Source organism: Chlamydotis macqueenii, chromosome 4 (genome assembly GCF_036417535.1).
Source record: "Chlamydotis macqueenii isolate bChlMac1 chromosome 4, bChlMac1.mat, whole genome shotgun sequence".
NCBI classification, from domain to species: Eukaryota; Metazoa; Chordata; class Aves; order Otidiformes; family Otididae; genus Chlamydotis; species Chlamydotis macqueenii.
In genome coordinates, this window is record NC_141559.1 from 25,364,377 (window position 1) to 25,436,465 (window position 72,089).

The window sequence follows — 72,089 nt, forward strand, 5'->3', positions numbered from 1 at the left end:
GAATTTGAACTGATTCCCCAAAGACTTACTCAGCTGGGGCTGGGAAATATTTTCCCCAGTAAATCCTAAATTTCTCATTAAACAGGCAGTGTTGAAGGTGTTTTGGGAACAGTTCAATCCCTAAAATGGCTAGAGATCTTCTCTGGACAATTTGGCACTTTATTTAAACAGATACGAAATCATATCCCTTATCTCTCCCCCAAAATATTACCCAGTAGGCAAAAAGCTTATTGAGCTTTACAGTGCATCTGTTAGGTAGGGATTCATATTTTGGTGTGTATCTTCTGGTACAGTGGTGTGATCCAAACAATTGTAAGTAAAACTGTCCTTTAGATACTTTTGCCATGCCTACAGATACCCTACTATTCAAAACACTAAATCCGGAGATGTTTAAAAATCAAAATATTTCTGAGACTGTCTTTAAAAAATTTAAACTAAGTATCAGTCAGAATGAAGATGTGCCCTATAATTAGTAAAAAATAACTAGATTCACTGTGCCGTGTAATAATTTTACTGAACAAACAGCTCTCAAGATGTACTTTCCATAATTTTTATATACAAAAACCAGAAGAATAAAGCTTTAAGTAATGGTTTTACAGAATAAGTTGCAATTAGTCATGGCATAGTATGTTCCCAGATATTCAACATCAAGATCACAAGTCAGAAGCATCTATCATGGGGCATTTACAATTGTAACATGCCCTTCTCAACTTCGCAACTACAAATGATTTTTAAGATGCCCCGCTCCTCCGCAGCACTTAGCTTTCACCCAGTGTGAATTAATCTACAAACAAGTACTGAAATCCTAGAGGTCTGATTTAGGGACAACATTCAGCATCACCTCAGACATTTATTACATGATAAATTAATTTACTAAATGGAAAGTTTCTCTTAAGTAATCTTTGGGTAACTTAAACACATTTAGTTAAGGACAACACACAAATTTAATGTATAAGGAGTCTTCTCCAAACAATGAGTGTGTGCTAACATGCAGAATAACACCACTTGCAGAATTTAATTAGTGCAGCTTTTAAAGCATTTGCAAACCATAACTAGTAGTTTTTTCTTGACTATTTGATTCAGGGGCTATGGCGGTTAAAATGTAACGTTAGCTTTTTCAATGCTACTTTAAAATAAAATGTAATCATACTAATAATAATTTACTTTTTTGTACTTAGCTATTTCATTGTAGTCACATTTAGTTAAAGCAAACAAATGAAAGAAGTTCAGAATAGTAAGTATGAGTGACTGTGCTTTATGAATTATTTCTCATGTGCCTCTGAAAAAACCAAACCAAACCAAAACCATCCCAACTTAACAACCGAATTTAAAAATCTGGGATAAATCTATCAAAAAGCCCAAACTATTGAGTTACCAAAACCTTAGCAAGAATAAGGCTTCAGAAAGATGCAATAGTGTGATTACATTTTGAATGTTGACATTTTAAAGCCTTTACTTCCATTGATATGAAGTAATTAATTTTTACACCCCTCTCTTTTTTTTTTTCCCCACAGCAGAAATCAAATCAAGTGTGCATGAGTGATTACCCATGCTTACTCTAAATGGCAGACAACACAAGTTACAGAAACCTGGACCAACACCACAGTAGTTTACAAAACATAAACAGGGTTAACAGATATGCCTTCTTTGTGACAATACATAAGAAGGGTTTTAGGAACTTAATATCAATAGCTCATTCCAGACTATGCAGTGTTTTCTCCTCCCTTCCCGAGGTCTGTGAAATAAAAGTGGTAAACATGTTCTCTTCAATATTCAGTTCAGTAAGAGTTTAGTTGCAAACAGACTACACTTGCATAAATATAAAAACACATGATAAAGCAAAATATTTTTAATTAGTAAGCCAATCATAAATAAATTCACCTAAAAGTAACAGAAGAAGCAGTTGTGTTCTTTCTACATGGATGCTTTTTTTAGCATGTTTTAATAGTCAACTTCATTGTCTAGCCTGGGACAAAACAATTCATCATTGAGCACTCAAACAATTCTGCACACTGAGCTAAGTCTTTTTTTTTTTTAGTTACATTTTTTACATTTTCTTTACAAATGTAATACTTATGTACATTATATATCTCATTTCTACAGTTGATGTATTTTACTGAAACTCTACAACTTTCACAGGGAATTTGCTGAAGTCTTTAGTAAATATGAATCATTCCTTTTAAAAAGAAATTCATATAAACAACCAACATACAGCACTGCCCTTGACATCTCTGTTAAGAATTTGGATCTGGAAGGGCTACTATAATAAATGTAAGAAAGAAGGCTTTACCTAATTGTACATTTTGTTAAGAAATATCATCCCACATAGCTACATAAATCCACCAGCTTGCAATAAACAGAGCACCATACCGCTGCACAACTGGAAACATGTATAAACCAATTTTTTTACTAGTGAAACAGCTTCATCACTCTTAGCACTTTTAAACTGAAGTAAATCTGCAAAATTATTTTGGAAATGTATACTACTTTAGTTGTAAAGCTTCCAAAACAGTGCTGGTCACTGTATATTGTGAAGAACAAGCATCCACTTCTGTAACTTTGCATATGCTTCTCTCAGCCCACGCTTCTACCTGAAGTCAGGATTTCTCTTCTGTTTATTTCTTGTTCACTTACAAATCTGCTGTTGAATATTAAGTAAGAATTCATAATATGAGAAAGCTGCTTCTGTCCGATCCTCAATTAAATGCTGAAAAAAATCTGTTTTGGCAGGGTTCTCATCTCTGAAAGAAGAGAGGAAGGCATTTTAGTTCAAACAGCAAGCAAAAAATCCACAGTAAATTCAAGTAGAGGCATAACTTCTAATGAATCCTAGATTCAGTCCAAAGATACTGCAAATAATTCAAAGTTTAGGAAAAAAACCCTGAAGTTTGTAATACACTATCAAAAAACAGCATCATTTTAAGAATTATAAAATAGTAGAAGAGTGGGTGAAACAGCATTTAAAATATTTTGCAGGAACACAAAAAAGGAAACATAAAAAGGATTTTGTTTTAGAAGTTAACAAATAAGCTGGTGGCAATGAATTCTGAAAAGGTTAAATTAAATCCTGATAAAGATTGAAAAACTGGAAAATTTACATCTCTGGTTACGTGTAATGTCGATCCTCTTGCCAGTTTTTTTTTTTTTCATTCGGACAGAGAATAGAGAAGGTAAACATGTCAAAGATCTAGTATCCAAAATTATTGCCCCAATAAAAATTTGCTGGGACACAGCAAATATTTGCTGAGGCACAGTCCTCTGTACTGGTATAGCACAGCCTGCAGTACAGCTCTGCTATTTACTGTGGTCTCTAAGCACTAACTGCAATTCAAGCAGCAGCCACAACACTAATCGGTGAAGAGATTCAGTCCTGTGTTTCAACACTATTTATCTGAGTAAGAAAGTCATCATACTCTCTAAAAGGTGATCTCTCATCAGGCTCAGTAAATGAAGTACTCCAGAGAAGACAAAAGTAAACTCAAGCATAAACATTTCATAGAATTTAAACTTCTTTAAGCAGGTCACAGCTAGAAAAGGCTTCAGAGCTTGCCTCACATGTCATAAATCAACTGCTGTCCTATGCAGCTCAGTAACAAATATATACAATTACTAAAGCATGTACAGATTATTAACCTTACTTGATTTTTTTTATGTATGCATTGAAGTTATAAAAGCTATACCAGAAATTAACCAGGTTAACTCCAGTGATCATAAGGATATCCACTACTTTAGTATATTCTTAACAATACAAAAATAGGCAACTAATTCCTACCAAGAAAACTATCAGTAACTGAATTTGCACTAGATTCAAAGATGACCTCTGTTGCTAAGGGGTAACAGCACTGTATCTCTCAACTGTTATTTAATTTCTCTTGGGCCAGATATTCCCACTTTTCATCCTTGTCAATCAGGAATTGTAAATACAAGTTGCCAGTATTTACAGAATTACTCAGTATCTAACAGAAATACTTACTTTATTACTTGAAGAACTGGACTTAAAGGTCTACTGTCTCTAAGCCAAGATATAAAAGATCGTGTCCTTTCTGAAGAAAGTGCATCTACCTCAGGAAGCTGTGTCTGGTTGAAGGCAATTGAAAGAAGTCATAATCTTTTATTATCAAAATTATTTTAAAAAAATAGATCCTGATAGTTGTAACATGACCCAAGGCACAATTTATATAAAGAAATTACCAACCACAGATTACATATATATGCTTAATTCTTCAGTTTAAAGTACAAAAATTCAGTAAAATCTGTTCTGTAGGAAGCAGTACATCTTTAACTTAAACTGTCCTTCAAGTGCAAAAGATTTTAGAAAGCAAGCCGATTTTAGAAGTCATCTTTGCAAAATGCTGCTTTCGTAGTTTTCTTGCGTTTATCTTCCCCTGTCTATCAAGTTCCTACACAGTGCATTTTGCATCACTGAAAAGATGAACAAAAAAATGAAGTGAAATTTGAATTGTAAACAAATTTCAGCGCAAAGATTATACTGGATGTGTTGGGTTTTGGTAGCGGGCTACAGAGGTGGCTTCTGTGAGAAGCTGCTAGAAGTTTTCCCTAAACCCTGCGGAGCTGGTGCCAGCTGGCTCCAGGGCAGCAGACCCACCCATCAGCAACAGTGGTATTGCCTCTGGGATAGCATAGTTAAGAAGGTGAAAACAAAGCAGCAGCGCAGGGAGGGAGAGGAGGGCGGCAGGAGGCTTGCCTCTGGCCTCCTGCTGGGCAGCTGTCTGCATTGGGGCTGGCCCAGCACAGCGGTGGGAAGAAAGTAGTGAGAATATGTGAAAGGAACCACTCTGCAGATACCAAGGTCAGTGAAGAAGGAGGAGTAAAGTTGCTCTAAGTGCAGAGATTCCCCTGCAGCCCGTGGTGCAGCCCATGGTGAGGCAGGCTGTCCCCCTGCAGCCCATGGAGGACCCTATGCCAGACAAGGCAAATGCCTGAAAGAGGCAGGACCTGTGGCCCTGTGGAAAGAGAAGCCCACGCTGGAGCAGGTTTGCTGGCAGGACTTGTAACCCCAAGCGGGACCCATGCTGGAGCAGTTTGTGAAGAACTGCAGCCCATGGAAAGGACTCACGCTGGAGAAGTTCAGGGAGGACTGTCTCTGGTGGGAGGGGCCCCACACTGGAGCAGGGGAAGAGTGTGAGGAGTTCTCCCCTCAAGGATGAAGGAGCAGCAGAAAGCATGAGATGGACGGACCGCAACCCCCATTCCCTGTCCCTCTGCACCACTGGGGGAGGAGGCAGAGAAATTGGGAGTGAGGTTAAGCTTGGGAAGAAGGAAGGGGTGGGGGGAAGGGGTTCTTAAGATTTGGTTTTGTTTCTCATTACCCTACTCTGGTTTGACTGTTAATAAATTAAGTTAATGTTCCCCAAGTTGAGCCTGTTGTCCCCATGATGTTAACTGCTGAATGATCTCTCTATCCTTATCTTGACCCACAAACTAATACTTACCACCAGCTGATCAGGGGAGACAGTTTTAAATTGCTAATACAAGCAAAATGCATAACTCTGAACAAGCAGTCCAATTTTATACTAGTCTTAAAGCTGACCACTCAACCTGTTCTTATAATCACCACTTGTCACTTACTTTTCCCCTTCACACTATGCAAGCTTTATAAGCAGGAAATATGTTCCTATGTGTTTCTACAATGACATTTTTGTACCATTCAATTTTGAACTTTTCTAGAGTATCTTAAAAGGGTCCATCCTTACCAGCCACTTGTTGATATTTTAGAATCACTACCCACAGAAGAGGGGTCTTTTCTTTAATTGCTGCTCTGTTTCACACACAAGACTATAGATACAGTTTTATGTTATAAAAACCCCTCCACCAAAACACATATCCAAGGGTCTTTAATGTTCTAATAGCTAAAGGCATTTCTTTTTAACACTGACTCAAGGCTTGGAAGTTGAGCAAAACTTAACTCTTACCCGTTACTTACAGGCCTATCACCTCATACCATAGACTTGGTATCCTACACCAGGTTCAGAGAACACAAGGCTTCTGAAACCCATTATATCAATAAAGTAACTCTAATCTTAATAATTCACATGTCTGAATAGATAAGACTTGTATTCATTCTATGAACTTTCATCCTATTCTTGTGAGCCCACATGTATTTCCATGAAAATAATAGAAGTGGTAAAGTCATAGAAGTAAGTTTTGGCATTCATAGAATGCAAAAATTTACATGTTGACATTCTTTCCTTGAAAGCATTTGACAACTTCTATCTGACTCCTGTGAAGATGGCAAGAGGTTAGAAGGTACCCAATAAAAACCCTTAATCCATAGTTACATAATTAAAAATTGAAAATGCAGAAAAAATAGATTAAATATAGATTCCAAATGTAAGCATTATACAGCACAGCTTATTAGAACACCTACCATTTTCTGTGGTACTGATGCATAGTTTGGGTATCCAAGGACATCTTTTATGAAGTTGTTATCACAGTTTTTTCCAATCCAAATGTAAAAAATCTGTAAGATGTCAGAATCCATTTTAGTAAAAGCCTTGCATACATTTTAGAGAAAGAGACAAGTGGTGATGTAATTAGAATAATATCAGAATAACACCTTTCAGACAAATGAATCACTTGAGAGCTCCAGTTGCATTTCATATATACATCTCTATATTCATTATTTGTACATTTACTTATTAATACGTTGGTAACATTTGGAATAAAATCATTAACTGTAAAAAAAACATAGTTACAATGCAAATACTAGAAGAACAAAGATGCAGGACATATCTATACTGCACTAACTTCCCATGTTACCTCCTAAAATGAAAGCTGTAAAATTTTATGAAGTCACACCACTGTGTCAGTTACTGCACACTGACTTCCCAATCTAAACAAGTCATGGTAAAATATCAGTTATCAAAACACATTATAGTAATTATTTCAGACATCTTGAGACAGAAGCTAGTCTGACATTTACACTCAGCCCCTGAACTCCTACAAGGCTTAAAGCACTTTCTAGACTGCCACTACAGTAGCATGTTTTTCAACATTATCCGAGTAGCATAATGCTTTATCCGATGAGGTGCGTTCTAGTGTAATTTCTACGAATACCTTAAACTGTATCTACAGATTTTGTTCACTCCCCACAATTGCCTCACTCTTGCAACTCTTACATCACAAGCCACAAATCATAAAACCATTTATATTTCTGCATAACGGAGAGGGTTCCTGCATCAATGAGAAGTGTTTTGTTAGAGACGCTTCAGTACATACAATTTAATAATCATTAAGAGAAATTTTGGAAAACCGAAATTCATTATTTCTAGAAAAAAAAACCAACTTGATCTGAACTCTTTGTATTCTGATCAGCCAGGCATGAAAAATATTAACCTCTGAAGCATTAATTTGCAACTTTGAATATAGTCCTCTGATCAAAACATGAAAGTCTTTCACTGAAACAGATTACTGTCAGGTTACCTGGAATGCTGATTCACTGCACTGTTACTGCTGAGAGTTGACAGCTGTAAATAATTCACTATGCCTTGCTTTTTTTTTTTTTTAAATGAAAAAAAAAAGGATATGTGAAACTGGTAACTTACTGAACCACAATCCATGAGAAAAGCTCCTTCTCTTGTCAGCTTCTCTGCAGACAACTTCTGAAGAGGCGGCTGAGGAACAACTCTGTCATTCACGTGTATTGTACTCTGTAACAAAACCCAATACTTAATTACACTAGAATATAAACAAAATAAATTACACTAGAATATAAACAAAATAAAAACAAATTTTTTTATCTTAACCAGGTACAATACAACAGGAAAGCACACTATTAATCTCTAGTAAAATTTTGAGGATTCTCACGTAACAAAATGCCATGTTAAGCCTAAAACGATTATATACATTAAACAATTCTAGAATATTACTTAACCTAAAGGATACTTTATTACCTAAAAAAAAGAACAATGCAAGTTCATTTAAGTTGTGTATGTAACATTTCTTATGCCATAGATGCCAAACTTTCAAAAGAATTCTAGTGTTTACAATTAAATTTTCTACAAATAACCTCCATAGATTTTTTTCATAGCATTCAACTTCACTAGAAACGTTGCAAGAGCAGAAAAACATCAAATTTTACTCCCTGTAAGGGTTCATTATTTTACTGCAATCAAGTAACAGGAAGTTCCTTGATTTAACATCCTGCCTGAAGTGATACATGGGTTTGTCCACAGAGCACTGTGACTGATCTGATTAAACAATCTGGTTGTTAAAAAATAACCCCCTTTCCTCCCCAGCAATAGAACCCCCTTTCCTCCCCAGCAATAGAACCCCCTTTCCTCCCCAGCAATAGAACCAAACAAAACCAATAAACCCCAACTTGCCAGTATTTTCAGATTAAAGTTGCCTCCCTCTCCAAAACAAAAATAGGCTGAATATACATGAAAAATCTGTGAGGCATACTGCAAATAATGTAAGGGAAAAGTAGTCTAGAGTCTAAGCACATCTCCACATGATAAAAGATTATTTTTTTTTTTTTAAATCACTATTTTAAAAAATCTGTATTATAAAACAATATATTAGAAGCTTTTTTTTTTTTTTCAGATTTATACACAATTAAAATAAAGCTACTGAATTCCACTTGAGAAAACTCCAGGTTTTACTCAATGATCTCAAGAATCAAGTGTTAAGGGAAAAGAAAGTCAACAAAACCAAACATTTTTTTAAAAATTCTGTAATACACATAACAGAATTTTCCAAAGAAACAAGAAATTTAAGAACAGCCTCTGTCACAAATACTTTAAACTGAAGTAGTACTAAATAGCAGATTAGCACTCAGTTATACTATTTAAAATGTGGTTTCTCAACTAATTTCAGTAGGTCAAATAAGCCCTATCTTCTATATTATTCTACTAGAAATAACGATCTGAGACCCTTTCCTATTAAAACTGGATCTCTCAAAGACACTGCTGGTTCATTACAGCACTCACACACTGCATACAGTGTTTCAGCACAACTTCCACAAAAAACTTAACAAGCTTAGTTGAAGAAGTTGGCTTCTCAAACACTGGGGTGGAGGGGAGGGGAAAAGTATAAAAAGACTAACTATCAATTCCACTGAAGAACACTGAGTTTACATTTGCATATGTGAGTCTACAAAATACCTTAAAAGAAACTTAGAGACTATAAATACCTCAAAGGTTGTGCTGAACAATACCAGCTGCCAAGAAACTACTCAAGTTACCACACAATATTGTATGACACTCCTACATATACTTTTCCAAAGCTAGTGACTAACAAGCTCATGAAAACTTACTTAAAAAACCAACTTATTTCTGCAATTACAATTAACTTTGACCTTAAATAAAATCCCATCTTACTTCTTACTAGTAAAAAATGCATCGACTTCCTAGGCTACCTCTGTAAAAGGCAAACTAATAAAACCTAGTTTCAACATACATGAAGTACTTCCTCATTCTGATCAGGACCATGTAGAAGTACAATTCTGTTTCATCTACATCAGTCTGAGAAACCACTGGAAGTTTGTTACTGCAGGCAACTTTATCTGGTTTCAGTATACAAAACCTAGAATCCTCCACCAAGTCTACCTCATCCATTTCCCCCTAGACAGTTCTAAAACACAAAACCACACTGGAGATGTTTCCAATGCATATAATCTTCTCTGCTTTCCTTGCATAACAGAAAAACATGGAATTATTGTGCTTACTGAAACAAGGTGAAGTAAAACCACAGTTCTGCTCATAACACACTACTGTACTTGCAACTCAAAACCTGAGAATAAATGTTTTTCTTTTTTTTTTTATAACTTATTGAAAATGCTCAGTTTAGATTACAATAACAACTTTAATTATCACAGCACATCAAGTTTAACAGACAATTAAAACTAGAGACTGTTATAAAACAAGCTTCATACATCACCTCATCAATCAACTTGTCTATTCTGTACAAGTTGGGATGTATCATTTTCATCAAATGAACAAGAGGCTGGCTCTTCATCTGGCACATTGCATATACACGATCATCCAGGCGTGTACTTGTGCCTGTTCTAAATGCTTTCTGTAAGAGAACAGTGTTGCTGCTCAAACAAATCTTGTATTTTATGTGACATTTAAACAAAATATTTCAGATTTTTTTCAAAGTGTCAAGCGAAGATGAAAAAGCTTTTGTAAAGAAATGTATCTTACTAAGACACACCAGAATCTTAATCAAATACAACTTGAATACAATACCTTTTAAAATGTAATCCACTCTCCCTCCTTATTGATGAAAGAGGATAAAAAAAAATTCCCCCTACTTTGTGTAAGATTTGTATGACTGAGCTACTGTTTCTTCTTATTATTCTTGACAAATAGTACTGGCCTGTGAAACTCACCAATGCAAGATATTACAGGCAGATATGAATCGAACAGAGTTCAAAAAAGATACTTCTGTGGATAAGATTAACTCTGATTTTATATCAGACAGACTTAAATGTTAAGGACAAGCTTTGAAAGGGAAATATACTTTCATGTTTTATAGCAGAAACTAGGCTCTCATAGGATATAATTTATTTAGTAACTCTCTTTCCTACTGGATTTTTTAGACGTCCTTTAGAAGCAACCAGTAAATGATCTCCATTAGAAGCAACACCATGGAGTAAGCACCATATTCTGATTCAGTGAAGAATATTCCTATAATCAAAGTTCATATTCACTTCTGCAACAAAGCTAAGTACATCAGTAGTCTTCTTGACTGCCACAAGCATTTTGGTTTTAGTTTCTCTATGTGCCAGGCTTTTTATTATTGTTAACAAAGATAATAAACCCCTCCCCCCAAACAACTTGATTTTCTCAGTCATTCTTACTTCTGTCTTCTACACAGCTCCTCTTGATAATAAATGGTCTTTTTTCCCCCCCCACGTTAACTGTATTACTTTTGCAAGTACCGAAGAAGTCCTAATCAGTATCTTAAAAACTGATGTAATCACTAAGCCAAAGAAAATAAGTTATTATGATAAAATTTCTTACCAAACTTATATAAAGGTGTATTCACGATAAGAAAACAAAGAACTGTCAGACAAGAAAATCTTTAAGCTGTGAGACTTAATGTCCAGTAGTTCTCTTTTTATTTCTTAAGTATGATGGTTGGTAATATATAGATATTAAAAAAAAAAACAAAACAAAACACTATAACTACTCCTATGTGAACTTTAAATGATACCACTTTAGTTTCTGGAAGAGATTTCATTGTATCTCCATGGAAACTCATTTTCCTACTCATTTCTGTTGTACTTTAAAGTACAAAGTATATGCATTGAAAAATATTTGACTTGTTTTTTCTTCATAAAATAAAATTGAAGAAGTACTAATAAGCGGCTTCCAACAATCTTTATGGGCAACACCAATTAACTGCCAAAATCCAAGAAATGATCATTGTTATAATACATATTTTTTTATTTTCATTGTAAAACAAAAAAAGACAAAAATGTAAGAAATTCAAAATCAAGTAAAGAATAAACTGTTCAGGCACCAATCATTTAAAATAAGCTAACATAGTCATCTTTTTGGTGAAAAGCCTGTAAGTATAAAGAGGATAACCCAATTTTCATAATTTTATAAAAGTGCAGACATTGCCTGACCTGGAGTGGAAGAATTCCTTAAATGAAACAATTAATTAAATATAAAACATTAATCCACTAGATTATACATACCTGTTTGAGAAGAGCCAAAATATACAGTGGAAATAGCTTCAGAGAATTTGGTGCTATCAGCATGGACTGCTGCAGATTTGAGGCAGTTGACATGTATGCTGCCAAGGAGTCTACCACAGCATTAACTAAGGCATCTCTTGCATCAGAAAGACTAGATGAAACTGCGCGATCCACAGCTGTTGGGTTAGAAGGATACAAGAAGTTTCTAGAGTAGGTCACATTCATTCCCTTGAATTTTGAAAATATTAGTTGTGCTTTTGAGTGATATTTCAAGATTTAAAAAAACCCCCACGACAGTGGTCCTAACTTTTTAAAGAGTAAATAAGACGATTGCCCATACAGAAACTCACTTTCATCATGCCTGAAAAATACAGTGTAGCTGACCTCTGCTCTGTACTTCCTACTCTTGGAGAATTAAAAAAAAATTGTTTCAAGCTGTGGTATACACTTGAGACTAAATATAAATCTTGTTTTAAACCTTATACAAATAACTTAGCTATTGATTAAATTCTCTGCTGTGCTACTTCCAAGATAATATTTGCAGCAATTATTCTTCCCCCCCCCAAGAAATGTCTTCCATTATTTCAGTGGTATAATTATGATTAGTGTAAATGAAGCTTAATCTTTCTCTGCTGAGAAAGGGCTGCAAATCCTTTGGTTGGAGGAAGCCACCTGCTGGACTGAATGTTTATTTAAGAGCAGATACAGAAGTACTATTTATTTATTCTAATTTATTTGACTATTAATTACAACATAGCATATAATAAAATGCTGCACAAAGCCATACATGTTCAATAGCAGATATCAGTCTATGAAACAGCTACTTACAACCCACAAGTAGGGGGTAAGTAAGAATCCTCAACCCAGCAAGGACAGGATAGAAGCACAGAAAACTGATGCACACTTTGGATACACTGTTGCCAGAAGTTCCCTTTTGATCTCCAGCTACTCACTAAACTGAACCACTCTGTTTCTTAGGTAATCCTAGAACACTAAAGTTTTAGATAACAACCATGACGGTAACAATAGAAAAATATGAGTTTTGATCCAAGTGTGTTATGAGTCTTTGTCCTTTAATAAATTCTAGATAACAATGTAAGAAGGCTCCTTTTGAAAGATTTAAGTATTCAGAATAAGGAATATTCCAGTTAATAGTTTTGGTATAACTTTGATTTTGTCATCTTTCGTATTCTCAGGCTTCAGTGTGCTCCACTCCAACCTATTTCTACAACACCCAGGATTAACCTACTATTTCATTTACATGTCTGGGAAAACTAAGAACATACAAAAACGTATTTGAATCTTCCTGGTCTGTACTCACCCATGTTTGCTAAAAGGCATACAACTGCTTGTACATCCGCTCCTGCATACACATCAGCCAGTGAACTTACTACAGGCAAGCAAAGTGTGTGTACTCGAATTCGACGTTCACCTAATAAAAATAAGTAGAAACCATTATGCAGTATCTCTGGCAGAGATATAAAAATTCAGTCACTACAGCACATCTCCTCTCATCTAAGCTGTGCCCATTTTGTAAAAAAACACCAGTCAGGAAATTGCTGTAACTCTACATCTTGTTCCTGTCTCTTAACCTGTTCAAATTCTGCAACGCTCTAAGCATTCAACTTATCAATTAGCAGAAGTTCATAACAAACTTATAAACATCCACAATAAGTGTCTTGATCCTACAAATGAAGTACATTGATTTCTGAGCCAAAATTTTGTGGCATCTTCCACAATAGAAAGTAGCAGCTATTCTTTATGACCACCCAACATACTAGCAACTTGCTCCAATCCATCACGGGTCTGTGATTTTGGACAAAGGGTGTGCCAAACATGTTATTGCTTATAACAACAGTACGCCTTTTAAGTAAAGGAATCTTGCTGAATCAACTCTGCGTAAGATGGTGATAAACTACACTTTCCCATCAAAACAGAGTTTATAAAGATGTGATTAACTGCCAAGTAGGCTCACTAGCTTTGACAAGATTCTCTTAGGGTTTAGAGAAAAACAAAAAGCTGTGAAACTAACTATATGAACATTATGTTAGAAAAAGAAACCAAAAGCCCAGTGGCCAATTCATTTGAATTTATTTACCTTTGCTGGAAGTATACAAAAGAGCTGTTTGAAAACAAACCAAAGATGTGTCAGTCAGACTTTCCTCAATGGACATTTGTACTGCAAATCCAGCATCAGGATTGACATTGGCAAGGGACAATAAATCAGTAGATCGTACAAAAAAGTTCCCATGAAAAGTGTGTATTGAAAGACCTAGAAGCACATTAAACAACTCAGAGTGAGGTTATAATAGCAAGAAAAACTCCTATCCATAATTAAAACCCACAGCCCTCAAGATACGTTTAAGAAAATATAAAGTAAAAATACTTATTCTAACTATCATATGGAATCAATTGTGTGAATTATTAGACATTTCAGCCTGATCCTGCAGAGTGTTCAATACTGAACACTCCAAACTGAATTATGCCCTTACACTACACATGTCAATTTAGTTGAATTGAGATGGTGCTATCTGAAAAAAAAACAACAAACCAAAACAAAAAAAAATACAAAACCAAGGCAAAACAAAAAGCCCAGATAAGCAAATGGCAAAAGCTAATGTAATATACATAAAAGACGGCAACTATCTTACTCTTCAGTGAAAGAGAAATAACCTGAAATATAATGTTGCTAAAGACTAAGCACATTCAAAATTATTGTTAATATGTTTAAATCAACTTTTCCATATAAATCAGTATTTAAACCGTACCTTTTGTACATCTTATGCGCATAACTGCTTCAAATCCTATCTTCCTTGTAAGGTATCTTTTAAGATCTTTTTGCAACTTTTCGGCCTGAGCAGGATTATGGCTACGATGGAAAGATGGATAGTAATAGATGCATCCAGCAGAATACTTGGAAATGCAGGCTGTGAAAGAGAAAAAGATACGGTTAGAAGGTAAAAGCATAACATGAAGTCAGGACATAAAAATTGTGTCCAAACTTCTGCGAGTCACAGCTATGTTTATCTTTTGTCTGATATGACCCACATCTGTAAAAGATGAGAACTGGCCCAGACTCAGGCCACTGAAGACAGTGACAAGCCACTCCAACACACAATTATCTAATTATATACTTACTTCAAAAAACATCCTGCCTTTGCAGCTAACACAGGAGTGCATGCAGAAATATTTAATTACGTAGAGGCAAAAATAAGTGTGTGCACAGAGACAAATATTGGTTTAAAACTGAAAGATAAGAATTCTGTTCTACCCCTATGCTTAAACTTTATTAATTCCTTGCTATCTGGCTGTTTCCTGCTCTTGAGCAGGAGAGTACCTTCTCGTTTAAAACTGAAATCCCAGAATAAGTTGTCTGATATCATCAATTCAATACTCCTGTTCTTAACTGCTATCAATTTCAAAGACAATTCCTTTGCAGTATTAGCTGCATTTACAGAAGTGCAAGAAGATTTACATCATTTAAGAATTCCTGAAGTAACCTGTACTTCCGAAGACGGACAACTGTGCGGAAAGAGTGAATGCATACATTAGGTACTCCTTACCAAGAGAAGCTAGATCAGAATATTGTGAACTTAAGAGAAATAAATCCACCGCAGTCTGCTGGCCTGAGCAGTCCAGTGCCAACTTCTTATAAAAATCTGTTGCTGGACCAAGATGCTGGACCACCTTTGGTAAATAAATTATGCAGGAAAGAGTTAAGACAACGATCATGCTCTCAAGACTTCATGGAACAAAAACCATGCTATTCAGTAGCAAAGTATCATAAGGAAGTTTCCTTTAAGCAATAATTCACAGGCATTTCCACTCACAGAAATTATTTTCCTTATGCTCCATATTCTTTTAGTTTGTGTTTACAAGCAGTTATAATCCTACTTTCAAGGAAGTTTATGTTCTCATACAAACAAACATTACACAGTTACATATGTAACACTTACTGGATGCTGTAAACTACAAGGCCATAAAAGTAATAAGAAATCATGTTTTAGGTCTACAATTTAATATATCCATAGTTTGGTTCAAAATCCAGGTTCATATTAACTGAGTCAGAGGTATTCACAGCTTCTTTTGCTTGCCAAGGAAAGCTATCGATTAAAGGCCCAGAAGACAGCTCGTGCACTTCGAAACAAGTAATACCACACATACAGATATAAATTTGTCATCTTAAATGCACAAACGTAGACATTGAATAATTAAAACTTAGTGAATTGCTATAAACAAAACCCAAGAGTTGATCTGCAGAACTATGCAAGTCAAAGACATGGCCAGTCCCTGATCTCATGAGATTAATATTGAAGGAAGTTTTTGTACCTTTGTGCTTGACCTTTGATTGGGATCTTCTCTAGAATGCAAAAGCCCTGCTCCTAAAGATGGTAACTGAGTTTGAAACACAGATATCCGACCTCCTGTTGGAGACATCAGTTTAAATGCAGCCTGAAGAGCAGGGCCCAATGCACTGTGTGTTTCTCTTGTATTGGTGAACATACTTGGTAATGCATTCAATAGATCTTTTATCAGCTGCGGAACAGGTTGAAAAGTGTTTAGGAAATTTTGCAAGCTTGAGATTTTCTACTATTTCTAAAAAGTTGTATTGCTATAACTGAAGTGCAACAATTAGTACCAAATACTTCTGCTTAGTTTCAACACACTAAGGAAAACAAAATGATAATTTAAAAAATATGATGCAAACAAACAACCAACATGTAATACTTCTATAATTAAAAAGTATAATTGGAATGACGTATTATGAAGATAGGCTTGAATTCAAAGTTTAAAAGGAACTTCTAGTTTGAATATTTAACTCTAAATTTAATTATATATTTTGAGCAATCATACCTCTTTGCTTTCATGGAGATTTACAAGTAAACTATCTGGTGTGGGTAGGAAAATATCTGTAGGGAGAATGGAAGAAAGCATTTTATTAAAGAAAAAAAAACATTAAAATAGAACAAAACATTTCACTGCCCACTGCTATACATACCATGAAATAGTCAAGTTTTTTATACATATATTAGAAAGAATAATAAAGTCTATATGAAGCTTGTTTTATTCAAAGCAATATCATCACATAAATTTCACTTTTTAAACATCACCTACTCCGTAGTTAGTGTAAGATTATTTTTAAAAAATATATTCCCTATACATTCAATAAATTTGACCTAATACCGGAATATTTGAGAGATTCTAATCTTTCTTCTGAGGAAAAAAAAAAGTAACTTCTCAAAAACTTAGTTTTCTTTTTTTCTTTTTTTTTTTACTTACCATCAATATCTGAGACAATTAGCATCTGAGGCTGAGATAAACCTTCTTGTAAGTTGTAAAAATGAACAGTGCTGTCAAACGTTATGAACCCTATTCTCGTTCTTGAGTCTCCAGGCAGCCTGAAGCGTTAAAAAATAAACCATTAAGCCCCAAATTTCCCTCTCAAGACACGTATAAACACACAGCTCCTGCTGATGTTAGCAGAAACTCAGCTCATGTTTACAGCGGTGAAGGGAGAACAAAAGAAAGGAGATCTGAAACATGAATACAAGTAATATTTCTCCAGCATTTTCTGAAAAGCTGGGATAATGATAGCATTTACAAGACTAAGTGTTACGGAGAAGCACTCACTAATACATTGATGTTTTGTTCCAAGAGCGAACCTTGTAGGTTCATTTAAACATTACACTGACACATGAAAGAAGATAGCTTTCTCCATTCTTCAACAGAAAATAGTGCGTTCTGCTCTTTCACAATTCAAAAAAACCCATTCATTACTGTAGTTACGCAGTACTTACAGCTCTAAATGAAAATCCAATGACTCTACAATGCAACATACTTATTTCTCATGTGGACAAAATTCCTATGTACGGCATTAAAAATACAAAAGAAAAAACTGAACAGGATTTCTCAAATAAAATATAAAACATCGACAAGTGCTGAAAACCATGACAGTCAACAAAAGCAATGTTGTATATAAATTAACTATATGTACTGATTTTCCTGTAGACTTTGCATGGCATTTTATGAGTTTTCCTAAGATAATTTAGTATGTTTCTGAGAATCTGTTAACAAAATACCTGTAAAGATCTGAAGACAGACAGACTACATCTATAAATGCAAGTGAAGAATTTCATTGTAAATGTTGGTGTTTTTATCAGAAACTAAAATCAAGTTTCCTTAGAAAAACTTGTAGAAAACAATTTTCAGAGTGAGGCCTCCACAGGATGCAAATTAGTTTTCAAAAGACATGAACATAGTGAAGTTTATCAGCACTCCCTCAGAAAAACCACCAGCAGTCCCATACATGCTGTTCCAGTGCAAAAATTAGAAAGCGATACAGAAGGTACAAGTAGATTTAGGCAATTGTCATCTAAAAAAATAAAAATTAAAAGAAAATTAAAAAAAAATAAAACTGACAAAACAATTCACCTAAGCAGTCTCACACTAGTGGTTGCAACATTTCAGTATGCAGCACATCAGCTGTTTCTGTGCAAGAATCAATTTGATCTCTGTAATTCAGTTATTTTTGTTGATCTTGGTGGGGGGGGTAGAGTGTACTTTATAGATGTTTATACAATCAACATGTTGTTAGAAGTTACAGCAAAATATTCTTTGCAGATAAACTAGTAAATGGTTTGCAGATCCACCTTTAATCATATGCAGGGAAGATAGCTCTCATGTAAATTGCTTCAACAGCTGTTGTTTAGGGGAGCTGGTTTTTTTGCTTGGTTGGTAATTTTTTTTTTTTTTTTTGACATGTAAGTTGCATTTCAGAATCTCAGGCAGCAGAACTTCTGTCATTTAGTACAGAATGTTTAAACACTATATGCAAGTTTTACGCAAAACTGTAGGTTAGTATTGTTCATAATAACAGGTTAGCTCATTCAAAAAGGTTATTTATATTCTTACTTGTCTAGGTTTTCCAGCAATGACTGGCAGACTATTGTCAAATATCCAGCCTCCACTGCATTATGAGACACATCTAAAACAAATAAATATACCGCAGGCTGAGGAGGACGAAGCTACAAAGTAAAAAAATAAAAATAAAAAAATGTTCAAAAATCATATCTAAAGAAGTGTTAAAAATGATTAGTCATTAGAAAGGGAAGTGGGAAAAAGGAATACTTAAAAAAATGCAAGGTATACATTATGCAATAAAACAGAACCGATTTACTAACTTAGAGTCATGCAGATAGACTTAAAAACAACTTCCAGTGGTTAATAATTCCCATTTGTAGTAAGCATACAATGTTATGCTTCAGAACAGAAATTGTTTTAGTCTCTCCTTCCAACAGTCAACTCAAACATGACTCTCTGATGTACTCTTCAAAACACCACTGTTAATTCAGGATGTGGACAATGTGATCCATTAAATGAGGTTAAGATGTTCTACCTACATCCTTTTCCCAACCATATAACAAGTTGTATTTATTCATTGCCAAATATCTTGGCCACAGTGTTTCAATTCAAAGACAAGAGAATAATTTATTTATGCTGTTGTCAACAATGTCATTATGAACAGGGCCTTTTCCCAGGCCTTGTTTATCTTTCTTGGAAACAAGACTACTATCACAGCAATTGTAGGCTGACACCTAATTAGAACAGTTTCTGTCACAATTACTAAAAAACACAAAAATTGAATCCAATGTAATTCTATTGTTATTCCATTACTAGTCTTTCAAAACCTATGCCATACTAAACTACACTATATGATTACACGTGTTGCAACTGTCTTTAATTGACAAGCCTCTGAATATCTACATTTGCCAAAATTCAAAATCAATACAAATTTTTACTATCCTTTGGTCGTAAGAGAACCTTCACCGGAAAACTAATACACACCACTGGAACAATATGCAGCATTAATTTCAAACGTATTTATATTAACATGAAATTGTTGTTGAAGTTCTCATGAAAACTTTTTTTTACCATGTAGTCTGAGGAAGCAATGAATTCCACTGTAGAATTCTGGACCTCTGGCCGTTTGTGAGGCTCTCCATAAGACCGCGTCAGAGGATTATACATAAATTCTTCAGGAACTATTAAAAAAAAAAAAATTCCACATAATAAATTTATATATTTCTCAACAAATAAAAACCATTATGGCAGCTACAATCACACTAATGCAGATGTATTTCAATTCTCACTAACAACAGAAAATATTCATATTAAGGGTATGTAAAACAAAGGAACATTTCAAGTATCCCAAGCAACAGCAAAGTTAAATAACGGGAAACAAAAGAAGGTTTATTTTGAACAGCAATATTTCCCCAACTTTAAAACACCAATGCAAGTAGAGCATTTCAAAACAAGCTTCAATCTATATTGTTTCTCAGTCTCTGGCCTGGATTGCAGACATTATTAGCTGTCATCACGTTTCTATTCACATATTGCAACAACACTCAATGGAGTAAGTTGATTTCATTATACAAGTAATTAGGATAATATGATTACATTTTCTTAGTCTCTCAGAAAATTGTGAAATAACCTGTTGCTTCAGAAAATGCAGAGCACATTGGACTTATGAGGATAAAAAAAATCTTAAGAACACTGTCATTTTAATCTACGTTTTAATCTAAAGTATCCCATGGACTGATAGGACACACATACTTGAAAGATTCTACAAATACAAGCATCTCCTGCTACAAAAAACTTACCATCATTAACTCTGTAGCACAGATTGCATTTCCACCTCCTTTGATCAATGAAAGAAACAAAAGGGTTGATATATGTCCTGCAGGATCTGCACCTCACTATTGTGCTTGATGTTATTACTGGTAATTGCTAAAAAAAAAAAAAAAAAAAAAACAACCCAAAAAAACCCAAACAATGGAAAGCTGTAACAAAGGTACATAACACATTTTATGGAAAACATTACTATACAGTACAGTGTATAAAAGCTTCATAAGACTAGATATTCTACTATCTTCCCTTGTATTTTTTAGGTCATTTTCACACAAAGTAATAACGACGCCTATTAAAAATATCCTGCCCTTTAAAATCAGAAGAAATAAAATTTAACTATTGTCTTAATGCAATCTCACAAATCAAAGACGTAGTAAGATCTTAAGGAAATTACTTTAAATTACAGAGATACAATAAAACAGCTACTATGTGTAAGAGGAATTATGAAAGACAGGACAACTTTGGTTGACTAAATAAGACAGGCAGCAAATCTTACACAAAGAACACGTTATACAAAAAAAAAAGTAGTACCAGACAGTTACTCACCTTTTTACATAAATACAAACAAATTAGATGAAGAGGAGCTGCTTAACAGCTATGAACACAGCTTCAATCTTACACTGTCCTTAGCTTCTACTGACAGCATTTATCACAACTGTAACACATTAAACATAAGCACCTCTTTTCAAGAGGGCACTGTAAACACCTTTTCAAGACGTATTTGACAGTTTTGAGCTCTACACACAGAGCAGTAATTCAGACCTTCAGAGAACCACAGGCAAGCAAAGATTTTCAACAATAAGGACAAAATTTTGAAAGACTTATCCAAAGCTTTACCTTTACGACTTTCAATGAAGCTGCAATTTCAAGACTTTTTTCCCCTCCTCCTCTCTAAGTTCCACCAATTTTTTGCTACTGCTGTTAAATTTAAGACTTGCAGTTCATTATATTTCATTGTTTGAATGAATATAGGACAAATGCATATATTAAAAATATATTAAAAAAAAAAGTGACTTTACCGTTAGGTCCCTGAAGGGATGTAGCAACAAACCCAAAGGAAGCTTAGCTTTGTTTAACAAAGCCTGTGTCTGTGGAATATTTGTCAGTGTACATCGAAATGAGCTGAAAAGAAAAAAACATTACGTTGAAAATGAAATTTTAAAAGATGTTAAAAACATTGTGTTAACATTTGATTTTGGTGAGGCCCCCGATGACTGGAAGAGAGGGAACTTAACCCCCATTTTTAAAAAGGGAAATAAGGAAGACCCAGGTAACTACAGGCCGGTCAGCCTCACCTCTGTGCCTGGCAAGGTCATGGAGCAGATTCTCCTGGAAACCATGCTAAGGCACATGGAGAGCAAGGAGGTGGTTGGTGACAGCCAACATGGCTTCACCAAGGGCAGATCGTGCCTGACCAATTTGGTGGCCTTCTGTGACGGGGTGATGGCATCGGTGGACAAGGGACGAGCAACGGATATCATCTACCTGGACTTGTGCAAAGCTTTTGACACTGTCCTGCACGACATCCTTTTCTCTAAAGTAGAGAGGCATGGGTTTGATGGACAGACCACTTGGTGGATAAGGAGTTGGCTGGATGGCCAAACTCAGAGAGTGGTGGTCAACGACTCAGTGTCCATGTGGAGACCAGTCACGAGTGGCGTCCCTCAGGGGTCCGTGCTGGGCCCGGCCCTGTTCAACATCTTTGTCGCCGACATGGACAGTGGGATAGAGTGCACCCTCAGCAAGTTCGCCGATGACACCAAGTTGTGTGGTGCCGTCGACACGCTGGAAGGGAGGGATGCCATCCAGAGGGACCTTGACAGGCTGGAGAGGGGGGCCCGTGCCAACCTCATGAAGTTCAACAAGGCCAAGTGCAAGGTCCTGCACCTGGGTCATGGCAATCCCAGGCACAAATACAGGCTGGGCAGGGAATGAATTGAGAGCAGCCCTGAGGAGAAGGACTTGGGAGTGCTGGTGGATGAGAAGCTTAACATGAGCAGGCAATGTGGCCTTGCGGCCCAGAAGGCCAACCGCATCCTGGGCTGCATCAGGAGGAGCGTGGCCAGCAGGTCGAGGGAGGTGATTCTCCCCCTCTACTCTGCCCTGGTGAGACCCCACCTGGAGTACTGTGTCCAGCTCTGGAGCCCCCAACACAAGAAGGACATGGACCAGTTGGAGAAGGTCCAGAGGAGGGCCACGAAGATGATAAAAGGGATGGAGCACCTCTCTTATGAGGACAGGCTGAGAGAGTTGGGGCTGTTCAGCCTGGAGAAGGCTCCGGGGAGACCTGATAGCGGTCTTCCAGTACCTCAAGGGGGCCTACAAGAAAGATGGGTAAAGGCTGTTTAGTAGGGCCTGTTGCAATAGGACGAGGGGTAATGGTTTTAAAATAGAGGGGGGTAGATTTAGATTAGAAATTAGGAAAAAACTTTTTACGATGCGAGTTACAGAACACTGGAACAGGTTGCCCAGAGAGGTGGTGGAAGCCCCATCCCTGGAAACGTTCAAGGCCAGGCTGGATGAGGCTCTGAGCAACCTGATCTAGTTGGGGATGTCCCTGCTCCTTGCAGGGGGGTTGGACTAGATGACCTTTGAAGGTCCCTTCCAACCCTAACCATTCTATGATTCTATGATTTTAAAGCATGTTAAAATTTAAGAAATCCTGTTTTACAAAGCACATTTAATTTAAAAAAAAAAAGGAAAGAAACTAAAAAACGCCTCCTAAAGAAACAAACAAAATACTCCCCGGCTTCCCAGCTTAGTAGTTTAGCAATGCAAGTACACCAAAACAAACTTGCTACAAAGAGATAAAACTGCTTTAAGTACAACGTTCAATGTAAAATGATGTATTTTTAATTCATTATAAACGTCTTTTGGGTGAAAGAACTAAAGAAGGAATACAGTGTTTACTAGTTCTCCGAAAGTAACGTTCATATAAGAAAATAATAGAAAAGGATCTCAAATACTGAAAGGGTCAACATCTTTTCTTTTGTGTATGTAAAATGGAAGATGGACCTAAAGCTAAATAAAGGGCATTAAAAAAAAAATCCAGTGCACCAACAGTGCTGTCCAAAGTGTTCCGCATCCAAGAATGATTTTGAAACTCCCAGTTTTCTGATTTCTGTTTTCTGGTGGGACCATTGTCACTAGGGCAGGAAGCCAAGTTAATTTGGGGCAATGGATAACATTTCTTTTGTAATTAGAATTAAAATCTTTGGGAGAGAGCAATTTCCATTGTACCTAGCTGCACTTGACTTGGGCTAGTAGATAATACTACTTAACGTTAATTAGAAGTTAAAGGATATATCATAGTTGCAGGATTACCACAGTGAAATATACTCACAATTTATTCACTGTATTTAGGCATGATCATGATTTTCTGGAAAAAAGTCCTATGCAATATTACAAAAATATTCTATGACATGTACTGAAAAACTTTAAGGTGTTTATTAATAGATTTTTTTTTTTTTTAGATGGATAAACCAAGGCAAAGATTAGCAAGTTTCTTGATGTATTAATAAGTGAGCTACACTTATATTGCATATAACGTATTCTGATGGCAGGACAGTTTCAGTATTTGTGTAAGGATGCAGAGGATAAACTTACTTTCAAGTGAAAGGTGTTATATTAGCTCATCACAAAGATTTAAAGTCAGGAGTCAGTTCAGACTTTTTTTTGACACTTTGAATAATTATTAGTCACTGAAAAATGTAAGATGCTCCTCAAGACACAGTACACTTACTCTGGGCTGCAGTTTAATTTCCTAAGATCAGAATTCAAGTTAGGCACAGGTGCTGGAACTGAAGATACAGGCAAAATATTTCTATCTTGCGTAAGGTTTACTGGTCTCAAGCTTTCTGGCTGCTGAGAATGTTGTAGACTTAACCCTCCTAAGGAAGCAGACAGCTGGTTCACACCTGGATATTGCTGAAAAAAGTAAGAGCATTGTAAATGGGTAAACACACAATCATGTTTAAATAATAATCTTAAATCTTCTTGTAATCCCAATTCTTCCACACATGTATTAAAAAAAGATACAGTAGTAGTTAGTAACAAACCCAAACAAACAAGGAAAGAGTTGTATGGCAGAAAGTTAAAAATGCTAATACAAATGTGACTTATCTTCCAAATATGTATCATTGGACAAAATTCAAATTCATTATACAAATCAACATCAGAAGTGACATGTAATCAAGCTTCAAGCTTCCCAGACATAAGAAAACAAGTTAGTAGAAAGTCTGACAATTTTTTCCCTCTCTTGAAAGATGTTACAATGTAACTTTTCCAAGTTACAGAAACTGTTTTTAATATATTTGTTTTTAAATTAAAACAAAACTCTGGAGAAGAGGAGAAAAGGTTCGGTTGGAATACACCTCTGAGATCTGTTAGCGCAAACCCCTGCTCAAGTAAGGCTAACTTCAAAGTTAGATCAGTTTGCTCACAGCCTTGTCCAGTTGAGTTTTGAAAACGTCTAACGACCGAAGATTTCACAGCACAATCCATTCTACTGCTTCCCTGCTCGCATTGTGAAGAATTTTCTCCTTATATGTCCAATCAGAATTTCACTTGCTGCAACTTGTAACTGTTGGTTTCTGTTCTTTTACTGTGTACTCCTAAAAGAGCCTAACTCCATCTCACATTATAGTGAAGATGAAGATACATCCTTTGACTTAAAAAAAAAATTAAAAATTCAAACATTTCTGCCAGGTCACATTTTACATTACCTCCACAACAATCAAAGGATTCCTGGATATTATATGCTAACTTATGGTATGACATCAGGATCAGTTTTTTTTATCACCTACAACAGCTTTGATACATTTGCCAATTGGGCCTTATTTCAGAGAGTGGATTTGTTAATCAGTAGGTTTCGTTTTCTACACCACGTCACACATATACAAACGCTGAAGCAGTGTAGAGAAGTGTTTTGCCTCAGCATCTGCCTCCTCTTCAGATCTCACTGCTCTTGGGTGACTCATATGCATAATAAGAACCAGGTGATCATACATGACTTCTTGGATGTTTGGTGCTTTCTTTTCCAGGAAAAGAGAGCAGAGGCAGGCAGCCTGCCCCACAACACACCCAGCATAGGCTCTACAGAGCTCTTTCGTCTGGACCCTATGCCATGACTTGCTTGTAAGGTGATGTAATGCTTGAGACCATAGCACACAGTAGTGCTCTGAACAAATGTGTACTTGCTGATGAAGTACTTCATTATGCTTCTCCTATCAATAAAGCACAGCTGTTTGAAATATCAAACCTTAAAGCTGTGAATGCTAGTAACTGGTGAAGCAAACTTGTTAAGCCTAACTATTTGGAGATACACTTTAAATTTTAATCCAAAAGCTTTATAATAAATTAAGATCCAGAGCTATGACATCATTACTAAACGTAACATTTATTGGCCTAGAAATTACAAAAATAAAGTATGAACATATGTAAAACCAGAAATATACCATGCAGAAAAGACTTTTCCCATGAAAAGTTACTTCATGACGTAACTTTAAAATTAAAAATACAAACCTGTGGATAGTGCTGAAACCCAGGAGGGTGTCCTGGATTACTGGGCTGCACAGGAGTAGGTGGCGCTGCATTTTGGTAGCCAGGTTGCAGTGTTGGGTATCCATAACCAAAGGGCTTAGAAGCTTTTGATGTCTGGGGGACTGGTGCAGCAGGAACTGGACTGCTGGTCACAGAACGTGTCTCTAAAAGGAGAAAGAAAATCCCACAAGTATTGAATATATTGACAATTTATTTCTTAGCTTAAATATAAACTCCTAAATGCTTAACAAACAATACTTTTCCCATTTATAAGTTTTTGCATTATCTATCAAGTTGTTTATTTGCACTGACCAAATAAATTAGCAAGGAAGATTACTGCAATTATGCTGATAAAGGGGGTAGACATGGAAAGATGACCATAGACTTGTGTAACTAACAAAACGCTATTTTATAAAAAGTGCAATTTTTTTTTAAAAAGAAGTATTTTAACTGAATTTTAAAAAAGAAGAAATAAAAAACTAGAACCACATTTTATTTCAAGATTTGCACTTGATATAAACCACAAAACAGACCATTCACACTCAGTCTCTCCTCTACCACTTACAAATACTTTTAAAATATAAGGCTAAGGCAACAGAACTATTCTTTACAGGTACACATAGAGCTTTTCTTGAAGTAATGCAAGTCCCTCCTGTATATCCCTGCAGTACAGTTTGGTCCCACTATTTTTAAAGGCCAAATTGAAAGTAACACAAATGAATGAAAAACTTAACAGTTGTAAAGAGATTAAAATACTCTTTAGAAATGTCTACAAATGTTGTGGGAACAGAGAGTGCAGCACAGCTGTCTGATATTGAAGAATTTGAGCTATGTCCTTGAACACCACTTGCTCAATAACAAAAAACAGCAATTAGAACAAGATAAGTAAATACCAAAGGCAAAAATAGTAAAGACAACTAAAAATCTATAAACAATCCAAATGAAGTTTAAGGCACGTGAACAGTATATTGCTAACAATTGAATTAGATGATTAAGCGCGTGCATTCCGCGTGTAACTGAGAAAAGATATAAAAGACTTAGGCTGACGGACAATGAAGGTCTCCGGTACACCATCCATGGAGTCCGTGTCCTTATTGCAACAAAATGTGAGCTCAGTTTCACAAGAATTTAAGCTTGGAAAATTGGAAAAATCCACTGGGAAAAGTGGCAGGTGAAGAAGCCAAACACTCGTGAAACAAACCACCAAGAAACTATGTTTGGCACAAGCACTCTGGGGCGGGAGGAAAAAAAAACAAACCCACAAACCAACAGATCAAAGAAATTTAAAGTTGATCCTGTTACCCCTTACGGGAAATAAAAAGAATGAGTTATTTGTAGAATATGCCTTCAGCAGAACCAAAACAAAATGGCTAGTTATTAGCTGAGAAATTAGAATTCTTAATCCTGTAGCTGTGACTGCTACCCACACTGCATGAGCTTGGCCCTATTTGTATAGCAATATTGGCTTTTTACTTGACAGAAATTTCATTTTACATAGGAACCCATCAAACTACACAAACTACTGCGACATTCTCAGGCATCACAGCAATGCAAAAGAGCTAGAGGTGGAGGCTCCCCAAATTAATCCAATTATCATTTAAAATATTAGCTAACATAGAATCACAGAAATCTTAGGGTTGGAAGAGACCTCCAAAATCATCAAGTCCAACCATCAACCCTACACCACCCTGCCTACTAAACCATGTCCTGAAGTGCCACATCTACACATCCTTTGAACACCTCCAGGGATGGTGACTCCACCACTTCTTTGGGCAGCCTGTTCCAGTGCCTGATCACTCTTTCAGTAAAGAAGTGTTTCCTAATATTGTAAAACCTACACCTCCCCTGCTGCAACTTCAGGCCATTTTCTCTTGTTCTATCACAAGTTATTTGGGAGAAGAGACCAACACCTGCCTCCCTATAACCTCATTTCAGGCAGTTGTAGAGAGCAATGAGGTCTCTCCTCAGCCTCCTTTTCTCCAGAATAAACAACCCCAGTTCCCTCAGCCACTTCTCATGGGACTTGTGCTCTAGACCCCTCACCAGCTTTGTTGCCCTTCTTTGGATGCGCTCCAGCAACTCAATGTCCTTCTTATACTGAGGGGCCCAAAACTGCACACAGTATTCGAGGTGCAGCCTCACCAGTGCTGAGTACAGAGGCATACCTACATTGAATAGCATCTTTTACACCTGCTCTCAATATGACTGCTCTACAGATTTCAAGACTGAGGTAGTCTGATAGTGGGTTCATTTAGAACAAACCTGACACTCCAGATGTTTTTAGAGATAAAAGGAAGCAAAAGAGCAGGCACTTTCTTTAATTTAAGAAAAACAGAAGAAAATAACCTGATCCAAGCATCTCTGCAAAGTGATATTGTTGGTCTCTCAAAACTTCAGTGGCATGTCAACTATTATCAGCTACTAATGTCAACACAGTCAGGCATACAGTATAGCATGGAGAAAGATGTCTGCTTCACACAGAGCATACTTTCAGCACTACTTTTAATATTACAATGGAAAGTATGATTTATGGTACAGGGAACTTTTATTAAATGTTTACTTCAACTTCAGTGTTAAAACCGTGACAAGTGATTAAAAAAGCTCTGCAAGTTCTCTCTGATGATTTCCCCCACTCCTTTCATAGGCATTTCCTTTCACAAACTTGTTAATTAACAATAAACACCACCAGAAATAGAATAAAAAATAATAAACAGTAAACATTTAAGTCTTTAAAGAAACAATTCAGAATTAACATGTGACAAACTGCTTACCTGAATAGCCACCACCTTCCAGGGCATCGTAATTGTTCAGAACAGGAGAGGCACTGCTTGTAGTAGAGGAACTATCAATTGCTGGGGGAGAAAAATAATTTGAAGTTAGATGCTTTAGAAATGGCAGATTTTTGAGATATAAGAGACTGAGGTTTTTTTTCTGAAAATTTTGTTAAGAAACTATCAAGAAAGATATCGGGGGAAAAAAAGACCGCTTCAGCCCCGAGACTTGGAAACTACTACCACTGCAAAGAGCATGGGGGAGAAAGAGATAAACAATCAACATGATTTTAAAAAAAAAAAAAAAAACCAAACAAAAACCCCAAAAAGCACATGCCCAACAAACAGCAAGAGAGAGATCAATGGGAAAAGGACAAAAACAATGACAAAGGTTTCCTGAAAAAAAAAAAAAAATTCTATTAAACTAAAAGTTCTTTCTAGGCTACATCAAGTGAAGCAATTTACAACATTTCAAAAATAGTCTCTGTGGTGACTTCCTTCACAACTGCTAACAGTAGAAGATGCGCAACATCTTTGGAGTGATTATGCACCATCCCCACCTTCAAGCAAAACTGACAAGCATTTAATTCTTTCCTCCTTTCTGTGCTGTTGTAATTCAAGGCTTGTTTTCTTTACAATGTAAAGCTTCTATTTGCCATTCAACTTTGACAAGAGATCTCAGCTTCAGTCAGAATAAATAGTTACTTTTGGTAGAGTCAAAAGTAACTATGTAAAAGTAAGCAATAAAAGCTAACTAGACAAAAGTAAAAAAGCACACGGGCACATACATAACTGTTAGTAGTAGTGAGACTCCTCACGTTTAATTTTTTAGTTTAACCTATGCATATATCTTGAATATCTTACTGTAAAACATTCCAAACAAAAATATATTTAAAAACATTTATTCCAGTGCCATTCCACATACATTTCTAAAGAAAAAGGGCCGAGGAGGTTAAAGGTATTTGCCCCTTAAAACACCCCAAGCCATGAAATGTGATAGAAAAAAATCTATTTAAGAACTCAGAAGAGACAATATATATATATATCTTTTGTGGCAGAATAGACCCAGAAGAGATTCAGTGATAGTGTTCTACTCGGAAGGATCAACCATGGCCACACATCCCATTGTGAAGTGGAAAGTATTTCAATAGAGAACTTAAATGGTAGAACATTTGAGCTTTGCTCCCCCTTCAACTGAGATTTTCAAGTAAAGAAATTCCTGCATATAGGAACATAACATCACTGAAATTTGGGACACATTAATACCACGGCAGCATCATGATTGTATAGATTATTACTGAGCATTTTGCCTTTAAAGCATTCAGCTAAGAAACAAAAAAAAACTGTTGCAAAAAAACATAACACTAATAATAGATTTTATTTTAAATAATATATTAACACTGTGAAAATCATACAACGTTAGTTTTCAGTTTGTTTTTCACTAAGTTTCCCTTTGTTTTTCTGACGTTTATAAAAGACAAAACTACAGGATTTCTTTTTCTATCAAATTTTATCTATCTTTCTATTCTAGAAAATGAAGGAAACTGGATTCATTTTTTTTCTCCCTGAACAGGAACACAGCTTTTAAAAGCTGGGTAAGTCCTACTACATCAAAGCCAAAATATACTTTTATTAGGTCAACAAGATCAAGATGTAAGAATTTTCAAGATGTTTTTCTTGTCTGACCAGAAGTTAGTTCTGCATTTTAAAAAAATATCAAGAGGATATAAGCACAGTTGTGAATATACAAGACACTAGTCCAAGCTTTCTGACTTAACCACTGTGTCACTCTTTACAGAGCTTTCCAACAACAATGGGAAAAATTTATTCACTAAATGATATCCACTTAGAAAATAATTCCGTACAAAATCAGTTTGCTCTTTTCACTAGGAAGATATTAATGACAAAGTGAGCTGCAAAGAAGAAATATTATATATTCCTCAAGCTCTGCTGCAAAAGGTAAAAGAAACCAAATGGATAAATACATGAAAAAACACATTTTAGAAGCATACTGTAAGTAAAAACAATGCAGCTTAGTTGTACTTCTACTACTACTACAACAAAAAAAATCTATGCTTCATTTCTGACATACAGAAGAGTTCTAGTCAGAAGATAGAATCTCGGGTATTTTGAGACACGAACAAGGCCTGCATAACTTAAAATAAGAAATACTATTACTGAGTATTCCATATACTTACTGAAGACCTTTCACTTAAGGTCTTTGCTTTGCTCCTGAAGACCTTTCAAATTTTTTAACACATTCTTGAGAAGTATCAGAGTTCCAATGCCTGTAAGAATTACGATGTGCCCTATTCTACTCTCCCCTGGAAAACAAATACTCTCCCCTGGAAAACAAATAGTTGACTCAAAAATCAATCAGTGGTACAGTTTCCTGCAGACCAAAAGTAGCTTCAAGCTCTAAGCCGGTCATACGTGTCATGGAAATCTCACGGGTTCTCCATCAATAAAACCCACAAAAACTTCACAAAGTTAATCAACAATTCTCCTATGCTTAAATTAAGCTATAATACAGCGATCAAAGTCTATTTTAGCATAATAAGCACCAGACCAGAGAACATATTAGGAAAACATAAGAAAAAATACTAGAAAATACTGCTTAGACAAAAGTAGTACTTCTAGCATGCTTTTACACTTAAGTAACTATTTTACCGATGTTACTCCTTTCAGAGTTCTCAAGAACTCTTTTGCAACACAGTTAAAGACGTAATCGCTAAGAGCGACAAAAAATTGAGAAGCTACCCAAACACAAGCAATCAGATGTCTAACACCTATTTTTCATAAAACCACTGGCATAGTCAGCTAGAAACCTGTCTACAGGATGTGTTTAGGATTTACATTAACTCCTAGTGACATGGCATAAAACAGGATGCTTATTAATCAGGGAGCCTACATATTGAATCTGGGTGCCCTTTCCATCTTTTCCATAAGATAAATTTAAATACAATGATAGTTCAAAGGCTACAGGCTTTAGCAAATTACAGAACTTGAGTGAGAAAGACAACAGGGAGTATGAAAACTTTGTCTCTGATAGGTTTAGGGAACAAAGTAAGGAGAAAAAGGTTGCGGTTGATTAAAAAAGTAAAAAAAAATAGAAATCTGACATATTCTTTGACAGAAACCTTGGCATTGGATTAGGCAAAGATAATTATCCTCAGAAAATTCAATAGGTAGCCCTGCAATAAAAAAAAAAAAAAAACAAAATGCTCTCCTGGCTCTTTCAGTCTACTCTATTTAGAAGGCAGAGTTCAAACAGCAGCTGCATCACAACAGCCAAAGCAAACTTTATATCCCAAAGTGGAATTGTTTTCTAGCTGGTGAAGCCTAATTAGACTCAAAGCATTAGAAGAAAACCTGTTATTTATAATTAGGAAGTATCCTTAGATTTAAAAAGAAGAGCTATTCAAGAGTTACTATTTTAATATTAATACTCAAGCCTGTTGAAAGATCGAATGGTTTAGGACACAAAAGGGTAAGAAAGTAAAGAAACTGAAACAATAATCAGAAATAGCAAGAATTACAGAGGATATGCAAAGTATCCTAATACTGGTTTCTTTACTTTCTTTACTAGGGGTGGGGGTAATAATATCACTTATATTGATACTATTGCACCCTCCAAATATTGTCCTTCTCTAGCTGTAAGAATGACAAGTGTCTTTGAAAATGCCTGCCTTCCTTAGAAAAGAACAGCAGCAACTATTTTCTTGTAATGTTCTACTAAAAATTCAAATTAACAGTTGAATCAACATTATTCAAATTGATAACATGAACTCATCATACTATTCTTAATTATGACCTAGATGTCATAATTGTTTTGCTCCGTACTTCACTGTACCATTAAGAGCACACAAAGTTATTTTCATAGTATTCTAGTTTTATCATTTAATTATTTTAATCAAACTGAGAATTACATGGCACTGATTTTTTTCTGCCTAGTTACAATATGAATAAGGTCAAAGGAAAAGTTACAGTCTGTTATCCCAAATTAATATTCAAAGCCAGCACACACAAATGAGAGTAGTCTATCAAGCACAAGGTACATGCCATTACTTCCACCTATCAACAAGAGTAGAAGTCTAATATTTACCCTCAAAAAGCTTTTTACACTATTCCCACTCATATATAGATTGTAAAGACTTTAAGTTAGAAGAAAAAAAAGTTACCATCCAAGAAACTAAGGTGGTAAGAAACATTAAACTCACAAAACCAGGCCATTCTGACAAAATCCTTGCAACAAAGAATGTAACTTTTCAATTAATCAGGGCAAACTGCTTCTGAAAAAAAAGTGAACAAACTTTTAAAGTTCCCTACAAATAAGCTGGTTAAAAGTGAACCTATGTGCCTGATCATAGACACATATCTTAGAAGGAGAAAAAAAAGGAGCACAGATTAATTTACTGTCTTTAAAAGTACACTTACTACCTTTCAATATTTTCTTTACTACCTTAATTGCAGGAGTTTTCTATCTGTAAAATGGTAAAGAAAGTAAACAATGTTTAATGTAATGATACGTATGGCATCTAGCTGCTTAATTTAAACAATTATCAGTCTAAGTTCTAGAGCTAGTTATTGTCTGTTTTAAACCCACTGCAAATTAAAATATTAAAAATACGGGAGTCTTGCAAGTTGCGTATATTACTTTGTTAGATATAAAAATAATCTGATATTAATAAAAAAAGGATTGTTTGTTGATCACTACTGGACTCCTTTTTGTTCACTATACTAATAACAGCTGAGAAATTTTTAGTTAACTTGACATATGATGAGTCAGAGTGACTTTTTGTCTTAAAGGAAAACAAGTTTCAGGGGATGGAAATATGGAACAAAACTTGAGTAGGAAGAGAACAAGATACTGGTGTAAAGCTAAAGCCAACCTGCTTCCTCATCCTCCTCATCCTCTTCCTCATCATCTGAACTTGATGACAAGGGAGCTGGTGCAGAGCTAGCTTGGTTATTAACATATCCACCATACTGCATGCCTGTGAAGTGGAAAGCACAAACATGAGAGTCAGACAGACAGGAAAGATGAGAAACGAGTCACAAATCATTGCACTGAAAGTAAGAAAGAGCAGCCATTTTAGAGAAAATCCCAACATGCAAAAAGAGTTAAATCTGCAACCCTAAACTATAAAATGTTCATATATGAACTATCTAAGCAGTACAGCAGAAGCAGTTTTTAGTGGGCTAGTTCAGCAAAATATTAGTAGCACATGGAAGTTAGCATGAAATTTTGTGTGCGCGCGCATGTGCACATGAGTATCAGGAAGTTAAACACACGCAGACTTTCTATATACGTATTCAATATTGGTTTGTCCACTGGAATACTTGTGAATAGACAGAAATACATGAGTTCCCTCTCAGATATATTAATGTTTTCATAACACAATTTGATTTTTTTTTCTTGGCACACCTGCTCCTTTTAACACAGGAATAATTCATGTTGCAATTTTGAACACACTGTCAGAAATTAATGAAATGTACTGCTTCTACAACATGCAAGAGTACAAACATATACCTCAGCAACACAGTCAATGAAATTTAAGCTAAGCTGAAAACTTGGTTAGGCTTATTTTTAAATTAGCCATAATTCAGGCTAACAGACCCACATTTAAGCATCTAAATACACTATTGACTTTTAAGATCTGGTTTTTTGGTAGTGTTTTGTTTTGTTTTTTTCCCCACAATACCTACTCTAAATGTATGTGAACAATACAAAAAAAAAAAAATCAGCAAATACATATATAATTGTAAAACAGAGTAAGACATGCCACAATGACTTATAATTAATTTCCTACATTATTCATTATTGATGCAACTTCAGCATCTCGAAGAAATCTTAAATTTCTCGTCACGGGGCAGGATTAGCAAGGATTTTAAATATGCTTGCAATCAGGCAGAGACATCCCAAATAAATGCAAATGACCGCTGTTTCTCTCTTAGCAATCCAATGGATTGCTATAGCAAGAAAATACCCTAATTCTTCAAAACTTTTCTACATTTTTCAGACACTTGAGAGTTTGGGATTTTTTTTCCCCTGTAGAAGCACTGTGGCATCATTAGTGTTCTTTAATACTATAAAGCACTACAGAAGTGCTGTATGTTATAATCTGAAACCATCACGGTAATTAATAATCTTCCCATGTACAACAAACTATAACAACCTTTATTTTATTTAAACTATGTACTAAAAGTGCTGTTAGTTTCATGCCTTTTTAAAAAAGGCTGGCAAATGAACCCAAGAGGACCACTTCGGTTTCACTTAAGAAAAAACAATAGAATGAAGGTGAACAGTATCTATTCAAACAGCAGAAACAGAAAGAAAACAGACTGAAACAGTATTACAACATTCTTGAGAAGGTGAATTTTTATGGAGGTTAGTGCAAGAAGAGACTGACATTATTTCACTTTATCTAGCCCGTTAATACCACAATTCCAATCATGTTTCTCCACAATACAAGTAGTCACAATGATGAAGGCAAAATCATCCCAAGTGCAACTGAGAAGGTACAATGCTTCAGTTTCTCCATGCTGCTAAATCAGAGGACTAACTGAAGTGATTGACAGTCCCATCTTTTACAAAGGCTACCAGAGGCACATGATAAGTAGGATATAAGAAAACCATTATCTGTCCACTACGCCTTTTCTCAAGCCTGGGAGAGCTACCGAGGAATAAGAACAACTGCATTATTGTGAAGGAGAAAAAACGACTCAAAATAATTAAAATGGAAGTGAAAGGGAAAAATGTCAGAACAACAAGATGATGCATTGCAACACTGACAGTCAAAGTAAGAGAAGATGTGCACAGTGTGAGAGCGCGAAGATAGACCTCTAACAAATGTAGTGTACACAGACAGGAGAATAAAAAAAGTAGGTTTACCTGGAAAGGGCACGCTAATGCAAAAATTTCAAGCATGGGCAGATGAGAGAAAAAGACTGAATTAGTCATTCTACTAATGCTACTTTGGAGTCTTTTGAATGGGTTGGTTTTTTTTTTTTAAATAAACAAACTTCTACTTTTCTTCCATTTCTTCTACTCTCCCTTTTGCAGTCACTGGTCACATCCATAAAGGATGCATGTGTTCCGAACGAATACAGAAAAAGAGATTAAAAAATATGCTAGTGACAAAGAAGTTTAGGAATCATTAACTATGTCACTATGAATCCTCTGGAGGCAGGGCTGGTTTGACTCTTAGCAGCCTTATGAGTTTGCATTAATTTTTTAAATTTTAATTGCCAGCAGTACTACAAATTCCTGTCTTTAGGGTACTCCTACGTTGTGCTAGCACAATTCTTGAGCCACAATAAACAAACTGAGAACTGATCTGGCTGAAAAATAACCTATTTTAAAAAGTCATTCTCAAGCGGAGAAGCCTCCAGTTCTGGTTCACCACCCAGCAATGCCACCATCTTTTACAGAGTTGCTAACAGCATTAAAATTTCCCACTCTTAAAACTGCAAAAGCTTATTTTGAAATAGTCATTTTGAGTGAGATTATTTCATAGGTCTGGTTTAAAATACAACCTCCTAATTTAACTTGTCATAAATTTCTCAGACTGGAAATTTCTAAATCCTGCTACCAGTGTACCTGTAATGTAACAATATCGCACTCTAAGGTTTATCCCACTATATCTTACAGACACCTAGAAATGTACGGAGGAGGACATAAAAGGATAAACTGGGATAAGAATTCATTTGCCTATGAAAAAACCCAACTATTTAAGTACTTTAAGTACAATCACCCATATCATGAAAGACTTCAAAACATAAAGTGTATATTTTATGTGGCTAAAGTTTCATAATAGGGACCCCACCAAAAATGAAGCTGAAATAACCAGATGCAAAAATAAACTATGCTCTGAAGTTCTTTAACTGGCTCTCTAGCATAACCCTCATATTTTCAATGAATTTACTACAGTATTAAGATCTTATTACAAATAGTAGTTCTTACAAGATGAACCCTCCTCTTCTCCATTCTTAAACTCTTTGCTTTAAATTATTTTCATGTACTTATCAGCTCCTCTCATGAACAAAAAACCTAAGGAAGTCTATAAATAACATCCAGAGAGGATACACTTTCTCAAAGTTCATCTTTAGGATGTCCTTTTCAAGTAAATTAATTATTCATTTATTAATTTGTATGGATATTTATGTAAGATTAAATAGACTTTAAAATATATAAGTTTTTTGTCCCATTAGCCAAACAATTAGAATATTTTAACCCTGTATAGGAATGCCCACACAGGAGCTTAAAACAATGAAATCCACTTTAAAAATTAATTCCATCTGGTTTTCCAGAATGCTTTCATGCAGACAACATGACTTTATAAGAAAAATTTAAAAAAAAAAAAAAAAAAAAAAAATCAGTCCATTTAATCTCTGCATAAGAAACACCTGAAATTCTAACAATCCAGACAGCAGATGTGTTCTATTTTTTCAGTAGGTCAATTTCTACAAAAGTTATCACACTGAATTGTTGATAAAAAGGTATTGCAAGGGTACATTATGTATTCCAGACTCCTCAAATGAAATGAAATGAAGAGAGTTTGAAGTTTTCTAATGCTCATGAAAATATCATCTAAACATAGAAACATATGTTTGTGATGACATATACCTGGATTTATTATTGATTATATTTATGTCAATACAGCCAGAATGATGCAAACTCCTGACAACTTATCTATACATTCCTGACACAGGTACATTGCCGGTTTTAAAGTGTGCTTATTCAGTTACACATTGCATTAATCTTCACTTGTAAGTAAGTATTTGAATCTAATGAAGAGTTCAACAGCGACCGCAGTGATTTGTATTTAACGTACCAAGTGTTCACACATTATACAGGATTCACTGCAAGAACATATATATTGCACATCAGGACAAGCACAGTTAAACTGCTAAAATCCTTTTCCTCATCAGAAATCCGGTTATGCAATTTTTTTGGAAGATGAAGCAACAGTACAAATTCTACCCAGTACCAAAATCAACTATAAAACTGTACAAGAACCAAGCACAGATTCAAAAATTGATTTATCATGTTCCTTAAAATGGTACTCTGTCTATAGGACTTTACAGCAATGAAGAATTATCCTTCTGCTTGTAAAATATACAGAGCTGATTCACAGACAGGTTATTTCTTTACATTCTCCACTCCACCAGTAAAAGGAGGAAATGGAGGAAAAGGGGAAATTTAGACATTTATGTCAGAATAGTTTGAAATTTAAGAATAAAAAGCACGCTGTGATGGTCACACATCATGCTTCTGAGAAATATTTTTAACACTAGACATATCATATTTTCTGGACAAAATTAAAGCCTACTTTCACCTCACATACTGAGTTATTTTTCCATAAGAATTTAAAATTCTGAAATTACCAAGAGAAAACAAAGCCCACTCCTCCACACACACCGCACCCCCAGTCCCCCAGATCAGGCCAGTAAATTAGATTTGGAATACTAGATATAGGAACATGTAACAGTCAAAAGGCAAGTGAAAATGTCAAGGCAGAATTAACACAGCTGAAGAAAGCTCAAGATCCAACTAATTTCTTTGTCAAGAGGCTACCAACATCAGAATAAGAAGGAGCTTATACAATAACTCCTCTGTTCTCCCACAAGAATTTTCACAGCAGCTTTCCATGGGAGCTTACAGCTAGAGAATGAGAAAACAATTCTATCAGTTTGAATTTAATCGTCAAACTCGCTCTGTTACCCAGTCCTAGTGCTAGCAAATTACTCATTTATACCTGATTTTTCAATACAACCGATTACAAAAGCTACTTTTAAGACCTTCTTCCAGGAAGTTAAAATAATGAGTAGCTTTTTAGAAGAATAAGGGAACTAGAAGAAGGACTTTTTGAAGAAGTGACATGTAAGACTGCCAACAAGACAAACACACCAAAGATGATATATAGCCAAAGGAAAGGAAATAAAACAGAAGAGCTAAGAGAAGCCAGAACCAAGGTGGTATAAAACAAGAAAACTAAGGGAGCCTGATGAGATGCAAGAGATGTTCTCCACTCAGACAAATGCAGAAGAGCAGCAATAAAGCTTCCAGCATTCATGTGTGAATGTCAAACAGGGAAGAAGTTTGTACTGTAACTCCCCATTCCCATTTAGTACCTTCCTGAAGGGCCGAGTCCAGTGACCGTGTAACAGAGGGTGAAGATCGTGGCTGTGAAGAAAGGCTTGGAGCAGGTGTCCTTACTGATGAGACCAAAGCAGAGGAAGCAGATGTTCCAGTCTCGGGCTTGGTAAATGGAAGGCTCTGGCTCACAGAGTGCACAGGCTGTGAAGAATCAACGCCACCTGAAAGCAACAGTAAAAAGGAGGAATACTTTGTTTGCATTTGCACAGGCAATTACACAATGCAAGCAATCACATTGATTTCACAATAACTATATGAATCCAATACAGTACTTCAAAGACAGGTATATACGGAACAGTTGGTTGTTTTTTAAATTAAATATATATATTGTTAAAACTCCATTAAAATGAATAAATTGCTCTGACAACTAACAGCAAAAAGAAAAGCATGATGTAGTAAGATTATGCTGAAGCTAAATTTTTGATCCACCCCACAACTCCATGCTTTCACAGGTTCCTCCTCCCAGGTAAGAGGAACACAGTTCATGTGGGATAGCTCCCTCTCAATATTCCTCCCACAGGCAGGAAATCCCAGTCAGCTGTACAGTAGACCAGTATTTTGCCCTCCTCACAGGGCAGCACTTCGCAATTTTGGTACTCAATTATGAGACCCATATTCCAAGCAATCTCTTTCAATCAACCCTGAGTATTCTGTAGAACCTCTGATGTGTTTTAAACATCTGGACCAGATATAATCGGCTTTAAAAAGTTAGATTAGTGCTTTGAGAGATTTAACACAGTTCAGCTGAAATTCCTATCAGATAAGGACAATATAACTTCAATTAACTTAGCTTTTAAGAGTGTTGCTCTTTGTTTATAAATTAAAAAATTAAACATATTATGATTCTTTCTAAAAAAACCTGAGAGATCAAACTGTTAAAAATAAGAGTAGGAAGGAAATTATTTGACCAACACTACTCAGTAAACAAACACAGAAATTAAGCAAGAACAAAATTCACTGTAGCTGTAGAGAGTTAGTAACTATCATCACACAGAATTCACTAGAGGATGCATAAGTAATATTAACTTTGCTTCCTCTGCACATAGAGCAGTCTCTAACTTTTCCTTAAGTAATGGAGTCAATATTTGGAAGAAATTCATGGGGAAGCTGAGGCTTGTTTTAGAGGTGGAAGAAGAGGCAGCCTGAAATGATCCTTCTGTTTTTCTAATTTACTTTCAAAAATAACAGCATACACTTTCACTAATTTAATGAAACTATTACTTACTGTAGTTTAAAATATAACATTGAGCATACATACTGCTTTTTTGCAATTGTCAGTAAAATAAAAATTAAAGAATGTATTTCTCCGAAGTACATGCAGACAGCATTTTCTATTGAAATGTACTTGCTGTAACTTCTGCTTCTACACATTATGTCCTGTAGACTCCCTACTGAAGCATCAGCATCTGTCAGCAGAAATATTCTTGTTAGGGTAGCTACACAGCTTTCTCAAGCAACGTATGCAAGACAGCAAAGGAAGTTCTTTGAGACATTAGTGTGCTTACCCAGGTTTTGTAGCAGAGAGAGCTGTTCACAGGGTTATGGTATTTTCCACACTTCAAGTCAAAATAGCAATGCTTGCAGCACCAAGCACTGCTGAATAGCATGCCAAATGCTATAACGTCACAGTGTCACATGTTCAAAGCCAAAACCAATTTACACTCAGATTAGTTGATGATGTGTTATCTTCCTGCCAAGTACAAGTATCTATTCTCAAACAAAAGTTACCCAAAATACCCTTCAAAATTACATGGATCCTTTACGCATATTGTAAGAAAATGTTTTTAAACTGAGAAAAAAAATTACATAATTTCTTCTTTGTACAAAAATCTAGCCTGCAAAATTACATGTTAAACTTTATTTGGTGACTCTGGATTCCAAAGTTTTTGAAAGCCATAAGTAACTAAAACAAAAGGAAACACTCGGACAAAGTTAAGCTTTAGAAATACATTGTTAATAACTACCATCACATAAGGCAGTCTATGGTCATGGCAATTATGCTATCAATTTTTTTTTCCTCTGGCCACTAAGAAGATTGCACCCTGTCATCTAAATACTCATCAATTTCGGATGGTGTATTTTAGCTCAAGACAAAATTGGACTGAACATCAGTTTAAAGTACTAGTTTCCCTATCAGCTTATACAGGATAAGCCTGATCAGGCCATACAACATTGCCACCAAATGATATCACGAGAAGCCAAGAGCTTTGTCATGCTGCAATAAATATAAAACCCAAACTCAGTGACACGGTATTTTCTGTTTTTCACCTTCCACTCCTCTCGTCTTTAAAGTGCGCTGAAGTTTTCCCTTGTACCTTTCAACCACGAACATCTCTCGCTCTAAAAACAACCAAGTATACCACTTGGTTACAAAAGTTATGCACCAATAAAGATCTACAGCTAAAAGGTATGTTACAGAAGAAATTTGCAGAACTGTGCAAATTAGCAGTGTAATTCATCATTTTTCCTATACACTATTATTTAAAGCTTTTATTTAACTTTCAACTTGAGACCTACAGGTAGTATTTAAAAAGCATATCAACACAGTATCTTCTCAAGTTTTCGGAAGAAATGCAAGAACCATCCCTTCTGAGTTGCTACAGCTGCAATCTTTTATTTCTGGCCCCTTCCCCCTCCGGCACAGCATGCAATTTCTACTGAGAGCTTTACCACCTCCCTGCAGCTTGGTTTTCAACAGCATGCTATTTCTCTGAATGTATCTTGGCTGCAGTCCTTCCCCTTTTTTAAACTACACCTATATTAGCAGATTTACAGGATTATAGCCTACATTCCTATGGAACTGGGGCACCAAGGACTTTAGATCCTGATCTGACATAAAGGGAAGTATGTGCATGAGATAAAGAAATTAAAGCGTCTCCTGCTCAAGCAGACTGTCTACGACCATAGGACAGTAGACAAGATACAGTAAGCAAAGCAACCCCCATCGTATACCCACAGAAGGAGTTCTCTATCTCCTGCTCCTCAGGGAGGTGTCTAGTAAAATCTGGGCATCCTGGTTGACATCCACATTGACTGGAAAGTACCAAGAAAATCCAGACTGCACTGTTTTCCATTGAAATAAGTTTGAAAATAAGGAAGACTACTGACCTAGAAAGACAAAAAGCCTAAACAACACAAAATGTGTTATTTACGTAGCATAATACCATTTCTGGACAGATTTATACCAACACTGGTCCACTGAAATACAGAACTTAACACTAGAAGAGGGCATTTTTGCTATATAAAACTAGCTTAAACCAGCAAGAAAAAAAAAAAAAATCTCAATTTATATATTCCTCTTCTGCTTTATTTATACTTCCTAAAGCAAAGAAAATCATTCTCACTGGCTGCTATTCATCAAAACAAGTCAACTTCCAGCAAAAGGCTCCTCCTAAAAAAAAAATAAATTATTTTCTTCTAGTGAGATCTCAGCAAGCTTCACTGAAAATACTTCAGTGACTTCAGACAATGGCTGCCAAAGTTTTTAAAAAAAAAAAAAATAAATTGTTGCAGTTCTATGTCCTCAGTATGTGACATACAGCAAGTCAGGGGCTTGATCTTAACAGATGCATCATTTTGGGGGCCTTCCAAAGCCCTACACAAATTGGTTTACTTAAAAATCCAATTTTAAGTCCAATACTTAGAACTTTTCTGATTCAAGTAGAAAACAATTCATAAATCAAACTTCTGAAAAGCTTATGCTAGCTTAAGTTTCCTGAGTAAGTCTTGTTTAATCACACATTTTATTAAAAACATGGCATTCTTCTATATAAATATTGTTTCATTTTCATCAGAGAGAGCTTTCAGTGTTCACTGAATGCACAAAACTGCTATTGAAAAATACATTAAGACAGTAGTATCCCAAGTTACAGTCTTTCTAAGATTTGCTTGTTGGTAATTTAAGGATTGTAAGGGGTCTTCTTTCACAGCACAGCAGCAATGACAGCAACTGTCTCATTGGCACTCTGTCTATATCAGAGTTACCATATCAAAATTTCTTTATGTGAACAGTCACAGAAAGAACACTTAGGAATGTTAGTATATCTTAAATTTCTTTCCAAGCAATTTTGCTAAAAACTATGCACAGAACGGACTGCAACTGTTTTCCGTCATCGTTTCCTTCTGGAGAACAGCAGGGAGGACTAAATATTATGAATCATTCATTATTTCCTTAAATTCCGTGTGTTGTACACTTTCCAAGTACACACAAGAAATGGTAAATATTTTTCAAGATACAACAACTTTTATTAAAGGCTGCAAACATTTAGAATTCTATATATAAAATGACTCCATCTAACAACACTAAGACTGCACTGGGAAATTTAGAAAGCATATCAGTGTTCCAAAAAGTAAATCAATTATGCTAGGACCAAACAATTATTTGCCGTCTTTTATTAGCCAGGTGTTGTTGCAATTGAATTTTTAATAAATTTTACCCAAAGATGTTGAATTCTAGACCAAAAAGAAGTTGCATATTGTTTGAGGCAGTCTTGTTTAGCCTCAAATTTCAAAAATGGTGTAAGTCTTTAGAATTTAGTAATAAAACAGCCTGGCTCTTCCTCCAGCCTAGCTACTGGTTGCTGCCTTCTTTATTCTTTTCCAGTCAGTAAATACAGAATCATTTGTGTGCTGAGGATGAACCAGGATTCAGAGGGAAGAGAAAAAAGTTATTCTCCAGATAAATCAGTTCCACAATCTGGTCCACTGTGCAATGAAACACAGGGCACTCTTACCTCAGCAACTTTACAAGCTTAGAAAGAGTGTGAATGTGGTTTAATTACTTATGTTTGGCAAACAAACCAAGTACTGCCCTATTACTCAAGTTTAACAGAAACAGAGGATCAGTGTTTATTTTCACAACTGCAAAGTATGTACTTATTACACACCACTACCACAGTTAGTTCTATCATCACCTCTCTGAAATTCAAATGTAATATTACTACTTTTTCCTGAAGCCATGTATTAACTCAGCCACTCCCTTAAAGCAGCACTGAATGGTTCAGAAATAAGACTACTCATCGCTCATATTGCTCTTCATGGTGTGGTCAGCTCCACTGTTTCACCTTTAAAACAGCTGTTCCTTACAAAAAAAAATAAATATTGTTATGAACAAATAATAGATTTCAAGACACCCTCAAAGGAAATAAAATTAACAGGCATTTAAATTAAAAACTTCTGTAAATAAAACACTAACAGTCCAAACAAACAGTAAGTTTTTTCATATGACTACTGCAAATCTTACTATTCTGGAATGATACCAGCATTCTGTTAAGCCCAGATTCTGTGTGCAATAGAATGAATTTTTTTGTCCAGAGTTTTAAAACTTTAGTCCTTGAAAGAATTAATTTTATGCTCAACCTCGAAACTACCATTAACTTCAAAAGCTTTTTAAGAAGCTCCCCATTTTTCTTTCTGAAATAGTATTTTGTTTCATGTTTTTGAAATACTAAAGAAAATTGCAGAGCACCTCACAGAGACAGAATTGAAATCTACTAATATTCAAACTACTACAACTGAGCTGAAGGATGACACTCTACATCCTAGTCTTAGGTGGCGGGGGGGGGGAACAGAATTGAAACTAAATTCAGCCTTGGTATTTATTATATGAGCTTGATTTAAGCTTAGCTGGTTTTCCCTGGCAAAGTTTCACTACCATGTTCTTTCACAAGTCCTTGGTTTTAGAAAACCTCAGCTACAAGGACTCTCAAAACAATTCCAATATTAAAATACAATCTGAAATATCTGGCATAAAGAAAAGAAATATTCTATAGGTCTCTAATATCTGCTTCATCAGAAAAAGAAAATCATTAGTCTTGCACAGCTTACAAGTCAAAACTGCATGAAGTCAGAAAATTACCAGTACAGAAAGAAACCCAGAATTTTCCTGCACATGCTATTGCTCTCAGAGGAAGAGCAAGATGTTTCAATGTGGAGGCACCTGCACATCTCTAATACCTTCCATTTTTCCTACCAAGCACTGCCTACCCTATGAACTTGTACTCAGTTTTCCCATGAAGCAGAAGGTGCAGCTATGAGTAAGGACTGAGCATATTTGTTGTCAACTGGCACCTTCGAAACTTCATCCTGTATAGCTACATCCATAATGAAAACATCAAGTTGGCACTTAGAAAAATCAGCTAAAAGCACTAAAATTGCTCTCTCATTCAAATACTTATTAAAAAAAAAAATAATTAAAAAACCCCAATTGCCTCCAAACTCATCTAGGTTTCCATTTTTCCTGAAGTTTCTGAAGAAAAGAGTACATGCATGTTCCTTAGTTAAAATTTCAAGAATCAATTAAGAGCATAACTAAAAAAAAATCTCTAGCCACAAAATGCAAAAAGTATCTTTGTGACTAACGTATTTCAGAAACTGCACATTCATTCAAAATTGCATGAAAAAATTCTGTTCCAAGGCCACTTATGTGAAAAAAAGAAAAAAAAGCCCAATAAACTAAAGCTATCCTCCAAATAGTGCGTTTTTCTGTATCTCAATAGAAACATACCAGTGAAATGATTAGCTGCAATTGTGTGGTAACCAAATGAAAAAAGCTTCAAGAATAAATAAGGACAGAATTCAAAATTATGATACAGTATTTTGCAGTGGACAAGAACAAACCAAGAGAAGCACATGATTTCTGATGTTCCCCAGACACATCAGGAAGTTCACCATCCTTCAGATAATACCATACCTGTATTTATTTGGTTGTTTACTTTAGCAACTGATCCAGTAAGATTCCTGCTAAGGTTGTCTTGAACAGACTGAGCAGACGAAATAGTTGTTAACATTGAATTATATCCCACAGGAACATGCTGCTGAAGTGAATGAGGTACTGATGTACTCTGGTTAGAAAACGTATTTGTCTCTTTGAACTGTCCCACAGCAGGTAAGCTCTGAGAGGTAAATGCCTGCCCATACACATTGCCAGCAGCCACAGAAGGATAGGAAACATTAGGATACATGGCACTAGAAACCACAGGCATGGTGTAGCGATCAGAATTAAGGGGAAATCCCTGAGATTCAACTGAAGAGCTGACAGAAGTGCTGTAGTGATTACCAAACGCTGAATATGATTGCTGAGCACTTATATGCAAGTAGGATGCAGATGATATTGCTCCTTGAATAGGTCCTTCAGCTGACCCCACCGTATGGGGAAGAGTTTTGTTGTACAACTGCTGTGATTCCTGTGTATTCAACACATTGGTACTCACAGAAGGTGTTATAACATTTTGTGCTGGTGCTGAATAGTAAGCAGGGTAGTAACTGGTGTTATACTGATTATCCAAATGTGAAGCAGCAGCTTTATTGGGCACTTGGGAATAGTGTCCTGAGGGTGCACTATAGTTTGGAGGATACGAGCCATAGCCAGACGGGAACTGCATCCGACTCTGCACAGGACCTGAAACAAAGAGAAAATATCACAGGTATTAAAGGGGCATCTGCTAGTAGTGCCAATGGATTCTGCATTCACTCTTAACTAACAAACAATTGGTTTCTTCTTGTTTTCTGTCACTATTTTTGAGGTCAATTTCCATCAGCAGGAAGAGAACAAACCAAGTATAACCCATGCACAAGACAATATTTTAAGTAATTTACAAACACACATAGAAGTAACAGAAAAATTGATTGCTTCCATTATTGAAAGATGCTTCCATGCCAAGATCGTATGCCTCACATTTGTACTTTGAATATTTTTAAAGAGTTTTTAGGAGATTAATATTTAAACAAATAGTAAATAACAGTAAACACCAAACTGAGGTTTCCAAGTGTCTGAATGCCTCATGTCAGTATGCCTTAAAGAAAATGATTGAATATGGAAAATGAAACTCTGCAGTCAAACCAATATGTCAATATATAAAAACGTAGGTACTCTTATTTACAAACCCTCAATAAGACCAAGATAAAGTGCCGCAGGGCAGTTATTTTTGTCTTCCATGTTCTTTTGTATTATGCTTTTTAGGAAACTCAACATCTTCATGAAACTACAGAGTATCTGACAAGACACTTCATTGCTGTTTACTGCCTGATACTTATATCAGGTATAGGAGATGTTGATATCAGAGAAACTGACCTCTGCTGTCACTGCAACTGGCTGTGCAACATAGAGGTTAATTACATACTGGTCCAGCCAGGGTCAAGCAAGTACTTGTTAGCTAGAGATCGAACGTTGTCTATGTCCAAACTGGTTTTTTTTCAATGCCAACTATCAATGGTAAATCTGAAAGTTCTTCCTTAAGTTCTTTTCCTGAACTCTACTTTTATTTTCTAGTGAACTACAAATGCATTTTCCTGGATAACTTCCTTTCTTAAAATTACCACATCTTATTGCTTACGATATGCTGAATGACTATGGTGTTACTTCCCAGCCCCCAGTGAACAAGCACAGCACTGGGCCACTCACAAATTTAATGGTTGATTTCCTCCCTCTTATATTTACAATTTATAAAATGCAAGTATTATTTCTCATCTTGAAATTCTGAAAAGTCACTGTTCGCAAAGTAACACATAGATGTTCTACAATTAACTTGCAAGGCAATTTCAGTAACAAATTTGTTAACAGAATCCTGTAAGGAAGGAACATACTGTCCAAAATTGCTTTCTGATAAATTAAAAATGCCTTTTCATAATTGACAACCCAAAGGGTTGAGTAGAAGAGAAAGGAGCAAAAAATTAACAGTACCTTGGACTGCTGGGTCAAAAGACTGAAAGACGCTCTGGGAGAAAGCATAAGGAGCTTCAAACAGAAAAGGATAACCTGAGTTTTGATAAGAGTATGTGTTCTGGTTTTGTTAGTGAGGGGGGGCCTAAGGTGGTAGCTTCTGTAGGAAACTGCTAGAAGTCGCTCCTCTTTGTTCAGTGGACTCGGCCGGGCCTAGGGCGGACCCGCTGCTGGCCAAGGCCGAGCCAATTGGTAGCAGAATGTCCCGTGATAACGCCTCTGCGATAACGTATTTAAGTAGGGGAAAACAGGAAAAAGAGAGAGGAGAAGATGTGAAGCAGCTGAGCGGGGGGCAGAGAGGGGGAGGCGCGAGCCTCATGGGCCTTGCAGGCCTCACCCTCTGGCCTCCTGCCGGGCAGCCGACTGGGCCCAACTCGGCCCGGCCTGGCTGCAAGAAGTGGAGAGGAGATGAGAAGTGAATAAGATGTAAAAAGGATCCTGAGAGGCGTCTGCCAGCCTGTTGTGAGGAACGGCTGCAGACACCAAGGTCAGTGAAGAAGGAGGGGGAGGAGTAATGTGGCTCCTGGCCAAGATTCCTCTGCAACTCGTGGTGAAGACCATGGTGGAGCGGGTTGTCCCCCTGCAGCCCATGGAGGTCCACGGAGGGGCAGAGATCCACCTGCAGCCCGTGGAGGACCCCACGCCAGAGCAGGTGGAGGCCTGAAGGAGGCTGTGGCCCGTGGAGGGCCCGCTGGGGCAGCTGTTCTGAAGGGACTGCACCCCGTGGAAGAGATGACCCACGCCGGAGCAGTTTCACGAAGGACTGTGGCCCGTGGGAGGGACCCCACGCTGGAGCAGAGGAGGAATGCGAGGAGTTCTTCCCCTGACGATGATACAGCGGCGTAAAACAACGCGTGATGAACTGACCGCGACCCCCATTCCCTTTTCCCCCCCCGTGCCGCTCGGGAGGGGAAGGTAGTAGAGATAATGTTAAGCCCGGGAAGAGGGAGGGGTGGGGGGAGGTTATCTTGTTCCCTGTCTCATTCTCCTGCTAGTTTTAGAAAATAAATGAATAGTTTTCCCCAAGTCGAGTCTGTTTTGCCCGTGACGGTAACTTTAAGGATTTCTCCCCGTCCTTATCTCAAACCTTGAGCCGTTTTTCCTTATATCATCTCCCCCTGTTCTCTCGGAGGGTGGGGGGAGCGGGAGAGAGACTGCGTAGTCTGGTCCTGATCAGGGCTGAACTACGACAGTATGTAACTATGCTTCCAGTTCACTATTTTCTTGAAAAAGTGGGAGCTGCTTCATAAAGCTCTATGGTTATTCTCCTTTAAAGGAAAATGAGTTAGCAAGTCATTAATAGCTATGGGACCTTTTGCAGACTTGCAACCTGCTTTTTTTTTTGAAGTCCAAAAGTGCAAACTCAAAAATACACCAATAATTTATGTCCGTCAAGGCTTACTGCTTTAAGCAGTTATATCATCTAAGACAGTAAGAAAACACATTTTGTCTGAAGAGTGTGTGCACAAATACAGGCCAGGCGAAGAATGGATTGAGAACAGCCCTGAGGAGAAGAACTTGGGGGTACTGGCGGATTAAAAGTCAGACATGAGCCTGTGATGTGCGCTTGCAGCCCAGAAAGCCAATCGCATCCTGGGCTCCATCAAAAGGAGCATGGCCAGCAGTCTGAGGGAGCTGATTCTTCCCCTCTACTCTGCTCTCGTGAGACCCCACCTGGAGTACTGCATCCAGCTCTGGAGCCCCTGACATAAGAAGGACGTGGACCTGTTGGAGAGAGTCCAGAGCAGAGCAATGAAAATGATCAGAGGGCTCGAGCACCTCTCCTATGAGGACAAGCTGAGAGAGTTGGGGCTGTTCAGCCTGAAGAGGAGGGTCTGGGGAAACCTTATAGCAGCCTTGCAGTACCTCAAGGGGGCCTACAGGAAAGATGGGGAGAAACTCTTTAGCAGGGCCTGTTGGGTAATCGTTTTAAAATAGAGGGAAGTAGATTCAGACTGGATATAAGGAAGAAATTTTCTACACTGAGGGTGGTGGAACACTGGCACAGGTTGCCCTGAGAGATGGTAAATGTCCCATCCCTGGAAACATTCAAGGCCAGGTTGGATGAGGCTCTGAGCAACCTGATCTAGTTGGAGATGTCGCTGCTCCTTGCAGGGGGGTTGGACTAGATGACCTTTAAAGGTCCCTTCCAACCCAAACTATTCTATGATTCTATAATTTGTCCTACTAAAATATGCGGAATAAACTAACCAAGCAGGTATAATTTAGACACTTGTTTAGAAGCATCTGACTCCTAAATAAAAAGTTGCATATCAAATAATCTACTGCAAAGTCTTGCATTATCTAGCTCTAGTTTAAAAATACACATCATAAAGACAGATTAAATTACCAATACAAGATCTCAGTCTCTACATTATAGACTTCTTGAGTCACCTTTATCCACATTTTTATCTAGGAACATCTATCAATTTAAAACTACACATGAACACCCAACAGTATAAATTCCATTAAGACCTTCGGCAGACACACCTAACATTTGAAAAATTGTATTTTTGATTTCAAACTCCTGGTCTTTTAAAGCCACGATTACATATCAGATGAAAGATTATTCCTGTTATCTGAAGTGAGTTTTTTTGTCCATTTGATTATAAAGAATGTGAGTAGAAAGTAATTTTTGTACTGCAATTAGCAGCTGAAGCTACTAATGATGACTAGATAATTGGACAGTTTTCAACACTGGCAATCTGGGTACATCTGCAGTGCCATTTTGAAACCTGGTTAATTGCACAATCTGTCCTGATGTCTCAGGTACTCTACCTTCCTTCCAAAACACCTGACAAATCTCTTTCAAAAAACTCCATAAGAGGAGTTGAAGACCTCAGCTGCACACAGAAGGTGATCTGCTAAAATGCCATCTCTTTAACAGAACTAGTGAAGCTCTCTTTCTACAGGCAAATTAATACTTTGTAACTTTATAATGTTATAATGTGTATCTAGACAGACATTAACAGGTCAACTCCAAAAGCAGTGGAGAACTCCACTTTTTAAGAGCAGGGGCAGGGGAAGCCACAACAAAAAACCAAACCAAACAGAAACAACCAAGCGCTATGGCTATACCAGGACATGAATTAGTAAATATTTGCTTGCTAGTGTCATCTTTATTTGGTATTTTATGAGGATGCATCCTCTCACCTGAATAATGTAGCCGTCTGCCTACCATGCAGTCTATATACCCTACCCTCCCTTCTAGCCAAAAACACTTGTTATTTTTCTGTAACTTTTAACGTCCCTTTATACACCACAGACCCCTCACATATCCCTTACGGGATGGACAGGGGACAGCACTACTCTGCCTTGTTAAGCTCGGCGTGCCCTTAACTGCAGGCAAACAAGACAGCAAATCAAGCCACTGCTGATGGAATTAATCATGGAATTAATGTTTAGCTCCTTCACTTGCCCAGCTTCCTATTTTCGCAAAATATTCAGGGATTTCGTACCTTTCAGCCCTCCATCCTCTTAATCAAATTAATGAAAGATCTAAAGTCTGAGGAGGAATGGAAAACAAGGCTAAATAACATCAAAATGAAAATTATGGTCCCAAAATGCCAGTAGAAATTCTAACTGTAATCTTGCAAACCAGTTGTAGACAACACTAGACAAAAACCTCCTGCATGGGGATTCAATACAGTTATCCTCTCAGTGTTACATTTTAATACATGAAATTCTTAGCACTGAAGTCCTCCATCACTACTGCAAAAACACATCATCTTTCAGTACTGATTTAACTAGCAGCATTTTATTATGCTGAAACTAGGAAACAGGTGATTTTTCCACTTAGACACAAAGCCATCTGCAAGACTACTACAATAAAAGCTTCTCAAACTTGCAACACTTTATTCAGAATAATTGTATTTTAAAGCCTCAGACTCATGCACAACATCCCAAACAAGGGCTGATTTTTTTATAACACTTAATTTCAGTGTGGGATCAAACTACGAGCGCTATAAGAAAGAAGAAAAAGAATAATCAAACACAAACAAGAATTTAAAAAAAAAAAAACAAACCAAAAAAACAAAAAAAAAACCCCTTAGGTTATACTAAAACTAAAGTCTCCAAGAGTGTCAAATGCACTTAAGTCATTGGACTGGACAAAACTTATTAAAAACACAGCTGAATATCCTTTTTAGTATCACTGTGCATGCAACAGGTTGCTTTTTTTCTACAAAAATGAGACCCTCTTCTATAAGATCACACTAACTTCTAAGTTTTACCTGGAAAATTCCACTTGTTATGAAACTAAAACACAGCACTCTAAACATCTGAAAGGATGCACTGCAGTGTTTCCTTTCAGCCAATACAGAAATAGCTGTATTCACTTAAGTGTCTTACATTTAAATTTCATTATACTGATGTAAAATCAAATTTCAAAAGCAATTACAATCTTCTTCATGAAATGTAGTTGCTATCGGACAGAACGGAAATTTCCAGTAGTTTTTTTCTGTTACTATTCCCCTCTACTCCCCCTCACATTACAATTATTAAAAAAATTCTCAAATCCTGTGTTATAACTTCAGAAGATTAATGCTTAAAGAAGACAGACACACTAAACTAAATTCTAAAAGGCTATTGGTTAATGATACAAAACGACAACTTCAGAGTTCTTGCCTGTAAGTAATTAAATACACATCACTGTAAGCTATCTTAAGGAACACAGAAGCCAAAGTTAAGTTGAGTAGTTAGCAAGTTATACAATAAATATTCAAGACTATTATTGAACAGTCTATAAATTTCTCAGAATTAAAGAAAAAATACCTCTCAGAAAATAAATGGTCTACTACAAGGTTTTAAAGAAGCTGTTTTTCAGAACATGAACAGCAACATGGAGTTAATTAATTAAAGTAACAAATACTAATGATGGTTCTTTAAAACTACAATTTCATTCAGTTAAAAACAGAAGGAGAAGATATCATGTCAGTTTCTCTTTGTTTCTGCGAAACACACTTCCAGGTTATTGATGCTGTAGTAGCTGTTCCCTGATAATGACATGGTATTTATTAAAAGCTATCTAAGTTGGCATTTTCTGAATAATTTTGACAAAACTCTGCATTAGAATACTTAAGTTTGGAGAACACATCTGAGGCATCAGCATCTCACTAAAACCTACCATTTAATTACCTTCCATTTCATTTACTTCAGTGACTTTTGCATTATCTGCAAACTGACTCAAAATCTACTTCACAGGCATGTTAGTGCTTATCATCTAACTACTCCTTTGGACATGAGAAACATTTCTGAGTAAAAAATTTTGTAGGTCATTATCTTGCATACTGACCTGTGCTGAAAAACCTCTCTGCACAGAACAGCCTGGCTACAAAATAAAGGGGTCAGCAGTAGGAGCTAAAACTCTATGCAAGTAAGAGGCACAATTTAGATACCAAACCATCATTAGGTGAGGACCAAGATGATACTTGCATTCTGGAAAGTTAACAAGGTGTATTCACAAAAAAAACCCAGATTTTATAGCTCACCAATTTAAAAACGCGGAACTGCACACCAATTATTTTAATTCATAGTGCAGTTAGTCTCAACACCTCTCCATCTGAAATGCAAGTCAGTATTTCGTGACTTTGAACTATCTTACCTTTGTTTTTCAGTGACCCACATTTCAGGGGTCCAATCTTGTTTATTTAACTCCAAACCTAAGATTCAGTTGTGTGAACGCCTACCCACCTAATACTTCTAAGTTCATAAACATTTATTCTTAACTTGTAAGTACTTTCGTCTTCGGTACGTGCTTTTCTGTCCATACTCAGGCACGACTGCCAGAGCCGAGGCCTGGAGGAGCCCTGGCCTCCAGAGCATTCCCGAAACGCCACAAAGCAGGCGCCGCAACACCCAGCGGATCCAAATCCGCGAGGAGAAGGAAGCGGATACCCTATCCCTCGCTCCTTTAGCGAGGCCGGGAGAGGCTGCCCCTTCTTAAAAGTTAACTCCGCAGGTAGCGGAGAGGGCCCGCGGCGGGACGCGCCTTTCCCAAGCGGCTCCGGCGGGTTCTGCTCTTTTTCAAAGAGAGGGCTTCGTTAGCCGCCGGCTCTGCCGCGGCCCATCGGGGCCCTCCGCCGGACCGGGGCCCACGCCCGCCCCGCAGAGCGGCCGCCTCGCCGCCCTGCACCTCCCGCCACCCTCGGAGAAGCGAAGGGCCCTCCGCCCCGGCACCCTCCGCCCGCCAGGCCCCCGGTGAGGAAACAGCGCAGCTCGCGCCGGGGACCCCGCGGGCGGCCTCTCCCCGCCGCCATGGTCGCCAGCGACAGGCCCCGCGCAGGCCGCCGGCCGCTCACCGTTCTGGTAGCGAGGCGCGCCGCTCTGAGGGGCCGCGGCCTCCCGGGAGGCGCCGGGCCCGCCCGGGTAAACGGCGGCGGCACCGGCGGGCCGCGGTGGCAGCCCGGCGGGCGCGGACATGGCTTCTCGCAGCTCTTCCTCGCTCCGGCCCGCTCCTCTTCCTCCTTCTCCTTCTCCTTCGCCCCGACCGCAGCCGGGGGTCGCCAAGGGGCGGGAGGCCGCAGACACCCCAGGGGAGCGGGGAGGGCAGGAGCGCGCAGGCGGGCCCCAGCGCCGCTCCCGCCGTCGCGGCCCGGCCGCCCTGAGCGCCGCCGCCGCCCACAGCGTCCCCTGGCGGCGCCTCCGGGGCACCGCCTTGCCCGGCGTGAGGGAGGCCGGGCGCCCCGCCTCCCGCCGCCCTCCCCGGGCTCGGTTCCCGCCGCGGGCGGCCGCCGCTGCCTGGCTGGGCCGTTCCGCACCCTGGGGAGGCGCTGTCCTGACCCGCTCCGGGCGGGGAGCGGCCGGTATGGCAGGGAGAAGCGGCGGGGCCCAGCCAGGCCCACTTAATCTGTGGGTGACGGGGGGACATGGCCCATCGGTAACCCTGTGGGTGCAGCCGGACAGGCCTGGCGGGGAGACTTCTCCGTCTCTGCCTTGTACTTATACTATATATGTGTATATATATATATACACCTGCTATCATTTTGCCTAGCTGAGGCTTTTCTGTCTGTATAAATAATACAAACTATTTGTATCTTTGCAATATATGTGCTCTAGAACACATACAGGTAATTCGTGTGCTCTGCTTGGGGGGAAAAGGCCTCACCAGGTGAGAGGAGGTGACAACTTTGTAATTATTCTGTATGCATACAGAAAAGCCTCAGTGAGGCAGAGTGAGCTGAGGCAAGGCTTCTCTTTTTGTAAAAGGAGCGCGCGCTGTTTATTCTCTCTATGCACAGTGTCTGTATACTATCTATATAGACAGAAAGGCCTTGGCAAGCAAGAGTGGGGTGAGATAAGGCAAGGCTTTTCTGTCATCTTTCTACAGAATATATACTATACAATCTCTAAGCAGAAAGGAAAGTGTTGGTGAGCCTCCCATGTTGGCTACTGTTGGCAAAGGATCTCCATTCAATTTAGTGCTTTCTGCAGTCAATCACACACTAAACCAAATTAATTTTGACTGTAGCTTGTCCCTATCACCTGTCATTCACTCAGACGCTATTCAAGACTGAATTAATTGCTCAGGTTCTTTCATTCATCATGTAAAGAAGTTGAAAGCACAATAACATATACTGGTGATTGTATTGTTAAGATCAAGTCCAATGACACTGAGTCATCTTTACTTCTTACATATATTTGACCAATCCCTTCCCTGTTTGTATGCTGGTTTTCCTAGTGGTTATCATGCATGTCTATCATTAAATACTTCAATACTTTTAAAATTACTTTGCCTGTATGCTAAGCATATGGTTCAGCTCTGACTGTTACTGTTATTATGAAACATACAGGGCATCTTTAAATATTGGAGGAGCTGACTAAACTTTAATGTTTCTCAGCCTTCACACTCTATCAAAGTACATAGAGATGTCTTGCACAGGCCTTCATTAGTCCTTTGATAGACTGTAGATCCATATCAGAAAGAGATACTTTCTTCTCCATGTCCTCATAAGCTAGGGCAAATAATAAATGGGCACAAAATGCAGCAAAGTTCAGGTGAGCTATTAAGAAAAAAAGGTTACCTTAAGATACTAAAGGACTAGGTGACATGGGAATGGCGTGATGTTGTCATAATTGAAGGATTCTTAACAGGGGTTACATAAACACGTCAAGAGTCAGATTGTCATCCAGCTTTGGTGCAAGTGATCTCTTGAAGTTCCTTCCAGGGCTATATTGTTGTGATAGGGTTAATAAATTCCACTGTTAAAGCTGTTTTCTTCTTCGCAACCCATCCTCCATCCCACACAAAGTACTTGGGTGAAATGAATGCATGACAGGAAAATAATTTAGAAACATGAACAATCAGTTGGTTTGCCTTTTCATTCTCAATGCCATTTTAGAAGGTGTGTGACTGCTTTCTTGGACTACGAGTATCTTTTGTCACAGTGTACACCATGCGTGAATGTGTGTTTTGACAAAGAGTTTCCCTTTCCAAAGTCTTGCTTCTCTAACTGCTGGTACTGTAAGACCATAAATATATCCTACATCACAATCTGTGAAAATGACACATTAATTTCAGATCAAGCACAAGGGGATATATATATAATTGCGTTAAAAGCAAGAAGAGGCAACCAGGAATTTTCACATTGTTTTGGATGCTTTTACAAAACCTTTTACACAGCTTAATTATTTTCTGCAAACAACAATTACACTGCAGTCAAACCCATTCATTCCTAGGAAATCCAGATGTGTTCACAGCTAGAATACAAGCCCCTAATGGAAATCCACTGTAATTCAAATCTATTATTTTTTTTTTCCTCATTTATAATTAATCTGAATGCATTAGCAAGAAATGAGTATTAATGTCTGCTGTTTATGCTATCATGCAACAAATAACACGTGAGCTGGCTCACCTAGGCCATTGCTTCCACTTAGTCTAGCAACAAGCTTATATGAGTAACAAATACTTTCACCAGTTGGTGAGGCTTAATTACTAATAGATCATTTGACCTTTGGTGCAGGAAGTTTTGCAGTGACACAAAAGGGTCCCTCTGTGGTTTGAGTCTGGGGGAGTAAAATATGAAAGTGCATCTTATTGCCTGTAATCTCATAAAACGGGCATTAAATCTCCAAGTCTAGAGAGCAAAAGCTATTTTTGCAAGGAGGAAAATGTGGGAACAAAATAATTATACACTGAGTTAGAAATCATTTTGACCTTTAACATAGCTAAGCCAAGTCTCTTCTACTTTGCATGCATTTCAGAAGGAGAATGCCAATATTAGGCGCTTTTATGATCTCCATCAACAAAATACATCTGTGGGTCACTGTAGCTCACTAATAAATTACTAATTATTCTCCTGCTTTCCCTATAGGAAGTGGACCACTTCAGTGCAAAGTAATAAAGCTTCACTTTTGCACAACCAGAAGTCCAAAATTGTGTTAACATCATTGTATTTGGGTAAGTTGCCTGTAGTAACTATAGTGCAATTGCTTTCCAGAGTGAGAAAGGCAAATTAAGGCTCTTCATGTCACTATAAAGTGTGCCTCTGCTTGGGTGACTGCCGTGTCTGACTCAAGGATCAATCCCTGCATCTCTGCTATGCTTCATTTGTAGCTGGCTAATTAGTAGAAGAGGCCCTAGGGTAGCCATGCTCCACTTTAAATAAAAATATTTCAAAGATCTAAAACCTGCCAGAGAAAGAGAAATCAGTTGTGATGCAGCTCAGCTTTCTTACACATGTACAGATTTACTTTCCATGCAGTTTATTTCCTTTATTAACTAGGTAACTCCAGAAGAGTTCTTTGTCTCAGCAATGAGCAGGGCTTCTGTTTGTCCACTTGAAGCACTTGGCATATATTCAGGTTGGCTACACAAGACTGAACTGTGCTTAATTTTCATGCCTTTTTTTCTCCCCCTCCATTCTTTTTTTTCTGGGGTATTTATACCTGTAATGGAAAAGGCTCACAAGGCAGCAGGATCTGCCTGGCTGTGGTTTCACCAGCTCTAAGGAAAACCTTGCAGATGCACATTCTATGTGGACACCCTCTTTACAGGTCCCCATGCAGATTATAGGATAAAGGGGACTGTGACTGCCACTACCAACCTACTGGTGGAGATCCAGCCGCCTTTGACTACCTTGTCATCAACAACAGTCTAATTGTCATCATCCTAGAGTGGCTGTAACTGATGTAAGAGAATTATTTAGCCCTGGACCAAGGCAATGAGCTCTGCTAACTGCTACAGCTGATAGCTGCTGGATGTAGGCAATCGTTACGGTCTCTGTATCTGAGACTGAAAAATCAGAGGTAAGTTCCATCTTGCAACCCCCTAACAATGGGTCTTGTCCCTGCTCACAGTCTAGTCTATAATTTGTGTGATTCCTCTTCAAATCTGGAAATATGACATAAATTCTTACTTAAATTGACACTCCTGATTGGCAATTATTCCTGGTAAGCCCCTTGCGTATACAGTGTATATAAACATACATATCTAGATCTAGACTTGTAATACTCCTCAGTGATTTCATCAGCTGCAAACTTAAGTCTACAGCATTAGTACTTAGAAATCACCAGGCAAGCTATGACTTGAGATCTAAGTATTTTCATGAAATTGTGTTCAAAGGGAAACTCCAGCCACAGGCTTTCATGTGACCTTGGAGGACAACTAAACAAAAGTGAGGGAGTCTGGGGAATTTTTGCAGCTGGTGTGCCACATTCCAGCCGTAGAAGCATAGCTATGCTGTGATCCAAACAGGCCAAGCTTAAGCTCATGAAACCTTTTCAGTTTTCAGCTATTAAAGTTTTCTGGTTTTCCAGTAATTTTTATAAGACCTGTAAAACTAATAAACCCGTGAAAGATCTATTATTCTCTGGCAGTTTGATATTTTATAGGTTTTCCATTAAGATGAAACAATGACTCGTTTGAAACATTGGAGCTCCTTTCTTCCTCCTGTGGCTCCAGGTGTGCTGTTTGCCCTCAAAGCAAAGCTTGCCATTACTTCTGAAAGTAAAACATGCTGCAAACATAGGAACTTGTGTCCAGAAATAGTTTCTCATTTTTTTCTGGATATCCATGTCACTGGTCCCCACTCCATCTTCATATGGGCAGTACCCACAGACCCAAACCAAAAGACATGGTTCCTGCTCTACGTTATACAACTGCGCAGGCTCTGCTATTTATGTACACCATAGGTCCTGAGGAGCTCAGTCACATGATAATACCCTTAGCTTGAAAGGATTTCTCATGTGAATAACGGCTCATGTGAACTGTAGATTAAACCATCCAAAACAAAAATAGAAGACAATTAAACCACTGAAGCACAATTAAAATGTAAAAGTACTATGCTGTGGATTAGCAGCTTAATGACATAAACCTCAAGGACTTTGCAGTAGCACTTTGAAAACTCTGTTTTTCTGTGTACATTTGAAAAAACGTAGGAAGCTGAATTGCCTCTATCCTTATCTGAAGAGACTGCTGTCCTTTGAAACTAATTGAAAAATTCCTTTCACAAGATGTTTTGGCAATATTTGGGAAGCTTGTCACACCAATTAAATATTATGGACTCCGGCTGACCAGGGCCAAACTGCACCGACTGCCTTGCCTTCTTCAGTGGCACTAACTCTGGAGGAGGCACATGAAGCTCCATGCCAGTAGGTAGGAAAAACATTACTCAAAGGCATCATATAAAGTGACATATTCTCCCTTTACAGCCATATAGTCATAGTACTCCATCAAGTACTACTTACTTGAAGTCAGATTTTTTTTTTTTTTATGAGTAGCAGTGCATTGTTCTTAGCCAAGGGAACCTGGAAAGTGCTTTTCACTGTGCAGAAGAAAAAATAAATCTAATTAATAAAGAGCTTCTGGATTGACTCATATAGCATTATATGCACCAAAAAAAAAAAATTAAACAGCAATGCTCAGTTTAATTTCCAAGCACAAACTAAAGTAGTAGCATTCATGGAGAAAGACGTGTTTATTTAAAATGTTTTCAGACATACAAACCACCCATCTAAAAAACCCTTTTGTGCTTATAGTTGTTCTGACAGCCTTACAGTCTCAGTCTTACTTTGAGCTTTTTAAACTGTGGCTTTTGACCTATCTGTAGCTTCTTCCCAGCAGTTGCCTCCTAATTTAATTTCAGTCTTCATAGTGGGTAAAATTAATCTTTTATTTTTACACCACTGACTTCTGTTGAAATAAGTGATGGCACTATAATTTCAAATTTACCTAAACAGGAAACAGTAGAGTGAACACCTCTGTTTAGCACATCTTTTGCTAAGACTGCAACATTTACTATCTTACAACATAAAATTACAGAAATAACAATAAAAGTCAGTGACTTCCCATCAGCAATAAAGTGCCTACATCTGAATATTTTTCTAATACAGAATGTAAATTTTCATGCACAAAGATCCACTTACTTTTGTTGTGATGCTTTTGCTTTAAAAAAAAAAAAGTGAAAATAGGTCTCTGCCATCTTATCTTTTAAGAGCAGCTTGTGCTGTGTGGTTTCACATTGTACTGGAAATAGAGCAGATGCAGATCACACCTGCAAGGACAAAGGGGAAGCCTTTCATCTACAAAAGAAGAAGTAGCACAATCTGTGGCATTATTTTATGAGGCAAACTATTTTTCTGTAGATGCTTGCTATGACTTGGGACAACCAGACATTGCTGCTTCTTAGCCCATAGTGAGAGGCATCTCTGGTTTTTCTCCTTTGACCTCTACTTAATTGCTTTCATTGTACCTGAGATCCCAGTTTAGGGTCAGTTCTAGAAGCAGATTCACATTTGCTGACAGATTATTTACTACCTGCAAAGAAAGCAGCTCTAGTCTAACACCATTTGGAAATTCAATTAAATATTTTCAGTTTCAAAAAGTACTTTTGTTAGCACTTTTGACTGCTATAGGATGCTGTCATAGTTCAGCCCCGATAGGGACCAGACTACACAGTCTCTCTTTCACTCCTCCCCCAAACCCCACCCCCCCACTCCAGTGGGACAGAAGGGAAAATTGGTAAACAAAAAAAACCCAGCAAGAACACATGGGTTGAGATGAAACAAAAAAATAAATTTAACAGCAATAACAGAAGAAAACAAATACAGTATATAACGGCTTGCAACAAATCTCCACACCTAGTTTCTTCCAAGTAGTAGGAGACTCTCCTCAGCACCCTCCTCACTTACATACTGAGCATGATGTCAGATGGGATGGAATAGCCCTTTGGCTAATTTGGGTAAATTAACCCCAGCTGTTAGCTAATTAGTTAACTATCCCAGCTGGGTGCCCCAGCCATAGGGGCCACCAGCTCCAGTTCTCCTCCCAGCTCAGGTGAAAATTAACTCTATCCTAGCCAGAACCAGGACAGATGCAAAATAAGGAAAGGTGATTAAAAGACTGGTAGCACCTGCAGTGTAGCTAAATTATCCAGATTGGGTTCAGCTCCCCTCACCCTTCTTTTTCTTCTTTATGTCAAAAAGCCTTTTGTTTTCATATCAGGCTGACTCCAAAGATCTGTTTATTTATTTTCATTTTGGCCAGAAGATGGAAACAGCCATTTTTTTGTATTCCTTTTAGCATGTAAACAAGTCTTCTGCTTCAGAAACATGTGCCCACAGTTAATTATGTTTAAGTGTCTTCTAGATTAAGGATGGTTAAGCATATGTCTGAGTGTGTTCCTGTGTAGTTTCCGAGGGCAAAATACTGCCAGAAAAAATCAACTGGACAGGTCCTGTTCCTCCATTTTGCTTGTTCTTAAGAGTGGGGATTACATTTATAGGAGATAAATTAACCCAGGGTGATCTGAGGTCTGGGAGCACTCACATGTTCATCCCTGAGAGTCTGGAGCTGTTCAGGAAGCTGTGAACGTCGTCATGCAACTGTTTTTTTCCTTCCAGCTATTTTCTTTCCAGCTCTAGGCTAGACTTGAACAGGGCAATTGGGGTTAAACTTAGCCTTCCTGTTCAAAATTTCATGCTGTTAACTTCCTGTAGCTGTAACAACTTCGGTTGCTCTTCTTGCACAGTGTTTGCTTTTTATACACCAGGGTTGTGTCACAGGACCAAAACCTTTATGTACATGCAGGGTGGAGAAAGACAGAGAAATGAGGGACCTCTTTTCCCATCTCCTTGGAGACCTGTGAGCTGAGAAGCCTGTGCTCAAAGATTTTATTTTACTATTCCCCAAGTAATTAATGAAGAGGGCTGGTCAAGCACAGGGGGGATCCGTAAATAAATTGCCTCCTGAGAATAGTTGCAGGCATCCACATTTCCCAGCTGCAGGAGCTGTAACCAAGAAGCATTCTGCTAGCTTTGGACATGAATCTATCCTCAGGATTCACATTTAATGTGCTGAGGTCATTAGTTCTTAAGGATTTCAATTAGAAAAAGCACTGATTTTCAACAAACGGCAGGGAATAATAGTACATTTTTAAATTTTTGTTTTTCAAAGTTGGTCATTTATTTTCAGCATTTAAAAAAATAATGTGGGATTTGCTGAATTTTTAATTTTTTTTCTCTTTCATTAGTGTATAGCATGTCAGAAGCAGTGTACAATATGGCAGCATTACTGGCAATCGAATAACAAGAGAATCAGTATGATGTCCCATATTTGAAATAATATTTGAACTGAAGCAACATCACTGGTAATATTGGTTGCTAATAGTACATAGAGGCTTTTACTTGCCTAATTCGACAGATTGCACAATAGTTCAGAGAAAACTGATTGCTCTGCAATCTCTGCAGCAGCTTCCTCCCTCTTCATAAGGTCCCCAGAGATAATCCTGCTCCCTTTGTGCTGCAATACCTTCTTTGGGCTTTGAGGAAGAAGAAAAGTATCAGTTTAGATTTAGGTGGGATTTTCCTACCTGTCAGAATACAATACGGCTTAACAGAGGAGTTTTGGTGGGGAGAGAAGTGGAAAGGATGAAAAGGAGAGTACTGCGAATCCTGGGCTTCAAGATCACATCAGTGCTTAATGCGTTGCTACTTAACACATTCCTTCTTCAGACTGAAGAGATATGCAGTTATTTTCAGGATTTTTTTTTTTAATTCCACCTGTTAAGGAGCACCAGCATCCAGTTCTCTTTGATCCCCTGGTTCTTCAAGTGTACTTAGTTTTTCTGGGTGCAATGAAAACAACATTTTCTCTGTCTTTTCTACTTTGCAGTGGAAACAGTATACATTTTCCCCCCAAATACTGTTCATCTGCTAAGCATTTCTATATTAATCCAGCAAAATCCCTAACATTTAAGCATAAATGGTGAATTGTTTGAGGTTCACGTATTGGGCTCTGTCTGGTCAATGACTCTAAATTGTGTTGTTTTTCCAGGCTGTGAGACACTTGAGACAGGGCCTGTGTCTCACTCCAGGTATTGTAAATGTCAGTCACACAGAAAGTGCTCAATAAATAAATAATGCGGGTTTTGTTACTGCTGTATGATGTTTTCCCTTGCCAGAGAAATGATAGCAGAGCAGAGATCAAAACTCATATGAAGCGAAAAAAGGAAGTACTCTGATTTATTTATGCAGAGGACAGGAAACTGTGTGAGTGCACTCCTGCACAAGTTTGATGTTACTTCTTTGGTTTTTGGGTTTTTTTTTTTACTGCTGGAGGATGAATACTTGGTCTGTTTAAACGTTCTTCATCAGGCTTCACAGAAAACAGTACTCAAGTTCCAAGCAGTTGTGGAGTGGGGTAATGTAAGCATGGATATAATGACCAGGATTAGGAATGAATTCGGTAGGGAAGTTCCCTTCCAAATAATGGACTTGACTCGATTCAGGCAAGTCCCGAAATATGTGCCTGACATTTAATCTTGACTTCAAGAGGAGCTAAGCAGCTGCTTAAGCTGCCCTGAAAAGCAACTGTCTCTCGAATATGGGCTTTTTGTGCTGTGCCCAGCAGTGGCAATGGCCGAAGGAAATGCAGCGGGTGTTCAGCAGCTCAGAGGATTATACCCATCCTGTGAGCATTGAAAACACTGTACTTGGGTCTGTACACACCGATGAACCCAGCTCAAGCCTGCTAGCTGCAGATTAGAGCTGAAATGTTAACAGCATCTCTAACCTCTCAGCTGCATTTAGCGTACTGAAATCCTATGCATCTCTCTAACCTTTCTGCAGAAAGTACTGAAGCATTTCCCCACTTCTTTGTAAATTGTTGCCTATCTGAAAATTATCCACAGTACTTCTATAACTTCATGCAAGCACTTCTCTTTTTCCAGATAAAGTTCATTCTTCATTATGAACTGCTTACAAAGTAAGTAGACCCCTTTTTCATTTAAGCTGATAAAAGTCAGGAACTCAGTAGAGTTACACTTGTATAAATTAGTGCAAAATTAGACCTGCTATCTGATTCAAGCCTTGGAGAAACTCTTCCCACAAAGGACCCTTGGATGGGGCCGTTTGGCGAAGCTTACCTAGCCTCTCTCAGCAGTGGGTGGGAAGGACGATGACCTTCACCTTGCCAGATCCTTCTGTAACTCAGGCGCCAGCCCTCACTTCAGCAAAGGTAAGTACTGCTACGCAGCATTAATGCCAAGACCTGATCCTAGCCGATGCCTTTTATTGCACAAACCCATGGAAATGTAGTGAAACTTTTTGGGAAACACAAATTCCCCTGCTTGCTGCCGTTCCGACCGAGCCGGGGCAGTGTGGCCACTAGGAGATGCTGCTCTACGCGGAATACGCAGAAGACAAAAAGCAAAGGAAGAAATACTTCAAACCAGGCCTGAGCCATGACTGGTTTCTTTTTTTTTTTTTTTGCAGGCATTTAGAGAGGAAATTTGAGACAGAAATATGTACAAGACTGTTGTGTTGAGTGAAACAGTAACTCACAGTTTGCAGAAATTTGGGAGGACTACTTCAGCACTTAAAAAAAGGCATTGCCTTTTAGTTTGATATAAATTACTCACCCAGGAATTTAGTTCTCTGATGGAGAATATTGACTGCTGGGATTTGGGTAACAAAAAGATGTGTGTTTCTGTACGTGGAAGAGTTTAGCCTACTCAATAATATGACTTAAACATATATTGAAAAAAAACCTTCTAGGATAAAATGAAGTTAAAATTCAGGGATGTAATTAAAGAGAGAAATTAGAAATACGCCTGGGAATTCAAGTAAGGAGATTTTCTATGTCTAGGCAGAAACTCGATAGGTTTAATGGTGATTCCAGTTCAAAACTAAGGTGTTGGAAAAGCTTTTGCTGGACCTGTGTTGAAGGACTTCCAAAATATGAAGATTAACTGAAAACTCCATTTATGTGTTTATATTTGCTTGTTGCTGTAGCAGAACTCCAGCTGCTGCGTAGCTTTATCACTCTCTGCAGTGACTAGGGATGCTGTGAGTGCTTGCGTTGTTCATTTGCTGTTAAATTGTATTGTCTTCTGCTAGCTTATAATGATTGCTGCCATAAACTGAAGAATGTTAAAATTAGGAAAACAAAGTCAAATTTGTATTGTCCTTTGGCAACATAAATGGCTATTCATCCACAGGGAGCCCAGTTATCAGTAGTGATCTTTCTTCTGTGCCTTTCTTGACGTGCTCACTCAAGTCTCAGAATTTTTGTGAAGGCTTTTTTCTTTTGTTTCGTTTTGCTTAGGGCTCTTTAAGGGGTGCGTGGGAGAACGATACTTTTTGGAAGTATTTTGGACATATAAGTTGCTGCAGTTCTCTTGGCCCCATTTTATAGGATATGTCTAACATCTTCATACTTGTGTGTTTATTTTTAGATACCCTATTTCCATATTTAGTAAATGGCAGTTCTCAGCCTTGCAGAAAAAGAGGCCATTTATTTGGGTATCTAAATATATAGAATTAAGAGTCCAGAATAGCGTATAAGCAGCTCAATTCCCAGTCAGACTCAACTCTGTGCATTTATGCCCTCCCACTCCTCCTTATGGGTATATTATATTGTGCACCTAAAGCAAATGTATATTCTTTAAGGTGCCATTTTAGGATAAATATATTCCTCAGCCACTGCCTCCCCGCAGCTTCCATCGCTGGCGCTGCCACTTTTGCAACCAGTTCTCACTTGTTACCTCTGCTGAAGGCAGGCATGGCAGCTACTGTCTGGCAGCAGCAGCAATGGGAAGCAAGGCACCAGTCCATGGCAAAGCCAGCAGCATGAGAGGTAGGAGCAGGATGTGAGGAGTGGAGATCTAAGGTCCCAAAGAAGATGGAAATTAATGTGGTGAAGAGGACACATGCACTGCATGATACATTTGATATTTTTGTGTAGGTCAGCTGTAATCAGGTGTTACGGCACAATTCCAGGTCAGCCTTGCCAATAAGCCAACTGTAATTCTGCGGGGCTTTGCAGGGAGAAGACAGGGAGATAAATACACACTGAAAGGATAAAGTAACAGTTTAAATTTAATTGGGTAAGCTGAAAAGCTTGTTCTTGATCAGAAAGCCTATGCTGATAAGCCCTACGCTTCCAGGAAAAGTATGTCTTGTAGAACAGGGAGCATAATGAAAAATAGTTGAATTTTTGCTATTTCTATTGTATAAGGCTTGCAAATATTCCTTGTATGAGAAGTGTACTTGTAAGGCTTCCAAGCATTCCTATAGGCAATAGAAAGATTTCCTTTTTTAATTTCTCTAAGAAACTGGTTGGAAGATTGTGCTGGCTTCTTCAGCCATTCCACTGGCAGGACCAAGCTGGAGGGTCTGCCATCAAAACTTGATCCTAGCTTATATCAGTTTCTGGTTGCTTTTTGAGGGGAAGGAAGGGGACGATCTTAAGATACACATACACTTCACAAACAGATGGAAGACTAGGCCCTACTACAGGCAGCACAAAGTCTACTTTAGGCACAAGTTGTTGATATTACGTTACCATAAAGTGAGTGCAGATGTTATTGGTGAGCAGAGGAACATTGGAAGCCTTTCAAAGGAAATGCGTTTAAGGAGGGATTTGAAGGAGGAAGTGGCAGGAGCTTTTCACGTGAGAGGTTATGATAAAATGTTTAGACTTGATCCGTAAATGACAGGTCAACATTCAGAACAGTCTCACCAAGCAAATCATAGGATATTTGATCTCCAAGTGTCAAGTTCGAAAAGTCCGTTGGCTGCTTGTGAGCATTTCACAGTGAATTCTTACAAAAGTTAATCTTAAATGTGTGGCTTCCTTTGGAAGGAGGATTAACAGTGCTCCTAGAAGTATCAAAATGGGAGACATACTCAATTGGACAAGAATCTTGATTAACCAGTCTACAGTCGCAGAGGGCAAGAAAGAAACTAAAGATAGTGGTTGATGTCAATGCTGCTCTTCTTGCAGACAGGTCCACTGTTGTATGAAACTTTTTGTATGAAATTGATTTCAAAGCTAGCACTGGGGAAATGGAAACCCCTTTAATGTGCAGATGGTGATGTTTTCAGGGCAATCAGGAGCTTCTTGGAGCTGAGTTTGGACACTGTTTCTTTGCCTGGTAGGAGAAGGCCAGCACTACTTTAGCCTTTCTAAAAAGCACATATTTCCCTAGTGATTAATTTGCAGAAGAAAAATACACAGACTGATTGAAGGAATGAAATAAAATGTAAGAGGAAGGAAGGAATTAGAACAGTTAACTGGAGGCTCTGGTCAAATCCATTCTTCCCAGCTCTCCCATTCTCTACTGTTTACTCTAAGTGCACCCCACTACAAGGTTCAGTTCAGCATGTATGAATTTGCAGGGGATCTCTTCTCTATTTTTAATACACGGATGTATCTAAACACCTTTCCACAGGAAAAGGGGGAATCTGGACTTACAAATGCTGCTAACATTAATTGAAGCCCTGCTTTTCTGTCCTTTAATTGCCTTGAGACTCTCCAGACCAGGATCAGATCCCTGTCTCCTATCAGTTTTCTACTGACCACTCACCCAAGTGAGTTACTGCAGGCTTATGCAAACAGAACTACGGAATTGGACCTTTTGGTTTTCTGCATGTACCCTCCTGCGTTGACAATTAGTCTTTTTAAAATAAAGCGGCATGAGATAAGAGCAGTAAGCTCTGCTAACACAGCCAAGCCGTGTATGAACTTTGGGTGATACACTCCTCTTAAATCACTGCCTGATTCTTTCAATTACTCAAAAGCCAAACTCAGAAACTAATCTATCTATGGCCAAAGTATTTCTGTTCCTAAAAAAGCCAGACGGTGAGCTCCATATGCAGATTTGGGGCTTTTTTTGCTGTTATTATTTTAAGGTGATGTCTTCTGAGTAGCTGCCATTTCTCATTGCTGTCAGAGCAGGCTAGTAGTTTAGGCTATTGCTGCTGGCACTGTGCCTTGTTGCAGAAATAGTTTATTTGTATAGGTTTCTGGTTCTTCATATGTAGGAGACCTAATGCATTTTATTCATTCTTCTTCTGGCTGAAGGTGGCCAGTTCTCATTCTCCTTTTATAGTCTGCATGTAGTTAACAGCTACCAACTGCTCTCGTGGAATGAGGATGAGGGGTTTGTAGTAATTCTCTCCGCAAAGAGCTTGCTGGGTCTGCGCCAACTTCTTCAGTGCTACCCCACTGTGATCCGACCACTTGTGTTTCACATCCCTTGGTCTCTTCTTTGCTGTCTAATTCCATGCACTTGCTTCCTGGTGAGGTCCCGCAACAACACAATACTGCGGAGCGAAGCTGACTTCCTCCACGCTAGGTTTTTTTAGGAAAAGTTGAAAGAGCCTCTCTTATCTTGGCAGGCCAGTGTCTAAAAAGTGGGAATGTTGGCAGCTCGCTCTTGGATTGGCCATTCTGGGGAAACTAGCTTCATCTCACTCTTCATTTTTATGCCTTTCACAGTCTCACATGTACAGAGTTTTACTTCTTTTCTTGGCGGAATAGATTAAGAACTGTTGATTGGACAGAAACTCCATCACAGTTGGTTGAAAATCAAAGGTCAAGATTTTAAAGATGTTTAGGAAGATGAATAACATACTTCCTTCATAATTAAACCAGTGGCTGAGCTGCTGGAGCACAGAATGTATGTAATTTGGGCCATTTATCTGAGCTCTCAAGTGAGACCTTTTGAGGTAACTTTAGGTACTTCTGAAAAAAATCTTGGCCAACCATCAACAACATAATCAACAAGCAGAGAAGTTAGTTCTAAGTAGACCACCCTGAAACAGTTCTGCTTTTGCTGGCAATTTATACCATTCCCCCCTGGATCTCTCCTTTGAGTGGAATATCCTGTTGGATTTATTGTGGCTTCACCACAAATATTGGAGCAAAGTCCCCTCTAAATTTACTCATGAGGAAGGATTCAGCTAAAAATGAGGAAATAAGGTGTTGCAGATAGCATACACCTTGTTTATAACCTTTTTCTTGAAAGTAAATATCTTCCACCATCTTTGAGCCCTACATCTTGAATTCCTTACCCTGCAGAGCAGGCAAAGCTCTGCTAGGCAAAGCTGTTCGTAATGAATCAATAACATATATTTTGGCCCTGGGAAGGCAATGTATCTCAGTTGCAGTGGAAAGAAAAATATGCTTTTAGAGGATATTTAGACTTCTGTGTTACAGCTGGGAGCTGCTCACCTTCTTTTATGGAAGACAGAGGAGCACTGAATTCATCTAGCAAACCCACAGGGTAGCTTTTAGTACAGATGTTTCTGATGCTTTAGAGCAGGGGTATTGAAATGGGGCAGTCTGGCTGGTGAGGATCTTAAGCATAGTTTGCCCAGACCTCACTGAGGTCTCAGTCTGACATGTGGGAAATCTGTTTTTATTGCCAGACCCTACAGGTCTCCCAGGGGGCAGCTGCAGTTCCCTGCCTCAGTCCCCAGCTGTGGAGGCGACGTGTGCTACATTTCCAGGAACCAAACCTCAGTAAAACTAACCAGCTGGCCTTGAGTTCCTCGGTTTTGGGACTTTTCTTGTGGGCCAGTGTTGGGAATGTACCAATGTTAGTTTCCCAGGGGCCATGAAGAGTTTTACCATTTTGTTAAACAGTGCTAGGTTTAGTAGATTATATCCGGAAATGCAGATGTAAACTTGGGCTTCCACTAGATTTAGAACAGCAGTGGACTACTTGTTTTTTGATGAGTATCATGCAGAGGCATTAGTATTAAGTGTTGGAGGGATTACATGGTCTTTCCTTTATTGCTGGAAGGTAAATCTGTATTAAAGGGATCTTGTGATGGAAAGGTTGAGAGTCAGACAATTGGCATTTGGTGCTGACACAAAAGTCATAACTAATGAGAACAAGCAGGTATACAAAGAAACCTATGATAAGTCCCATAATAATGGAATTTAGCACTAGTATGGTGCATATTCATACATTATACCCCTTGAGGCTCTAGTGCTGACATAACTACTCACAGCCAGAAAAAAATTCACTAGTAGGATGTGAGGAATTAGTTTCAGTACTGATAGAAATTGCACCTCAGGTGCAAAATGCTTGAAAAGTAGATGTATGTGGGAAAGCAGCGTTATTTGCACTAAATATTTTTACGGTAATGCATGTGAAAAAAAATTGTGCTGTAAGGATGGGTGAGTTTAACAAGAAGACAACATAAGATACTGCCTTCAAATAAATCAGTCTTCCAGACCCACATACACCTTCTTTTGTTAGTTGATTTTTACCTTTCTTCTGGCCTCTGATTAAGTTGGAATCCATTTTGGCGTCTTTTGCATCCACAAAATAGCAAATCTGAATTTACTTCACCATTTGCATCTTTGTTTTTTTCTACTGATTTACACCTTAGTTATAAGTAGCAAACCCATTATTGTCACTGTTTATTTCAGTTCAGATATTGTGTGTATGTTGCAGGTTCCCAACACTCTCGCCACTCCACATGCAGAAAACGAACAACAGCTAGGAAAGAGGTGGGTGTAGAGAAACTGTGTTTTGCTTCATTTCTTTTTAAGCAATGACTTTTACCATATTTAGACATGAATTTGGATGGAATAAATTTGATTCCTATCAAAACTGATTTAGGTTAAATTGTTTCAATTGATAGTAAATCAGAGAAACGCATTCATCAGTATTAATCTTCTGTTTCCTAACACTATACGTAGCTGTAACACAATAGTGGGACAATGACTACTTATTTCCCTGAAGTTTTTTGAACTCCCAGGGCTGCACTATAATCTTCCCAAGGTTTAACATCCATTTACTAACAGCATAAGTTCTATCCACAAAGCATACGATTAAAAAGTGCTGAAAGAAATGTTGATATTTAATTTCCTTTACATTAGCAGTGGCATTCCAAAAAGAAATAAAACTTAAGAGTTGAGAAACTGAACAAGCAAAAGAGAGACTTGGGGGAAAGCTACAGTTTTCTACTGTGCACTCGAGTTTACTTAAGGAAATGTGATTTTCTTATGTGTGTGGAGTGGGGAGGCAGCAGTACTTCTCTCTACAGGATCCTGGACTAATTGTGCCCAGTTCCTGGGTATGTCATTGCTGGACGAGTTAGTTGCAAACTCATTGCGTTGCTTTTATCTGGTGTCTTTGCAGTTGCAGTCTGAAGCAAGCTTGGCTAAGCAATAGGCAATATGATATCCACAGATGTTAGCCAAAGCAGTAAAAGCTGATAGGAATGAGTTAATATAGCGTGAGTGAATAATGTAGGTGAAATTGAGGGCTCTGGTTTGTGATCCCTGTCAGGTCTGGCAGTGGCGACTAAATCTTAGCTACCCCAGTTGGCTATCCTGCTCTTTTTTTAAGGTTACTGCTCCTGTAGCAGAAGTGATAGAGTGGGAGATGTACCTGCTCCTCAGCAGCAGTGCACTGCTCAGAATTTTAACAGGAAGCAAAATCAGGGGTTCTTTCAGTTGGTGTGTTGGTTTGCACACTGTGCTGTCAGTGGACCTGACTTGTTGTCTGCTATGCTGTCTCTGCCATCGGGGCAACAAAGGGACAGAGAGGATTTGAGGAGCAACAAAATTTTTGGATGGCATTGCTATACATGCTGGGAATTGTGTACCGTATTACTAAACTGGAAAACAGCAAACTAGTGGAAGAGAAGGAATATGATTGCACAAACTCCCTATTAGTGATTTATTAGATCATTATAGAAGCCTTACATTTTCACTAGGTTTCCTATTGTCTTCATCAGCTTTGAAAAGTGGTTTAACAGGTCACAATCTAATAGTGGAATTCTACTTGAATTCCCTTGAATTTTGGTTTCCAAAGGAAATTGGCAAGGCTATTCATTTATCACACTCTGCCATTTGCCTGACTTCGTCACAAGTGTTCACAGCATTTTGCAAGGAAACCAAAAGCGGGTCTTAGCTCTGAAGGGTTTATTATCCCACAGTCAGGCCATGACACAGAACTAAATTAAGGGAGGGATACAAGTCTTTCTGAACAGCACAGTAGACAGCTTGCCACAACCACATTTTTTGAAAGATAAATTCTATGGCTGCAGAGGAGCTCAGGCACACTCAGGAGGGAACGAGTTGACCCTTCTACACTACAGATCCAGCAATGGATTAAGCATTTTGAGAAATCCATCTGAAGACACATTGTCTGAGAGCTGAGGGAAAAAAAGAGGGGGCCCCAGAGCCAGAGCAGAGACAAAAGACATCCTAAAATATGGGGTGCATTTCTTGTACCCAGGTTTCACAAAGCTTTAGGGATACAGGAAGCTGAAGATGTTCTTCGACAAGAGAAT

General features: G+C 37.9%; 1 protein-coding gene across 3 annotated transcripts; it reads right to left on the reverse strand.

The window, feature by feature from the left end:
- Positions 1-528: 528 nt before the first annotated feature.
- Positions 529-54,110, reverse strand: SEC24B (SEC24 homolog B, COPII component). Of its 3 annotated transcripts, XM_086746221.1 has the most exons (24): positions 53,852-54,110; positions 45,525-46,232; positions 38,809-38,994; positions 33,564-33,668; positions 28,672-28,752; positions 25,883-26,064; positions 24,102-24,286; positions 21,379-21,481; positions 20,332-20,458; positions 19,604-19,713; positions 18,584-18,696; positions 16,952-17,070; positions 16,526-16,581; positions 16,001-16,207; positions 15,235-15,358; positions 14,440-14,598; positions 13,770-13,943; positions 12,993-13,103; positions 11,672-11,847; positions 9,901-10,038; positions 7,566-7,670; positions 6,389-6,481; positions 3,974-4,077; positions 529-2,741 (listed from the first exon to the last, which is right to left on the reverse strand). In XM_086746221.1, the coding sequence occupies exons 1-24, from the start codon at positions 53,970-53,972 to the stop codon at positions 2,627-2,629; spliced, it is 3,702 nt and encodes a 1,233-aa protein (XP_086602347.1). In that variant the 5' UTR covers positions 53,973-54,110; the 3' UTR covers positions 529-2,626. The 3 variants fall into 3 exon arrangements, with proteins under 3 accessions (XP_086602347.1, XP_086602348.1, XP_086602349.1); XM_086746222.1 differs by lacking the exon at positions 33,564-33,668 and having other exon boundaries at positions 53,852-54,109; XM_086746223.1 differs by lacking the exon at positions 45,525-46,232 and having other exon boundaries at positions 53,852-54,108.
- Between the last annotated feature and the right edge of the window lie 17,979 nt (positions 54,111-72,089).

What these genes read in the sequence shown, in the direction of transcription:
- SEC24B (XM_086746221.1), bottom strand. Translation starts at nt 53,972, where the DNA reads ATGTCCGCGCCCGCCGGGCTGCCACCGCGGCCCGCCGGTGCCGCCGCC. An exon ending in ATCCCTTCAGGGACCTAACG is followed by an intron (nt 20,459 to 21,378) that starts GTAAAGTCACTT and finishes TTTTTTTTTTAG; the next exon opens with CAATTACCAGTAATAACATC. An exon ending in CCAGTTCTTCAAGTAATAAA is followed by an intron (nt 2,742 to 3,973) that starts GTAAGTATTTCT and finishes CTCTTCTTTCAG; the next exon opens with AGATGAGAACCCTGCCAAAA.